Raw genomic sequence first — 69,261 nt, forward strand, 5'->3', positions numbered from 1 at the left:
GTGTGTGTATGTGTGTGAGAGAGAGAGAGAGAGAGAGAGAGAGAGAGCGCACTCAGTCAATTATACAGACAGGTGAAAAATGAATGAAGGCCCATGGACGCATCATAAAACACTATAAAATCTAAAATACGTCCTCTTAGCTTCTGCTCTTGTGTATTTGAAACCTCACAGAGTTGCAGCTGAGCCTCTGTTTCTTCATCTTAACAAACGAAGCAGTTAGTTTAGCTGAACTCCATTCCAGGACACAAAAGCATTAACTTAAAAAAATAGACCCAAGATTACCTGCATAATCAACGATTGTATACCTAACACTGAATTGTACCCCACATCTTTATAATTAAAAAAAAAGAAAAAGAAAGTAGACCTACATTTTTACTTTATCTCTAAGTATCATGAATAATTTCCTTTCAAACATATGAAAAGCAGAACCATCATGGCACAGTTATCTGTAGTCATTGGAGTGTGTTTGCTTTTGTCTTAGGTGACAGGCAGATCCACACAGAAGTCAGTTTGATTAATAGAAGGTTCTAATTCTCATACCAGAGGCCAAAGGCAACAATTTGTCTGTTTTCCAAGTCACATCAAGAAAGATGCCATTCTTGTTACAGACATGGAGGGACATGATTTTCCCTGCAAAGTATCAAGTCTGTAGAATAGCAAGAGAGGTTTGTAGCAAAATTCTTCCCTGTGGAGGAAACCTTTGGCTAATAACTAACCAAACCTAAAGCAGCCAACCCCATTCTCCACCTCCACCCCCCAAATAAAACTCTTAAAAATCTAGAGAATTGAAAGACACTGGCTATCAACTAAAAAAAAAAAAAAAAATCAAACCAACTTGCAACAGTGACTTAAATTATGAATGCTAGGCATAAGTCTCAATGATTAGTCTACACATTCTTCTCAATGAACCCAAAGTGACTCTCTTAAAGATGGAAAGAAGACTGGGCTTGGAGGCTCAGTCTGTAATCCCAGTGCTTTGGGAGGCCAAGGTGAGTGGATTGCCTGAGCCTGCAGGTTCACGACCAGCTCGGGCAACTTGGCAAGACCTCATCTCTACAGTAAATCTGAAATTAGCTGGGCATGGTAGTGCGCACCTGTCATTCCGGCGACTTGGAAGGCTGAGGTGGAAGGATCGCCGGAGCCCAGCGGGTCGAGGCTGCAGTGGCCAGGAGCATGCCACTGCACTCCAGCCTGGGCAACAGAGTGAGACTCCAACTCAAAAAAATATATATATATGGAAAGAGAGGATGAGTGTGATGCAGCCCTTAAGTCATTTCAGTTTTTGACAGCTTTATTGGTTATTTGAAACCGTGTGAGAGCTTGTGGGGCATAAACATTGATGTGTGTGTTGCTTCCAAGGAGACCCTTTCTACTTTCTGCAGAGATGACTCTTAGCTAAAATTCAACCCCTTGGTGCACCTGCTTAGTGGGGAGCGTCAGTAATGGGGACTGTGCCACACGATGCCTGGAAAAGGGCTGGAAAGGCACCTGGAGGGCATGTGATCCAGTGTTCCATGTGGTTCCTGCTGTGGCATCTCCCCAGGGCCCACCCAGTCTCTGGCTGGAGCCTTCCAGAAGGGGCAGATTATCCTAAGACGCTGGCCAACCATCATGGTTCATCCAAATATTGTGTTGAAATCTGTCTCATTATTGTGCATTTGACTATTTATTTATTTAGAGTTGGTATCTCTCTCTGTTGCCCAGGCTGGAGTGCAGTGACACGATCACAGCTCACTGCAGCCTCAACCTCCTGGGCTCAGGCTATCCTCCCACCTAAGTCTCCTGTGTAGCTGGGACTTCAGGTGTTGCATGACCATGCCCAGCTTTTTTTGTTTGTTTGTTTTGTTTTTGTTTTCTTTTTGTAGAGATTAGGTCTCACTGTGTTGCCTAGGCTAGCCTCGAACTCCTGGGCTCAAGCAATCCTCCCACCGTCGTCTCCCAAAGTGCTGGGATTTCAAGCATGAGCCACTGCACCTAGCCTTCATTTAATCTTTTAGAGCATCAGAAAATAAGATTATTTTACATGCTTGGAAACAGCTCTCCTGTCTTTCCAATCTCCCTCCACCCTCTTCTCACCTTTTTTTCTCTCCTTTAAGGTAAACAACTTTCATATGAGATGATTTTTAGAACTCTCTCTAGCTAGGTCAGCCTCTATGGTCACACTCTAATTTGCAGTGTCCTTTGAAAGTATCCAGTCTGCACCACTAAAAGCAGGATTTCAAAAGGAAAGTTTAGTTGCCCCTAGGAAGAAGACCACTGGTAGCATGACATCCCTCCTTCCTTCCCCCACTTATGCTTGACCTTCTCTTCCAAGACCTTAAGTCTTTCCCTATACACCTTATGGAGTGGCATGGAATAAAACAGAAATCAGTACCCAGGTGGTGGTCTCAGACAGGTAGAGAAAGGTAAGGTCTGGAGACTCTAATTTTGTCAAGTGCTTTATGCTTGTTGATCCTCGGGCACCTGCAAAAGAATGGAATCAATTCCCTAGGAAGAAAGGCATGCATACTTAGAATCTGGAGGAGGAAATTCATCCTTAGAAAGGGGACCAGGCTAGAAAAAAATTCCTCAAAATCCATAACTCAATGATATTATTTTATCTTTCGAGTATATGGATCATATACAAGTGTTACTATTTGTGTGTATGTGTATGTGTATGTGTTGGGATTTCACTCTGTTGCCCAGGCTGAAGTGCAGTGACATGATTACGGCTCACTGTAGCCTAGACCTCCTAGGTTCAGGCAATCCTCCTGCCCCTGCCTCCCAAAGTGCTGGGATTACCGGCGTGAGCCACTGTGCCTAGCCAAGTGTTACTATTTCTTATTCCATGCAAGGAAGTGGAAGTGTAAAGCATTTGGTGACAGTATGCCACTGTCTGTTTACTTTGGCACCTTTGCTACGAGCAGGCATGGATGGTTCCGGGTGAGGCGAATCTCTGAGGGACTTTCTTTGGTGGAGAACTGGTTACTCAAAACCTGTCGTAGGAGGAGAGGCTAGTTAGAGGCCAGATTTCTCCCACGATGTCACTGGCTTCAGCGGAAGCTGGTCATTGTTAAAACAAGTCTCTAACAGGTGGTCCACATTGACAGAGGTCATTGGTTTTGTCAATTTCTTTTTTCAGGGTTGTGCCTTGGCAAAATTTGGATGGGGGGGAACCCTCAAAATTTTGATTCTATGTTTAGTCTGTGTTTGGCTACACTGCACCATGTGGAGAATACAAACCAAACTAAAGCAAATAACTTAACCCAACCAGTTAAGCGACCACCTACCCAGATAAAAACCATGAGGAACAGGAATGTGGGGAGAAGGGGAGAAATGGTTTTAGTGATTGTGTGTGTGTGTGTGTGTGTGTGTGTGTGTGTGTGTGTGTGTGTGTGTGTGTCGGGGTCTCACTCTGTCACCCAGGCTGGAGTGCAGTGACTTGATCACCACTCACCGCATTCTCAAACTCCTGAGTTCAAATGATCCTTCTGCCTCAGTCGCCTAAGGAACTGGAAGTACAGGTGCGGGTCACCATGCCTGGATAATTTTTTTGTTTGTTTGTAGAGACCAGGTCTTACTATGTTGCCTAGGCTGGTCTCGAATTCTTGGGCCCAAGTGATTCTCCTGCTTTCGCCTCCCAAAGTGCTGGGATTACAGGCATGAACCACTGCGCCTGGCAGTGCGTCAATGTTAGTGCAAGAATCACCTGTGGTGCGTGGTACAACACAGATTCCTGGGATGCACCATAGAAAGTTTGACTTAGTAAGTCCCGGCTGCTGCCCTAGAATGTGCATGTTAGTAGGTATCCCAGATGAGTCTAATGCAGATGGCCTGTGGTCACTCTTTCGAAAATTATAGGAAGAAATCACCTGGAGTGTGCTGGCTGGCAGGCCCTCCCTCCCCAGCTCCATGTTGAAGATCACCCTAGTTACTCTCAGCTGCTAGAACCTCTGACTGGGGAAGGAATAAATAACATTGAGGAAAATGGCCCCTTTTAATTTCTATTCAATTCAAGCAGAAAATTGAAGCTGAAAGATTTCTTTGGGGCTGTTTTGAGAACCAAAGAAGTCATTCAAATGTTAATTTAAAAAATTATCAGTAAGGGATCATGCCACTGCCCTTAAGGGGTTCCCTTCCCTAGTATTAGACAAATTGTGGGCCACATGATCCAATGGGCTGTGTTTTTAATGAAAAAAATAGAAAGATTAGAGTGCCTGGCAGGTTCTAACTGTAGAAATTATTTTGTTAAATTTTTGCTGTGTGTGTGTGTGTGTGTGTGTGTGTGTGTGTGTGTGTGTGTGTGTGTGTATGCATGTGGATTGGTACTGGTGGTTTGTGATGTAAAATGTGGTTTTTTTTACTGTGGGTCATGATGAAAAAATTGGACAGCATCTGCTCTATCCTGTAATGACTCTGGGGAGATACCCCGAGTTTCCAAGAATGGCCTTGATGTGTGAGTGGTATGGACCACACAGCTCCATGGGGCATGTGCTGCCGTTGGCAAGGGCTTGTGAAATTGACTTCCTCGCCAGACTCACTGCCCTGCATCCCAGCATTAATTTGTCTAAGTGAAGCTGGAGTAGGCGGGTGAAAGACATCAATGCCCCTAATAAGATTAAATTAGAGGGAGCTGGAAAGAAGGCATGCTCTTTTTTGGAAGTGATAATCGAGAGATGAGGGAATATCAAATTAGAAAAATTGGAGGAGGTTCCTGATTGGAAAGAAGAATCCGAATGCAGGAAATTTGGGGGCTGGTGGGAAGGCTGCCATGACAATACAATCAGGAGAGTGCTGATGTGTGGAGGATGGCCCTCTGGGAAGGGCCCCCTGCCCTGTTTCATTAGAAGAGCACCTCGACAGTCTCGCCTGCTAGTGGTTGAGCTGGAGGAGAAAACCACAAGACAGAACAACACAGAGACACGTTTTGTTTTCTTTCTTGTCTAGAAGTCAACGGATGAGCCTTCCGAGAAGGATGCCCTGCAGCCAGGCCGGAACCTGGTGGCAGCCGGCTATGCGCTCTACGGCAGCGCCACCATGCTGGTCCTGGCCATGGAGTGTGGGGTCAACTGCTTCATGCTAGACCCGGTGAGAGGTCGGGCAGGAGGCCGGGTCCTTGGTGGGTGGCTGTGAGGGAATGTGTGTTATGTGTGTGTGAGGGGAGGGTCAGCCCCATGGGAAAAGATGTCCAGGGAGGGCCAGGAAACGTTCGTGCTGGGGGCGAGAAGGAGGAAGGAGATGGAGAGGCAGTGCATACGTCCTGGGAAAATCAGGGAGGTGGGCAGAAAAGAAGGTCTTTGTTTCAAGATGAATGATTTAAAGCAACCATTCTTCAAATGACTCAAATGCCCGCCGAATCCCTGCAGGCCTAATAAATAAGTGAAGTGTGCTGGAAGGGGAAGACAGGCCAAGGCGAAGGTGGGGCAGGGGCTAACTGGAGTGTTCCAGCAGCTGTTACTATTGGGAAGAGGGGCCGAGCTTTGCCACGGCTTCCAATGGTTCAAGAAACACCGGATTTAAAAAAAAAAAAAGTAGTGTTTCTTGACATGTAAAACCCTGTGCTAGCCAACTAAAACACATTTATGGGCCAGATGGGGCCTGTAGATGGTCTGCTTGCCACCCAACTACATCCATGTCGAGCTTTTCTACCTTATTTTCTTGGAGATTATTTTCCTGAGGTGAACGGGTGTCTCAGCTGAATCTGTGGTTGGCGCTGTTTCTTCAAAAGTAGCTTCCAAGTTCATATGGTGTAGAGTGCATGCACATAAACCTTCCGTTAACCCTTGCTGTCTTGATAACGCTTTGATGAACTCAAGGAAATGAAAAGAAGACATGAAATGAAGACTTCTTAGCCTCCTTACAAAGGAAAGTTACCTTATAGAGAGGAGCCCACAGTATGGTGAAAAATGTTCACTAACAGTTTTAATTTGTGGGTGATTTCTTCCACATGTCCATTAATTTGACTTATTTATTGATTCAGTTGGATGACAGTTGCAACAGAGAAGGTAAATTGGGGGAAGAAACCTAGACTCTAATTAATAATCTTCAATACTAATTAATAATCTTCAATTTGACTTATTTATTGATTCAGTTGGATGACAGTTGCAACAGAGAAGGTAAATTGGGGGAAGAAACCTAGACTCTAATTAATAATCTTCAATACATTGACAGCTTCATTGTGTGTGGCCCAGGCTCTCAAGGGGAAATGAATTGGATTTATAAACTTTTTTAAATTGTGGAAATGTTCTCATAGGACATTAATGAAGCACTTTATGTACACAGGGCTTTTTTGCTGACAAATTGAACACAAGGTACAATCAGCAAGCTGGAATCCTCTGAGAGAAGCAAGTCGCTTGAGTCCAGGGTTTGTGTGTATGAAAGTATAAATCAACACAGGCTCCCTTTGTCCCACGTACTTTTACAGAACTGGACTTTCACCTCCTTGGAAGCATGGGTACTTAACAAATAAACAAGGATAGGGAATAGTGCCAGTTAAATTCTCCAATGAGGTGTCCTCAGGGAGAAACAACGGCAAAACCAGAGCAAAGTTCCATCTGAGCCCAGGGTGCAGTTTGATGTTTGCTGATTTAGGCCTTGACAGATGTTTGCTGCTTCTCCAGACATTCTGCTCACTGATGAAAAGATGCTAAACTCTGTAAAATATTTCAAGACAGCTTATTTTTGAGCCAAAATTTAGGACTTAAGCCCAGGAGCACCCATCCTCGGGAGGTCCTGAGAATAGGTACCCACTCTGGTAGAATGGAGGCTTGGTTATATACATTTTAGGAAGGCAGGTATTACAAGAAATCATAAATCAATACATGTGAGATTTTCATGGTTTGACCCAGGAAGGTGGGACATTTCCAAGCAGAGGCTTGCAGGTCATAGGTGGATTCAAAGATTTCTTTTTCTTTCTTTTTTTTTGGAATTGGGTAGAGTTTCACTCTGTCACTCAGGCTGGAGTGCAGTGGCATGCTCACGGCCACCACAGCCAAGATCTGCTGGGCTCAGGTGATCCTTCCACCTCAGCCTCCCAAGTAGTTGGAACCACGCCACCATGCCTAACCATTTTTATTTGTATTTGTAGAGAGGAGGTCTTGCCAAGTTGCCCAGGCTAGTCTCAAACCATGGGGTTCAGGCATTTCTCTCACCTCCGCCTCTCAAAGTGTTGGGATTACAGGCATAAACCATTGCTCCCTAGCCCAAAGATGTCTTGACTGATAATTTGTGGTTCCTAGTTAAGGAATTTTGGAAATCAGCAGAGGAGATGCTTTGTTAAGATGAGGGGGTGGAAAACTCCAGGTTTGTTGATATGTAGATGAAGTCCTATATGTGGCAGACTTCAGAGAGGAGAGATAAGTGTCTTACGAGGTCTGGGGATTCCCAGAGACAGCTTTGCAGGGTCTCACAATAATTTGATTTCCTTTTTTGTTAGGTGATGTTATGCCAGTCAGGTTGGAAAACAGACTTTTTAATATATAGGGAAATAGAGCAATAAAACCTTATCTGGTGAGTCCTTATCAGGTGTGCCCCCCCCCAAAGCCTTTTAGTTTGGAATTTGGGTAAGATTTTTTTTTTTTAAAGGTCAGGTTTAGTTCTCATGCTGGTGCCTCCTCTGTTACCTTTGAGTTGATGGAAGCATAGAAAAAATTAAGTCTCTTCTCGTTTCCAGATTGCAGACAACTGTCTCCAGGAGTAAGTTTCTGTGTATTTGACAGTCTTTTGCCCTCTGCAGACCTAAATGTTTGGAGGAACCATGCAGTTCTGCTGGGATTTGACTAGAATCCTTCTGTATGGTGTTGCTGGAGGGAACCAGCCTTCCACCAGGGATATGTGAAGGGCTTTCTCGAAATTTTGGCCCGCTGCAAGGACCTGCTATGGGGGTGGCATAAAAACCTGGAATTTATTTATAAAAAATGGTGTGTTTATTCTTACATGTTTAAACTTCAGTCACCTTTGAAGTACTCTCCATTTGATGCAATACACTTATCAAGGTGCTTTTTCTGCTGCTCAAAACCGTTTTTGAACTCACCCGTTTTGATGCCATTTAGTGCCATTTTCACCTCTTTCACATGGGCAAACATTTTCCTCTGAGGACTTGTTTCATCTGGTGAAACAAAAACTGTCGCTCAGGAAGAGATAGGGTGAGTAGGGAGGGTGGGGCACCGGGATCATGCCGTTTTCGGTTCACAACTGCTGAATGCTCCGTGCCGTGTGGGCAGGTGTGTTGTCGTGATGGAAAAACCAGTCACCTGTTTGCCACAACTCAGGGCGTTTCTTCCATAATGCAGTATGTCACAACAATGCTAGCTGGTACACTGATGCCCATGGGGTCCTAGAACACGTAGCAGCAGAAGCCTATACTACAAGGGGCCTTGCCTTCCAAAAAGTAGTTGTTTTTGTTTGTTTGTTTTTTGCGTCCCCCATTTATACTGGTTTCTGCTAAAAGCACTGCAACAACTCTACTTGCATTTCTAGCAGACTTTAACTTTCAAGGAGCTTTTGCATCTCTCGTCTCCTCGTCTACACACACAGGAGACGTCCCTCCTTTGTACCTTGGGTGCTCTGGCTGGGGCCAGGAGTGGATGTCGGGGAAGCATGGCTTCCTGAGCTCTGCTTCCAGCGCCTGTTATGAAATGGCTTCCTTTTCTAGACTTTTTTTTTTCCTGTAAAGACACTTAGCTATTTCGTTAGTTTTACTGATTATTATATTTGTGGTCAAGGTTTTCTGAAATACACAAAAACAGCATATAGGAATAAAAGAGGAGCTCACACTGATATTTTCTAATGGCCACTGTTAAATCTAGTCCCTCGTCTGTCCCTCCCTTCATAGTTTTAACATACTCCACAGCAGCAGGAACCAACCTTTGCTGTGGGAATACATGTCTGAGGAGAGAGGTCGACGGGCCTCTCTTCTTTCCAATTCTGGCATCAATGGAGCAAGCCCCTCCCCAAATGGGCAAAGCCTCAGTCACCCTCTTATCAGTAACACAACTGGTGCCCCTAAAACTCTTAAATTGAGAGTGATAGGAGTTATGACATACCTTTCCCTTAAATTTGAGTCTCCTTTGAGAATCTAAACCCCGAAGACATTAGCTTAGCCCTGGGCCTACATGGGAGGAGCCAATCTGAGAAAAATTTTGCTCACCAGTGAGCAAAGGTGTCTGAAGTTAAATATGCTGGGGCTCAAAACTTAGGGTCCTACTTTGTTCTAGAGAAACACTCAAGAAGGGAAACATGATGAAGGTAGAGACGTAAAGCCAAGGACAGTCTTGAGCACCTGTCTGTACCAATTTGGTGTGTGTGTGTACAGGCATACCAATTTTATATATTGCTTTGGACACACAATTCTTATTTGCTTCAGGTTTTGTGGTGGTTTCACATATTTATGCCCTCTCCACTTCCCTGTGGTCTCTTTCTTGTTTTACTGAAATCATTTGCGAGCAAAGTCAGAAGTCTCCTTTGTCACCTTGATGACTTCTGCAGCACTCTCTTGCCTCCCTTGACCCCATTCACAATTCTTGGATAGTGGCAGGTGTATCACCAGTGTCCTGAAGTGATGTGTGACCCTAGGCCATGCCCTCCAGCCCAGCCCAGCCTGTGGCTGGCCTTGCTTGGGCCTGGGGGAGACAGCTTGTCATGTCTCCCTACTTTTCCTTCCTTGTCTCAAAAGGCCATCGGAGAATTCATTTTGGTGGACAGGGATGTGAAGATCAAAAAGAAAGGTAACATCTACAGCCTTAACGAGGGCTATGCCAAGGACTTTGACCCTGCCGTCACTGAGTATGTCCAGAGGAAAAAGTTCCCCCCAGTAAGTGAGGGGCCGAGGGGCCGGGGGCGGGGCTGGGCAATGTCTAGGCATCTGTGACCACAGGCAGCTCTGGGGGGAGGAGTGTCCCCTAAAAGGAAATGGGACCCTTGGGATTTAGGGCCTGGAACCTCATTTGGAACTCTTGAATTGTGTGGAAATCTGCTGATGGAGGTGAAGGGAGACAGGGATGGAAGTAGACTGGATTTGGATCTGCATGGAGCCCATGATTAGGTCCTCACGCAGGCACTGGGAAATTCTTGCTCTGAGACTTTGAAATCAGTGTCCATTTCCACCTCTGCCACTGTCTCTTGGCAGAAGAAAGTCAAGACCACTAAGTCAACCAGATGAATGAGTTCATGGTCCCAGATGGTACAAAATATGGTTCTGCTACTCGGGCACCTGCCATGTGGTGTCTGTCCCTCCTGTCCTACTATCTCAAGATTGACCATCTTGGTGTCTGTCTACTGAGGTTAAGAATTAGTGAACGCAAAGAGAAGAAATGACTGCAGAGCTGACTCTTTGTGGGGCTGTCTGACTTTGTTCAGAAACCATTGACAGCTGCTGTTTTCCAAAGATGAAGCACAAAGGTTGTTTGCACAGCATCCGAAGGCTTTAGGGCTAGCCCCAGGCTCTCTCTCCAGCAAATCATCTCTCCTTTCACCTTACTCTGAATTCCCCAACCCCTGCCAGACACACACTTAGTCCCACAAGCTCCACTACCCCGATTCATTTTCTCTCTACATTGCTAAGTCTTTGCTTGGGGAGTGTCCTCTCCTGTAAAATATACGCCACCCCAGCCTCTGGCTAATTCCTCAGCTTGGCAAAAAACCTTTAAGAGGTTCCTAAATGGTACAATTTATGCAATGCCTGCCCCAGCCCCACAGCCTAAGCTGACCTGTAGTGAGATGAATCAGAAGTTGTCTGGATGATTCCACTTCCTTCCTGCTTGTTGGGAAAAGGATTCTCATCACATTTCTTAGCACAGCCCCAAACACATCATACCTTAGAGTGCTCAGTGAAGGAATGCAGAATCAAGTAAGCATAGGGGACACAAAGAAAATGCCCTTTCTGTATTTTTTGCAATCCTAATCATTGCTGGTCTTAACCATGCAGGACAATTCAGCCCCCTATGGCGCCCGGTATGTGGGCTCCATGGTGGCTGATGTTCACCGCACTCTGGTTTATGGAGGAATCTTTCTCTACCCCGCCAACAAGAAGAGCCCCAAAGGAAAGGTAAGCATGTCCCCGGAGAGTGGTTGAAGAGCAGGAGATTTCAGTTTCAGCCCTAGTGACTTGATTTAGGAAGAAAGAAAGGTTATGGTGGCTGTTATGCTCTCTAGGAGGTCGCTGAGGATGTCTGGGGCACATTCTTTTCTAGATTAAAGGTAAAGCCAGGTGATGTCAACTAAACATTAAAATGGTCTCTCGAGAGCCCTTCCAATGCTGTGGCAAAAGAAAATAGGAGGGGGGTTCAGGTTCTTAGAGCTTCCAATGGGCATGTGGTCTGGCTTGGGCAAATAAATTCCATTCACAAAGTGAAATAAAACAGCCCAGTCTCATTTCCAAGGCAGCAAATCAAAGCATTTCAGATAGAAGTCTTCTTTGATTGCTTTCAAAAGGCATAAAATAGGAATCACTAATGAGCCTGCATTTGCTACTTGGAAAGTGACACCTTTTAGGGAAATAAAGAATCTCTGGGGAAACCTGGAGCTTTCCAGTGAGCTGTTACCACTGACTGCACTGGTCCAAGCCCATGGCATCTCCAGCAGGCCGCAGGGTGGGCTCTGCTTCCCCATGCTGGCTAAGGGACACCCTGCATTCCTCTACACAGGATGACAGTGTGTTTCTGTCCCAAGTCCTGTTTCCTCTTTATTTTTCCCTTAAAAGGACAGATTGCCATTTTTAAAAAGTGTGAGAGAAGAACAGGAACAACAACAACTACTTAAGATAGTTAGAAATCTATATATTTTGGACATATTTAGGTCTCTATTCAAGGCACGTGAAGCCCAGCTCACTGAAAGCATGCTTACCTACTTAAAACACTCTTGCCGTGGTCACGTCAGGCATCCCAGCTTATGCAATTAGCTTGCATGACAGCATTTTCCTCTAATGCCTCAGAAAATTGTTCTTGAACACAAATACTGAGGCTCCTCCTTTTTCTCCGTTTTTAAAAACCTGGCCATGATACCTATATGGAAACAGAGTCAGGAAACACCTGCAAAAGGCTGTCACTCCATAGGCAGACTGCATGAAAATGCATACGATAAAAAGTTAATATTTGAAAGTAAATGCCAAGATGTTTAATATACTAAATTCCAACCCCCGAGCCTTAAGAGAATTGTAAAAGGAATACATACAGATTTGCAAACAATACTACACTGTTTGGAGGAGCCAGTCTGCTTTCCAGATGTCTGCAGCCAGACACTACCATGGCTTTTTTTCAGTGCTTTTAGAATAGGCAGACCTCCATCCAAAACATACAGAATCACTCCTTAAGCTGAGTTTCCATGCTGTAAAGAGGAGGGACTCATCGGTTTAGCCAAAATGCCATTCCGTCCCGAAGCCTGGTGGTCTGTCTCACATTCGCATCAAGTCATCTATTGCTGGCTCTGGCTTGATGAATGGTTGAATTTAACCAAATAGTTGACTGTTTTGTCTCGGATGCCACCGGCGGTGGTGCGAGGGACCTTTTGCCACCTCACAGGAAGCAAAAAGGGAGTACCAGTTACCTGGGAAACGCCTGCCAGCTTTGCCCTCTGTTGCTGTAGAAAAGCCCCCTCTCTGTGCAATACCTTCTGGTACGAGGCGGCTCTTGGGCCTTGTTTTCCAGCTGAGACTACTCTATGAATGCAATCCCATGGCCTTTGTCATGGAGAAGGCCGGGGGAATGGCCACCACTGGGAAAGAAGCCTTACTGGACATCGTGCCCACGGAGATCCACCAGAGGGCGCCGGTCATCTTGGGGTCTCCTGACGACGTCATGGAGTTCCTGGAGATTTATCAGAAGCACTCTGCCAAGTGAAGAGCTGGCCTTGCCCACGCCCCAGAGAATTACCTTTTGTCTGGACCTTTTATCTTAGGCGTGGTTCTCTGCACTGACTGTGCAGCCTCCATTCCTAGATAGCAGAAATAGAAAGCATGGGTATCTTTGCCATTAAATGCTGCATAATGCCTAGCACTGACCCTCCAAGATGCTATCTCGAAAGTGTCACTGGTGACCAAGATCTAGTTTGAGAGGATGGAGGAGAAATAAACAGTTTCTTTCCTTTAAAGAAAAGGCTTGTTGCTTTGTGTCAAATAATGACTCTGATGATGTTGATATAGCCCCTAATGCCTATAACATTAGATAGTTCATGTAATCTTCACAACAACCGTGAGAATCAGTTACAATGCTTCCCCCACCCTGTTATCTCAGTCAAACCAGGCAAAATAACTGAAAGATCCCTCTCCTCTGCCTTTGTTTGTGTGTTCTGTGTGGTCTCTTTGATGAGATGCCGGTTCCTTCAGCAGGGCATTTTCAGTGGCCGCTTGTTCACATTCTGCCGTGATGCGTCCGTGTCTTTCCCTGAGAAAGAGAGACAGACACAGGCCTGGAGAAACCGTGGCACCAATAGTGATTCTTTTCTGATGATTCTTAGAATCTCAGAGTCGAACTTGATCCTGGAGAGCCTTGGATACCACCTTTGGACAGATGAGGGTGAAGAAGATCGCCTCTCCTGAGTGTCACAAAGAGATGTGGCAGGAGCCTGGGCTCTAGGTTGTCACATCGCTCTTAAGATGGGAGACCTTTCTACTCCCAATCAAAAGAAAACAGCCCCTAACCAGGCAAATGTTTGGCTACAAGGGATTTTCTGTTGAGTTCCTCACAACAGCATGGGCGGGATATGTAAAGAGGCTCCATGCCTCCCGAAAGGGTAAACTGAGGCAAGGTGCTGTGGGAATAACGCAAGATTGCAACAGAGAGGAAAGAAGAAGGAAGTAAAGTTTATTATTCACTTTTCACAGATGGAAAAGGGGCTGGCACTCAGGTGAGTGGAAGGCTGGAAGGCTGGAAACTAGGTGTATTTAAGGGCCTTTAAAGCAAGAAGGGTTTACACCTGGAGGCGGTCTGGGCCAAAAGGAATGTCCAGAGTCATATTCTTTGGTTTCCATAGTAGACACGTGAATCTAGTACCTTGACATCGCCAGGCATCAGCGTCTCACGATCTCAGGTGATAAGTTGGAGATTGTCGTGTTCGTATGATAATATTATACCAATAAACGCCTTCCGGTGGTATGCTGGAGGTCGTCCCAGGCGACCAATAACAATGGATCAATACGAATGCCTAAAAGATAAATTGTTAGCAAGACTGAACATTGCTTAAGGGGTTCTGTGTAATCACTGGTTTCTAAAACTAAAGCATTTTTCTCGTTAATGATTATAGGGTAAAAGGACGTGGGGGCCATGCAAGCTGTGTACCAAGGGAATGTCAAGGGTGAGACCCAAGCAAAACGGTTGTGCTGATTCAAAATGGCCATGTGATATCCCGAATTTCTAGGGTTCCCTCTTTTCACCTCCCCTTTCCTACCCACAGATCTGATATTTGTTTGTAGGGGCTCCATAGATATGCCCTTTGCCTTCTAAGTTAAGACCACCGTACTTGGCCTTAAAACCAAATTCTAAGTCTTTTAAGCAAATCAGCAGAGGGCTTCTCCACAATGGCCAAGCTTCTTGGTGCCCTCTGCCGAAAGCTAAGAAAGCATCCTTCCAGTCTGACTGGAAACGCATTTCTGCCCTGGCCTTGCCACCACCAGTAGGCTAGACACAGCCCGTTCCACTGAGCATTTGAAGGGACACCTGTGACCGGGATGGGGGCGGAACTTCATTTGAGCATCCTTGGTATCTAAAGCCCCAGAGTAGCTGTGATCTGCTCCCCTCATCCAGAAGGGGGAATACTTTCAAGATGCGTGTAGTGCGGTAAATGGTGTCCCCCGCAATAGTCAAGTTCATATCCAAATCCCTGGTACCTGTGGTTGTGACCTGATTTGGAACAAAGGTCTTTGCTGGTGGATTTAAATTAAGGATTAAGATGGTATCAACTCAGATGCGCTAGATTAGGGTGGGTTCTAAATCCAACGACATGTCCTTTAAGGAGACACACAGAGCAGAAGGCCACGTGAAGGTGAGGGCAGAGATGGAAGTGATGCCGCCACAGGAAACCAAGGAATGCCTCAGGGAGCCAGAGGAGGTCAGGAAGGACTCTTCCCTAGCGCCTCCAGCGGGCGTGCAGCCTTCCTGGAAACTTGATTTTGGACTTCTGGCCTCCAAAACTGTGAGGGAATACATTTCTGCTGTTTGAGTACCCAGTGAGTGGTCCTTTATGGTGGCAGATCTAGGAAACGTTTGCTAATTGTGTACCTTAAGGATCTAACTCATGTCTCACATGGAGCAGAGGCCAGAGAGTAACCCTTCCTTCACAAGGCTGTCCTCATCAGATAGGGGATGCCAGTAGCTGATGACTGCATGAGCCAGGGGACTTGAAGGATTAAACTCAAGATGGCCCCGCCCTTTCATGGAGATGCTACCCTTGGTTTCTCTAAGTACTGGAGTACTGCTATGAGACGCAGCTGCTCCCGGGGCATCCACAGCTGGGCATGGTGGGCGGAGAAGGTGGTGAGTGGAGAGTGGCCCTGGTGCTGGGAGCCCTGGTGAGCTGCAGAGAAGGTAGCTGGCACCAGAGTTGACTGGAGGCCTTACACTGGAATCATGGTTGCTTGAGCTCAGGGCCCGCCTCTGCCACTTCCGAGCTGTGTGAGCCTGGTGGAGACCAGACAATCCTCACCACACCTATCTCTCTTCTGGACTCACAAGAAGGCTATGTCTCCCAGCCTATCTTACATTTAGGTGAGGGGCCACGGGTTTTGGTCAGTGGGTGGGTGGTAGAAATAATGTCTATGATTTCTAGGTTTACCCCCACCCCTTGCAGAATCCTTTATTCTCTCTCTTCCCTTCTGTGCCACCTCTAAAGTCGTGTATTTTTTTTTTTTGACTTGGATTCTCACTCTGTCACCCAGACTGGAGTGCAGTGGCCGCTCCTGGCCACCGCAGCCTCGACCTGCTGGGCTCTGGTGATCTTCTGCCTCAGCCTTCCAAGTACCTGGAACTACAGGCACGCGCTACCACGCCCGACTAATTTTTGACTTATTGTAGAGATGAGGTCTTGCCAAGTTACCCAGGCGGGTCTCGAACCCGCGGACTCAGGCAATCCACTCACCTCAGCCTCCCAAAGGCGCAGGATTACAGGCTGAGCCACCGAGCCCAGCTGCCGTGTACTTTAATGATGGGGTCACAGCATGGTGGGAGCCTGGGGGTCTGAGACACTTCACAGTCTATATCATCTTGGGATGGGAAGGAGAAATAAACCTATCCTGTACAAAGTCACTGGGATTTGGCGCTTGTTTGCTACTGCTGCATAACCTTGACTATCCGTACTAAGTTAGACTGAGCTTGGAACTTTTTTTTTTTTTTGAGTTGGAGTATCACTCCTTCACCCTGGCTGCAGTGCGGTGGCATGCGTGCTCATGGCCATCCCACCTTCTGGGCTCCAGCGATCCTTCCACCTCAGCCTTCTGAGTAGCCTGGAACTACAGACGTGTGCTACCATGCCTGGTTATTTTTTATTTTATTGTAGAGACGAGGTCTCACCAAGTTGTCCTGGCTGGTCTCGAACTGGCGGGCTCAGGCAATCCACTTGCCTCACCCTCCCAAAGTGCTGGGATTACAGGCTGAGCCACTGAGCCCGGCCAAGCTTGGAAACGTTTAAAAAAAATTTATCTGAGCCTCGGTTTCTTCACCTGCAAAATATTAATTCTAATGACTATGGTTGTGGACAAGGCCATTTTCACTATAAGAGAAACCCACTTATTCTGGCTCTATCATGTGTTGGAAAGATTAAGGGGGAGCTCATGAAATCCAGTACCTATTGTTTACCTAGACCCAAGGACACATCCAAATCCCAGCATTATCATCCATTCCACTGTGTCTCTGTGTCTCATACCGAGTTCCCAGGAGAAAAAAATCTAATTGGCTTAGCTTGTATCAAGTGTCTCCCCCTGGTCCAATCAGCTGTAGTCAGAGACCTGGATCAGATAAAGACAAAAGGTGACCTAGGGTTTTCAAATCTCTTATGGGCAGGGCACACTCTTCTTCAAGATGGAGATCATAGACTGAGAGGATACCCCAAAGATACCTGCCATGCTACAAGCAGGAATGCTGAGATTTCAGGAAAAAAACGTACGTTGAGATTTATGTGAGAGTGTATGGAAAGCATCTTATCAGAGGTTTGCTAAGAATGGTTCTTCAGTTAACAGTCTAGAGTCATGGTCTCCATCCAATCCTTCAGCGGAGGGCCCTGCCCTACGAACTGCCCTAAGACTGCCTTAAACATTCAGAGGGTCCATTTGTCCTGACTACTCAGATTCAGGCCTGCGAGGATTTCTCACTAAGCACAGCAAGGCCACGGATAGCTTGTGGCCACCAGTGTATCAGTATGAAACGGATGTGCTCTCCCTTCCTCTGGGGCTTTTTCCACAGCTACTCTAGAAGTTTTCACGCTGTTGTGCACCCTGAAAGAACTTTGGCATTTGGTGAAAGGTCACCAGCTGCACTTTCAGACCACGTGGGAAACTCTAACTTCTAACGTGTAAATGTAGCTGCAAAGGGGTATGACAGCTGCACCCGTGTTGGCCTGGGCTGGCTGGTGTCATAAATAGCAGGCCCTCCCTTGGATCCCTTTATGGGGCAGAACTGACTGCTTATAAACAGCACTAGTCAGTGCGTCTCCCCTCAGCCTCATCCCCAAATGATCCAGCCTTCTGCTCATCCTTGACATGCATAGTGCTCGGCGATCACTGCCTTTCTTGCAATCTCTTGCTGAAGCCCCGGTTTGTTTGTCTGTTTCATTTCCAGTCTATTGTGAACAGACATGTTTATAAAACAGAATAAAGAGAACTTCTGGAATGACCAATACACACATGAAAATAAGCTCAACATCACTAACCATTAGGGAACTGCAACTCTAAGCCACAATGAGATACCATTCCATTACCCACTAGGATGGCTGTTACAAACAAAACAAACCAGAAAACAAGCACTAGTGACAATGTGGAGACACTGGAACCTTTGCTCATTGGTGGCGCAGCTGCTGTGGAAAACGGTATGGCAGTTCTTCGAGAAATTAAGCATAGAATTATCATACAATTCAGCAATTCCACTCCTGGATAGATACCCCAAAGAATCCAGAGCAGGGACCTGAACAAATGTTTGTTCGCCATGTTCATAGCAGCACTATTCACAATAGCCATGAGGTAGAAGTAACCCAGGTGACCATCAATGAATGACTGTGGATAGACAAGAAGTAGTACATATATACCATGAAGCGCTATTGAGCCTTAAAGAGGAAGGGGATTCTGACATATGCTACAACGTAGGTGAACCGTGAGGACATTGTGCTGTGAAATCAGCCAGTCACCAAACGACGAATACTCTGTGGTTCCACTTATGAGGTCCCTAGGGTCCTCAGATTTATAGAAACAGAAAGCATAATGGTGACGGCCAGGGACTAGGTGTTGGGGAGAATGGAGTTTTAGTGTTTAACAGGTATCGAATTTTAATTGGGGAAATCTGAAATGAGGATTATCAACATAATCAGGATACAGAACTGTCCCATCATGCAAAATAAAAAATCCTTTGTCCTAGCCCCTCCCCAAACCCCTGCCTCCTGACAATCATGGAGCTGCTCTCTACCGCATGTTTGTCTTCTCGAGAATATCATACACATGCAATCGTACTGCACACAGCATTTTCAGACTGGCCCTCTCACTCAGCACAAGACCTTGAGATTCACCCGCGCAACTATTGTTGTTGTTTCTGCTGCTGAGTAGTGTTCCATTTTTTGGATCTGCCAGTTTGTTTATTCATTCACCACTGAGGAACATTTGGGTGTTTGCAGTTTTGATAATTATGACTTGAGCTGCTGTAAATCCTATTTGGGTGTTTGGGTTTTTGTGTGACTGTGCATTTTCATTTCTCTAGGGTAAAGGTGACAACCCACTTGGCGGGAGGGGGGCACTGTTTTGCATGATCGCGGGGGAACCCTCTTAATCAGACAACATTAGATTTAAGTGGAAGCCTGAAAACCAACAAACTGGGCTGCCCTCTTCATCTTATAGCTTCTGACTGGCCCAGAACTGGGAAGATCCAGCAAGTGCTCTTCCTTTACTTATGTCAGAGGAATCATCGCCAGTCTCCCTGTGTGAAAGACAAAACTTACTTGTTAATGGCAACATAACATGTTAGCATCAAAGAAAGGTCCATGCTACCATCCTCCTGGTTACCAGAAGCTCTCGGGAAAGGAAAAGAGAGTTTTCTGTGTTTGATCCTGGTGTGAGATGGTACCTCATCATGGTTTTGATTTGCATTTTTCTGATGATTAAAGATGTTGAGCATTTTTTCATGTTTGTTGGTCACTTGTGAGTTTTCTTTAGAGAAGCACCTGTTCGTGTCTTTTGCCTTCTTTTTAATGGAATTATTTATTTTATTTTTCCTGTTGATTCACTTAAGTTCCTTGTGGTTTCTGGACATAATTCTTTGTTGAATGCATAGTTTGCAGATATTTTCTAACATTCTGTAGGTTGTCTATTTAGTTTCTCTTGCTGTGCAAAAGCTCTTTAGTTTAATTAGGATCCCAGTTGTCAGTTTTGTTTTTAGTTGCATTTGCTTTTGAGGACCTGGTTATGAATTTGTTGCCTAGGCCAGGGTCTTAAAGAGTGTTTTCTAGATTTTCTTCTAGGATTTTTATAGTTTGAGGTCTTAGATTTAAGTCTTTAATCCAACTTGAGCCAGAGCAATAAATAAAGCAGCAGAGAACTCAAAGGTAACCAAAATAGGAAAAGAGGAAGTAACATTATTCCTCTTCACAGATGATAAAATTCTATATCTAGAAAACTCTAAAGATTCCACTAAAGTACTCCTAGACCTGATAAGTGGCTTCAGTAAACTCTCAGAATACAAAATCAGCATTCAAAAATCAGTAGCATTTCTACATACTGGCAATGTTCAAGCTGAGAACCAAATCAAGGGCACAATCCCATTTACAATAGCCACAAATGAAATAAAATACCTGGAATGCATTTAACCAAGGAGGTAAGAGATCTCTACAGTGAGAACTACAAAATGTTGCTGAAAGAGATCAAAGATGATATGAACAAATGGAAAAACAGTTCACGCTTAGGACTGGAAGAATCAATATTGCTAAAATGTCCATACTGCCCAAAGCAAGCTACAGACTCAATGCAATTCCTATCAATGGTATTTCTCTTTTTTTTTTTTTTTTTGAGTCGGAGTCTCACTCTGTTTCCCAGGCTGGAGTGCAGTGGCACGCTCATGGCCACCCCAGCCACTACTTGCTGGGCTCAGGCAATCCTTCTGCCTCAGCCTTCCAAGTAGCTGGAACTATAGGTACATGCTACCATACCTGGCTAATTTTTTGATATATTGTAGAGACAAGGTCTCACCAAGTTGCCCAGGCTGGTCTCTAACCCCTGGGCTCAGACAGTCCTCTCACCTCGGTCTCCCAAAGTGCCTGAGCCACCGCACCCAGCCTATTTCTCTTTTTTTGAGACAGGCTCTCACTCTATTGCCTGGGCTAGAGTGCCATGGCACTATCCTGGTTTACTGCAGTCTCAACCTCCTAGACTCAAGTAATTTTCCTGTCTCAGCCTCCTGGGTAGCTAGGACTACAGGTTTATCCTCATGCCTGGCTAATTTTTTATCTTTTGTAGAGACAGGGTCTGATCAGGTTATATTGCCCAGGCTGGTCTTAAACTCAAGGGATCCTCCTGCCTCAGCCTCCCAAAGTGCTGGGATTACAGCCATGAGCCACTGCGCCCAGCCTCTTATCAGTTGTATTTCTCAATGTGACAATATTGTTCTGAATTAATTATTACAGTAACCACATTTCAGTTGAATGCTGAAACATTTGGGACGCAGTGATACTATGTGTTGTCAAAACTTAAAATAATAAAGTTAGGGATCATGAAGTCTAATCTACTCATTTTTAAAATGAGACATTTGGCCGGGCTCGGTGGCTCAGCCTGTCATCCCAGCAAATTGGGAGGCCGAGGCCAGTGGATTGCCTGAGCCCGCGGGTTCGAGACCAGCCCGGGCAACTTGGCAAGACCACGTCTCTACAATTAAAAAAAAATTTTTTTAAATAAATAAACTAAAATGAGACATTTGAGTCACAGAGTGGTTACAAATGACTTGGCCTGGTTTCACTGTGTTGCCTGGGCTGTGGCTGGCCTCCGAGACTAGACACCCGGTCTTTGATTCCCAGCCCAGCCTTCTTTCCTTTGTACTTTCATGGGTATAGATTTAGCAGCACACTGGTCTGATCCAGGCAGACATTCTTGTTTTATTATGTACATATTGACCTATCTGTTTAGCACCAGATTATACAATCATGCCTTTTCTCATTCCATATTTTATTTGTGTTACCAAGGATATCTGCTATCATGTATGTGGTACTTGGTTGTAGAAGGTGGTGGAAACATCCTAGAATGGGAGAAAATATTGTACAAGGGTGTGAATGTTGGCATCAGAGAGTCCTGAGTTGAGACTCTAGTAGATGTGTAATCCTGGGCACATTATTTAACTACATGAAGTCCTAGTTTTTTCATTTGTAAAAATAGGGAAAATAGCATCACCAAATACAATCATTGGCTAGATGAAGTGTGTCACACACTAGGTTAGAAGTGTCTGTCTCTATTCAATCTTTCAATGTTAAAATGTTGAATTAACCGTCATGGAAATCATAAAAGGGAGTATGGAATCCTATATTATTTCTATGAAGAGTTGGCATATGTCTTGGTAAATAAAAATGAAACCCCCTGCCAAAAAAAAAATACAATATCCTTACATAGCAGTTCCTTGTCTGGGGGTGTATCTTTTTTTTTTTTTAATTTAACTTTATTTTCTTTTATTTTAAAGATGTGGGGTTCAATTCAGGATTAGGCATATAAGTGGTCATCGTACACGTTAAGTTAGAGCCTTCCTTTGGTTCTCACTTTGCCTGGTTTGAGATCAAGTATCCTTATTGATGTTGTGTCCTCCACCCCAATTTCCACCCTGGCAGTATCTTGCTACTGCCAATCCCTTTCTTATGATAATTATTCAAGGTCCACTTATGAGTGAGAACATGTGGAACTCTGTTCTTTGTTTCTATGATAGATCACTGAGTATGATTGACTCTAAATCCATCCAAGTTGCTGAGAAGTCCATATGTTTGCCCATCTTTATGGTGCATCATATTCCATTGTGTATATGTGCCACTTTTTTTTTTTAATCCAGTCCAGTTTCCATGGGCAGCAAGGTTGATTCCATGTTTTTGCTATTGTGACTAGTGCTGCACAGGGCCATATCTTACTGAAGCACTTGTCCAAGTACACGCACAAATGTAAGGATGTTACATAAGGATATTACATATGGATGCTTGCCACAGCATGGCTTGAAGAGAAAACTTTTCCAAAATAGTCTGAATGTCCACACACTGGAATGCAGCAGGTCTTTGTGTTCTGACTTGGATGTCTTCCCAAGGTATTTTGCTGTGGCAGGTGCTTTAGATGGGTTGACCCAATACCAATGGCTGACCCCAACAGCAAAGCATCACCATCCGATAGATGCAAATCTATCCGATGCAAATCTATCCGATGCAAATCCATCCTATAGATGCAAATCTATCCGATGCTACCCAAGTGGATATCGCTGGGGGTGGGAGGATGGTATCCGAGGACATTTTTCTTTCCTGATAAAAGGGAACTGAAGTAGTTGGAGTTGCACTTTCTCCTCTCTTTGCGTCTTCAGCATGGGCTAGACATTTGGATTCTGGTGACATTTTGTGCCCATGAGATGATAAGGGACAAAACGCCGCAGACCAAGGATGACAAAGAGACAGAGGGGGTCCCACATGGAACCAATGAACAGTGAGATGAATGCCAGCAGCCTTGCCTAGCAAACCCATGGGCTATGAGGAAATAAACCCCCACATGTATAAATTATTCTGAGTCTTCCATGACCTGCAGCTTAATACTTTTTTTTTCTTTTGTCCCGGTTGGAGTACAGCGGCACACTCATGGCCACCGTACCCTCGACTTACTGGGCTCAGGTGATCCTTCCACCTCAGCCTTCCAAGTAGCTGGAACTACAGGCACATGCTGCCATGCCCGGCTAATCTTTGATTTATTGTAGAGATGAGGTCTCACCAAGTTGCCCAGGCTGGTCTCAATCCTGCTGGCTCAGGCAATCCTCTCACCTCGGTCTCCCAAAGGCTGGAATTATAAGCATGAGCCACTGCACCCGATCTAAATATATTTTAATTGAAATAACTGTGGGGTGGGGTGGGGGGAATGAAGCTTCAGAACAATGAGCACATTCTACTCGTGTAAAATGGAATGATGGGTATCATAATAGTTATGTGTATGTGGAACATGGGAAGGATGAGGATGGGTAACCAAGTATTGAGCACCCACTGTAGGGTGATGATAGGTAACAAAGAATTGAGCAGCCACTGCAGAGCTGTTGTGGGAAAACAGAGAGAGAGACAAGACAACAAGGCTGTTTCAGGAAGCAGCGTTTATTGCACCAGCGTGACTCAGCCAGCTCATGCTCCAAGGCTGAGCAACCCAGAGGGTGAAGGGAAAGATTTTTATATGCTTCAGGTGAGGAGGGGGTCGGGGTCTATGGTTATACATATTTTGGGAATCTGCAAGGTTGCAATCAGCAGAAACAGATCTTCAAAGAACAAGTTGTTTACAGGATATACATGACAAGCAGGGGTCGTAAACCCATAACTTCCCAAAGAAGGGATTGGGGGAGGGGTAAGGTTGTAAATTGATTGCTATCTTGCGTTTACAGGAAAGCAGCTTGTGGCTGTCTGGCTTTTCTCATGTCCTATGTCTAGCAGGTTTGTAGCTTGCAGGCTGATTTTACAAAAGACTAATTTTTAACTGTTTTCAGCCCCTCTCTGCCACAGAGTGACGACAGGAAACAGAGTACTGAGCACCCACTGTACTAGGCACAGCTTGTCCCTCACACCCGCTCTGATAGGTGGATGTTTTATGGTGGTCCACATGAATGAGTGAGGAAACCGTGGCTCCGAGGTGTTTGGTAACTTGCTTAGGTCCTGCAACTGACAGATAACTAGCTTGGGCTTCAGGGCTAGGTGCGCTTTCCGCTGCCCTCTGCACCCCCCCTTCCCAAGTGCCTGTTAGCCGCAGACCTCCACCAGCTCCAGCTGCAGGTATTTCTAGGAAGGGCGTAGGGGATGGGCTGGTGGCAGCACTTTTTCTTTCTATACTTTTTTTTTTTTTGAGTTGGAGCCTCTTGAGTTGGGATCTCACTCTGTTGCCCAATCTGGAGTGCATTGGCATGCTCCTGGCCACTGCAGCCTCGACCTGCTGGGCTCTGGCGATCCTTCTGCCTCAGCCTTCCAAGTAGCTGGAACTACAGGCACGCACTACCACGCCTGGCTAATTTTTTTTTTTTTAATTTATTGTAGAGATGAGGTCTCACCAAGATTGCCCAGGCGGGTCTCGAACCCGCGGGCTCAGGCAATTCACTCACCTCAGCCTCCCAAAGCAGGGGATTACAGGCTGAGCCACCGAGCCTGGCCCTTTCTATACTTAAGTGTTTCCTTTATAATGAGTATTATTTTTGTTATAAAACTGCCAATCCAGAGATATATTTGTGAAATCACACTGGTCCCGGGCACTGTGCTAGGAATAGAGATCTGGGTATTTATTTAATACTATGGATAATCCACTCCATCAGACACACCTACTAGAAATAAAAAGCACTCTTTTTGGATTTATTGGAAAAAGCTCTGACTAAAGAGATTCCAGGGTGGCCATTATTTGACGACGCGACCTATGCCCCAGATAAGATCCCTGCCAGCCTGTCACCTCTATCCTCAGCAGAGTCAGGTCCTGCAGTTGGTACAAGAAGCCTCTTGAGCTTGGGAATAAGAGGGTTCTATGCTTCATTCTTATCAGCTGGATTTCTCATCTCCCACCTGTTCCTAAATGTCGCATCTTAGGATGTTTAAGGAGAGGAACTCATCAGGGGAAAGTAAGTCTGTGTTTCCGGGAAGCCCCATTCTATTTACAGATCGCTTGTTGCTCTGGCCACCACCACCACCAGCCAGGCCAGAGATTTCCTTGAGGGCTCATCCAGTTATTGCAGTCACGTGGGTTGGGAGGGCCAGCACGGGTTTCTTATCGGCTTCCACACTTCAGAGCTGGAGCCACAGCCCTGGGAGAGAAACAAGGTTTCCTGCAGGGAGGAAAGGACTGGAAGCCCTCTCAGCCACAATGTCGGACAGAAGCCCCTTCGAGACGGACATGCTCACCCTGACCCGCTACGTAATGGAAAAGGGGCGGCAGGCCAAAGGGACAGGGGAGCTCACCCAGCTGCTGAACTCCATGCTGACGGCCATCAAAGCCATCTCCTCGGCCGTGCGCAAGGCTGGCCTGGCCAACCTGTGAGTTCCGGGGAGCAGGCGGGGTGCAGGGCACCCTGGGCCCAGCCGGGGTGTGGGAACTGCAGGTGCACGGGCAAGAAACTGGGTCCAAAGCCGAAGGGCCGTACATGCCCCGGAAGTAGGTTGCATTTCATCTGTGCTTTGATAAAGAGGTCTTTGATTTGCTTTGAGATAGGAACAAAATACTTCAAGACATACTATGGAGGCAAAAATATATTTATATAATTTTTGAAGGCACCACGTATTATGATGATAGCCAAGTACAGTGGCTTATTGCATTAAAATAGACATTGACTTATATGTGCATAGAGAGAGTCTTGCTGGCACAAAGAAACAGAGGGGAGACTTGAAACCTCTCTTTATGTCCTTTGCAGACATGAGCGTTTTACTGTCATGACCTTTGCCAGTACATTAGAAGCTGGAAATCATTCACAAACAGAAAACTTGGCAGGGCCCTGTCCTGCGTCTCCTCCCTCACCTCCGAAAGGAGTCTTGCTGGCTACGTGTTTTATTTCTTCTGTGTGACTATTTTAGTCTCCTGGTGTGCACAAAGCTAGGAAGTGCCAGGCCTGCGGGAGGTGGAAGGGGTGGCGGGGAGAGCAGAGGGTCCTTCTGCTTGGCTCCCTTTGGTGTTTCATCCACGCACAGAATGAGGCTAAGGTCACGCTACAGCTGCTGATGGTCAGAGCCAAGGGTTCGGTTCAAGTCTATCATAAAAAGAAACTGTCTTTCTTTGGGCTTCCATTTTGTTTGTAGTAATTTCAGTAGAGGTCCTCTCGGGAGATGAAGGGCCCCATATTTTGGGGGGATGGGGAGAGGAACCCAAAATGAAGAGCTAACAACATCCAGTAATTTAAAATATTTATTCTTAACAATTTTGTGCTTTTAACACAAAAAAGCGATAGCGTCATATGACAAGATGTAACTATGATAAGGTCATTACAGACTGTATTTACAGAAGGTTTGGTGACCCAGGAATGGGACCCCAGTTAAAGATATATGATGCTGACTTTGATTCCCATCTGTGGATTGCTATGGCTGTATCGTTCCCTCATTTGGCAATAACGGCCAAGCTCTGCACTTACGGGTCTTCTCAGATGTGAGGGGCAGTGTGTGTCCTGTCCTGCTTCCGCCAGGTGATGGCCCTGCTGGGTGACACTAAGGGGACTTTGCTTCTGTCTATGTGCCCCCTCTTAAACTCACTGCGGTTGTCTGAGCACCTCTCAGGATCATTCATACATGAATCGGGCTCTTCCACAGTGTAGGGCTCTGGGCTGGGCGGCGGCTGCCATGGTAGTGTGCTTAATTATCGACTGCAGCACTGACTTTGGGGCAATTGGGTGTCCTGAGGAAGCGGCCTTAGGAACTGTGTATTTAAGGTGCTTCTCTAACTTGGCGGTTCCTACCGTGTGACTGTAGTCAATGACTGGCTCTTGCTAGGACCTGTTTCCCCATTTGTCAAGTGGAGAGGATAGGGATAGTCCCTAAATTGTAGGGTTGTTGCGAGGGTTAGTGAGGCCAGAGGGTGACGACTGCGACAGGGCTGGCCCCATAACAAATGCGCAGTCACTGATACTACCATGGTTCCAAACCCAGACCCAGGAAATTCGCTGGTGGCTGATGCCGCCAATAACCACTAGGTGACAGACGCTGCCCGTGGAAGCCGTGCGTCGGGATTCCACTTTTTCTGGGCGGCTGAGAATCCCCGTATCCTGCCAATTTAGACAGCACCCTTCCCCTGGCCCTGTCCACAGACACCTAGAGCGACAGTGGGAGAAGTTCATTGGTTGGAAATTCTTCGAACAAGATACTCAGATTATTTTAAAAGAACCCCGGAGTTGCTTTCCAGAGAGGGAATTTCATAGTGCGTTCCCACTGACATTGCCTGGGATGGTGGTGAAGAAGCGAATGAAATTAGCCAAGTCTGTTTCAGATTGTCCTTCTCTGTTCAAGCAGCGCCACGCGACCACAGGGCAATTTTTAATTCAACCCGGCAGGATGCTACGTGCAGATGTCAACCCAAACTGGGGGATCCGGCGCTGGAAGGCCACTGTCCTTTATCTCTTGGAGTCCTTAATTATGCTGATGGGTCTGATTCTCTGGGCTCCCCCACCCTGTCCACCTCCCGCTGGCGAGCGTAGGTCTGTGTTTGATCCAGATTGAATTCTGGTTCATCTCATCGGGAGACGGCGGAAATATGACAACACCCCCAGGTGGACGGGAAGCGAGGTCGCGAGTCAGGCTGCCGGACAGAATCCGCCTCCTCTGCACTTAGAGCGCGGAGACCGCAGAGTCTGGACGGCAAGGCGGATGCTGCTGGCCTTGGCAGCAGGGCTCTGGGCCGGGGTCGGGCCTCTTTTCGGGACTTCCTTCAGCCCTCTGTCCCTGCAGGTATGGGATCGCGGGCAGCGTGAACGTGACGGGAGATGAGGTGAAGAAACTGGACGTGTTATCCAACTCCCTGGTGGTCAACATGCTGCAGTCCTCCTACGGCACCTGCGTCCTGGTCTCGGAGGAGAACAAGGAGGCGATTATCACAGCCAAGGAGAGGAGGGTGCGTCCTGGGGCTGCGGTGCCTCTCCTCACTTGTAGATGGGGGGACTGAGCCGGGAGGAAGCATCACTTGCCTTTTCTCCAGTTCCTGAGTTTGTCCTCTATTTCGAAATATCTGTTTTCTGGGAACAAAGGATGCTGCTCTTCTTAGCTGGAAATCGTATGCTTTTTAGCGAAAGAAGACTCAACAGCGCGGCAGTGATTCATTCAGGAAATAAATCAGTATGGTTTAGGGAAACGCCTCAGTGGGTGGGCATTCGTGTCTGTTCATGTAATGTCCCTGAACAAGTGCTGCATTTTCTGAGGTTTGAACGCAAGAAAGTCCAGTAAACAGTAGAGTTCCTACAAAGAGCTGTGCAATGCACCCCTTATTCTCCCCTCCCCTCTTTTCACCCTAGCCCCCATCCCACACAATTCCTTGAGGGGGTTGTGATTTCAGCAGTGATTTCTTCATGCCTGACAATGTTTAGACTAAGCTAGAAAAGAAATCATAAATATCCCATGCTCTTGCCTTAACAGGGTGGTGAAGTCAGTGCAGGGTATGACTGGGAGGGTCTATATTCATTATGGGTTCACAAAACAGCTTATTATAGAGGGAAGTTTGCTGGTGGTGAAAAAATTCAGCCCATGTTCAGCTGGAATATAACATAGATGCTGGGACCTTTGACCTTTCTTTTATACATTGGAAACTGGGGACAAGAGGCCATTTCTTTGTGATTATCTGGAAGAATGGAAAAGATAACATAAAGCAAAGCCAAATTTGTTAAGCACCTACTTGTAAGCTTGTTTTATATTATGTAAACTGTCACACCTATTATTTCCAACTTTCAGTTTCAACTGATACAACCCTCATTTTTCTCATCAATCTAGTGGACCATTTGTCTCCCCCTATGAGCCTGACATACTCAGGTCTTCTCCTAGTTCTTGAATGTGCCACACCTGCTGATCTGTCTGCCTAGAGTCCTCCCTCTAGGTCTCCATGAGTCTTCCTTTCTTAACTCCCCTCAGGCCTCTCATCACGTATCACCTCCCTCACTGCTCTCTCGCCCTCGCCCTGCTTAGGTTTTCTTCCTGGAGCTTCCCACAATCTACTTACCTCACTGTGGACATGAGTAGAGCTGGCCCCCCGGGACATTTGGGCGGTATCCCAAGTTCATCTTCTGCTTCCTGGCTCTTCCCTGCAAGGTGCCAATTCCCGGTCTGAGTTCCTGTCACATCCTCAAGCTGCTCCGAGCCCTGGTGGGCCCAGGTGGAAGGAGAGGGTGGAGCCAGAGCAGGCCACAGAGGAGAGCCATCCTGGGTGGATGGGACCTCCGGCACCCCCTGTGGGCATCCATGTGAGGGCAGGACTGGCCTGAACGGTAGGGTCCCTGTATGCCAGTGCGCTCTGCCCTCGTGAGTCACGGCTGTTGTGATAAGTCTATGCCTTGGTGCTCAGTCTCTTTTTGATTACTGTTGTCTTCCGCACATAGCCCCGACATAGAGAAACTGTGCTGATTGGAAGATGTGCTGACTGAGTGGTTCTTTCCTCTGTGATTTAGGGGAAATACGTGGTTTGCTTTGACCCTCTGGATGGATCTTCCAACATCGACTGCCTGGCCTCCATCGGAACCATATTTGCCATCTACAGAAAGGTGAGCAGATGGGCTGGCATTTCATGCCTCCATTCTGTGGTGGTTTCTGGAAGGTTCCTGGGCTGAAAGCCATGAGTTTGGAATTCTAACCTCTGTCATCCCACTAACTAGCTAGACATGCCACTGTAAGCCAGCCATGAATTCTCTCTGCCTTAGGCCTTCATGGGCAGGACTGAAAGGTGATTCTTCCTCTGCCTACTTCCTGCCTTTCCTGGGAGGGGGAAGGAGAAGGACTGACGGGACCTTGTTTTGAAAGTCTGGACGCAACACAGAGTCAGACATGGTGTCAGGTTCCAGGTGGCATCCGAACACCCCCTCTGTTTCTCCCTGTGTGACTCAACTCCTGCTGACTATGGCTGTCATAATAATTTACCACATGTTTAGAGGCTTAAAACAATACCCACTGCTTATGTCCCACTTTTACAAGTCAGAAGTCTGGCAGGCTTGAAAGCCTGGCTTCTCTGCTTAGGGTCTCATAAGTCCAAAATCAAGGTGGCAGCCAGTCTGGCCTTTTATCAAGAGTCTTTAGCGGAGAATTTGCTTGTAGACTCCTTTAGGTTGTTGGCAGACTCAATTCCATCTGTGGATGGATCAAAGTGTCATTGCTGGTTGATGGCCAAAGTCCTTCTCAGCTTCTAGGGACAATACAGGACTGGTAGGTAGTGTATCAGTCCTTCTGCCTGTATTCTTTGGTTTAAAGTTCCTTCATTTTCAAAGTCAGCAAAGGCTGGTCAAGACTTTGAGTCTCTCTGACCCTCCCTTTTACCTCATCTCTCTTGCCCTCCAGCCACAGAAAATTCTCTACCTTTGAAGTCTCATTTGATTAGCTTGGACTAATCTAATCTGGATGATCCAGGGTAGTCTCCCTGTTTTAAATCTGTAACCCTGATCACATCTGCTACGTGTCCACAGATTCTGGGGATTAGGATATCTTTGGGGCCATTCTGCCAACTCGGAAGCCCTAGCAACAGAGGGGATCTCATGGGTTAGTCTGTGACCATCCAGCATGACTAGAAACTTCACACCAGACCACATGATCCAGATGACACGATTTGGCCATGCCTCGATTTGGGGGTAAGTCCTTGCTCCAATCAAGATAGCTGGGCTCTTGCCCTTGGGGCTTTCAGGCAGAAGGAAACCACACTTGGGAGTCTCACAGGTTGTTTAGCTAGTCACCTGTCCTGTGAAAAAGGGTTAGGCTGGCTCTGGAGGCTCACCTCTGACTCCAAAGCATACACTCCTTCCACTCAACTGCTCAGGACCACACTAATAAGGCAACACTTGTTTTCTGTGCTACCAGTTAGGCACAGATTATGTAACGTCGGTATAATTAACCTCACACATATGCCTTTCTCAGTACTCCTTTAAGATTATAAACTCCATGAAGGATTAGCTATGCCCCACCTGGCCTAATGTGGTGTCTCTACAGATATTTGCATTGCGTAGATAGGTGTGCTTGGCTGAGTGTTATTCAAATGAGGGGGAGGGGCTAGAGTTGGATTTTTAGGGGCAAACCATCAAAAAAGTCTCAGGAAACAACCTTAGTAGAATATGTGCATTAGTAGCTCAGTAGCCTAAGCTGTCTTTCTGAGAAGAAAATCACGGAGGCAGGGAAGTGGTATCTGCCTCCTCTCCGGGAGGACAAAATGGAAACCAAGTCAGCCTTGGTAGAGGAAACCTCGGGGGTTTCAGCTTTCCCTGTTGGTGTTCCTCTTTTTTTCTTGTGAAGAGAGAAAAGGAGACTTTTGCTGAGGGAAAAGAGTGACACAAGACACTTCCCTGGTTTCTGAGAAAGCTGAAGACTAAGATAATGTTTCAAAGTTAAACAAAAATGGAATAGCTTAGTAAGAGAGCTTTGCTTCTCCCTTTAGACACAACTTAAAGATAAAAAGAAGGAAAGAGGCAGTGTAATATTTATGTGATTCTGAAAAAAGACACCCAGTCGTATCTTTGAGGTGGCTTTAAATATTGGCTTTATACTCATGGCTAATGATCTTGGCGGTCGACCAGGCATGGTTCTCCTCATGATGTTCCTGGGTTAATTCTCCCCTCAACCCCACGAGGTAGGTACAGGTACAACTGTCACCTTTTAATGATGAACAAATGGAAGCACAGAGAAGGTGAGTGACTTGTCTAAAATCACACATCAGTGATGGCAGGACAGGGATTTGAACGAGCACCCTAACACCCTCATCTCAAGTCTTAGTATCTTCTTAAGATCAACTGGTTTAAAAACTGAGATGACTGTTGTCACACATAATATAAGGTATTTACACTTGACTTTTGTGAGCTTGAACATAGATATTTTTGTTCCAGATTTTAAATAAATCACAGACTTTGAAGAAGACTAGTCCAAACAGCCATGGATTCACTCTGATTATATTTCTAAAGAAGAGGGGCAAATTTGAGAGATGAATAAACCCCTTTTAGAATATTATGAAAACAAGACACTAAAGGAAACTCTGGGACACTCAACGTCTACTGAGAGTAGCATGCTTCAGACATCTCATGGGGTTGTCATGGCACCTTAGAACCTCATCAGAGTCAGGGAGGATGCCCAGTGCCAGCCAAGACTCTGTGATTCTCTGATAAGCATCAAGAGAGAAGTTTCAGGACAGTCAGAGATCTGTCAAAGGTATCTTCTTCCCTTTGATTTCTAAGAGGCAATGCTAAACACTATTTAGGGCATCTCATGCTATTTTTAGCCCTCTGATATAAGGTTCTCTTTTTTCTTGAGGTTGACATTTTCCATTTCCAACAAAGTCACAGACTAGACAAAGTGAAAACTCTCCTGCTTCAAACCATCCAGAATAGCGAGATAAAATACATCATCCATGTCTTTACATGCACTGTTGGGTTCTTCGAAATAAACACACAATAGACACACACACAAGCTAAGGGGCAGAAACCAGAGTCACAGAAAACTAAAGATCAGAGTATGAAGAAGACGGCTGATGTTAGAATTGTCCTGATGGGTGGAGGGAGTTATGTTTATCTCAGTAATCTAGGGTATGGGTTTTGGCTTTTTTTTTGACTGTAGAAATACATGTTTGCCCATAGTAGGTGCTATTAAACACTTTCCATGATTATGGTTGAGTAAATCTCTGCAAAAGTCTACTCTTTTGTTGACATAAGAATGCACAGATAGATGGATGGAGCACAAAAGACAGGCTAGAAATAAACCCACATGTGTGGTCACCTGACTCATGACAAAGGAAACAGTGAAGTTTAATTTGCGAAGGATGGTCCTTTCAGTGGTGGTGGACCTATTGGACATCCATATGAGAAAAACTGAGCCTGTCCCCTATGTCACACCATATGTAATTATTAATTAAAGGAAGATCAGAGATTTACTTGTAAAAGTAAAGGCATAAAGCTCCTACAAGAAAACATAATAGAAAGTCTGTATGCCTTTGGGGAAAGTAAAGATTTCTTAAAACGCAAAACTCACTATAAAAGAAAAACAAATTGAACTTCATTAAAATCAAGAACTTCTGTTTTCTAAAGACAACAGTAAGATAGAGAGAAGGAAACCACAAAAAACAGTAAAAGATTTTTAATACACATATCCAAAGTTCTCATATGCAAAATAAAGGCACTTCTAATAAATTAAAAATACTGTCAATCTGATTAAAGAAATTGGCAAAATAATTGAACAGGTACTTTAAAAAGTAGATATTTTCCAACTGGTTAATAAGTACATGACACGTGTTCAATATCCTTAGTCTCAGGAAAATGAAAATTAAAACAATGAGATGTGATACAGAATATCTAGAGCTAAAAAGGCTAACCATACCCTGTGCTGGCAGGGGAATGGAAACTCTTATATGTTGTTGGTGAGAGCATAAAATGGTAGAACCACTTTGGAAAACGTGTGTAGCACCCTACTAATGCTAAACATATGCATATACACTATGGCAAAGCAATTCCACTCTGGTATTCACACAGAGAAACGAATGCTCGTGGCTGCCAAAAGATGTACAAATTATCCATAATAACTCAAAACTGGAAAAGGAACGTGCATCAATATTAGAATGGATAAAATTCATACAATGGAAAATTACATAGGAATGAAAAAGAATAAGCTACTGCTATGTATAACAACATAGGTAAGATGGCAAAGACATAATGTTGCAAAGCATAAGTCGTACAAAAGAACATAATCAGTGTTGTCTCATTTATATAAAGTTCCAAGGCAGATAAAGCTAGTATTTGGTGATGAAGATCAGGATAGAAGTTACCTTTGTGGGAGGTAACAGTGACCGTAAGAGTCTACTAGACCTATCTTCTGTAGGCCTAGAGTTTACTAGGTTGCTGGAAACGTGTTACAAATTGATCTTGGTGGTAGTTACACGATTGTTTGCTATATGCAAAAATGTGTCGAGCTGTACCATTAAGATTTGTGTGCTTGGCTCTATGTAACATCTCAACAAAGAGGGAAAAAAGTCTACTGTCCCATTCCCTCTACCACCAAACACGTGGAACTCTTGCAATTCTCATTAATTTCACCAATAAGTGATGATAGGAGGCAGCACTTATGTGATAGATTTAGATGTTGATTGGTATAGGCGAAAATTTAAAACACAGCCAAGAAAGACATACTAAATCATCTGCAAACTACTTTAAAACTTGCTGAGAAAGGTGCCATGGCAATGGAGGTTGCTGATATCAAGTGGATTTTTAAGGTTCCAGGATCATATTAGACAAAAGTGAAAGTTGAGCCTTTCTTTTTTCCATGCATGAAGGTAAATTACAGGTAGGTTGACAAGATTGGTGGAAGGTGAGGGATGATACCAGGAAAAAAAAAGAAGGCTCTTTGTCTCATCTTATCTTGATGTAGAAGAAATTCTGTCTTAACATGCAGACAAAAGATAAAAACAACACAAAGTGTAATACAAAATTTTAATTAAAAAACTGCCTTATGACTGGGCTCGTTGGCTCAGTTTGTAATCCCAGCACTTTGGGAGACTGAGGCAAGTGGATTGACTGAGCCCACAGGTTTAAGACCAGTCCGGACAACTTGGTTAGAACTCGTCTCTACAATAAATAAAAAATTAGCCAGGCATGGTAATATATGCCTGCAGTTCCAGCTACTTGGGAGGCTGAGGCAGAAGGATCACTGGAGCCCAGCGGGTTGATGCTGGGGTGGCTGTGAGCGTGCTACTGCCCTCTAACCTGGACGATGGAGTGAGACTCCAACTCAAAAAAAAAAGTAAAAAGGAAAAAAAAAACTGCTTTGCAAAAAAGATACTATAAATACAATTAAAAGGCAATAACAATCAAGGAAAATATTTGTAACTTATGTAAAGTGTTACTATCCTTTATATGCAGAGAGCTACTAAAATAAACAAGAAGATGAATATCGTGATAGAAAATATATAAGCAAAAGGCATGAGTTAGACAGCTTACAAAATAAAAATAGTCAATAAACATATTAAAAGTTCTACCTAGTTCATAAAAAATAGAAGTTAAATAAAAAGAAATGTTATTTTAAAAAAATCTATAAAGTTGACCAAGTTGAAAAGACAAGACTATCTTGTGTTTATCCATTTGAATTAAAATGAACTCTCTTATCACTGATGGTAAATGTATGAATTGATGCAGTCTTTCTGGAGAACAATTTTACAATATGCATCAAAAGTTTTTTACCCAATAATTTAAATATTTGGCATTATTCTTGGAAAAATGGTCAGAGATGCAGGTATCTATGCACTAGACTGTTCATCTCAGGTTGTTTTGATTTTTTATAAAATTAAGAGGCATCAAAAAGACAATAAGGGAATGCCACAAACAACTCCACACACATAGATTTGACACCATAGATGAAATGGACTAACTCCTCAAAAAATACACCACCATAATTCATCCGAAACAAAATAGGTAATTAGAATGACTAGTTTTAGGGCTTTATAGCTATTAAGAAAATAGAATTATAAAAAGAAACCTCCAGCCTCAGGTAGTTTCACTGGAAAATTATTCCAAATGCTCAAAGATTATTTAATCTATTCCAGAAAAAAAAAAAAAGACAAAGGAACACTTACCAATTGATTTTATGAAGCGAGCATTACCCTGATCCAACAACTCAGCAAAGATAGTTAAAACAAAACAAAACAAAAACCACAGACCCAAATCCCTCATCAATAAATGCAAAAGTCCTGAATAAAATATTAGCAAAGAGAATTTAGCAATACATAAAAAGAATTATACACCATGATTGAGTGGGGTCTATTCCAGTAATGGAAGGCTGGTTCAGTCTTCAAAATGAGTTAATGTAATCAACCACATCAACAGGCTGAAGAAGAAAAATTGTGTAATCACATAATCATATAATTACAAATTATATAATCATTAATGAAGAAAATATTTGAAACATTTTAACACTCATGATTTAGTAAAGAAAGTTTTAGAAAACAAGAAATAGAGGAAGAGAGTGTCCCTCAATCTGAAAAAGTACATCTACAAAATCCTACAGCTAGCCTCCTAGTTAATGGTGACAGACTGAATGCTTTTCCTCTAAAATTAGGCACAAGATGAGGATGTCCAACTTCCTCACTGTTACCCCACGTACATAGTCCTGGAAGTTGTAGCCAGCATAATAAGGCAAGAAAGGGAATAAGATATATAGATTGGAAAGGAAATAATAAAACTGTCCTTTGTTGAAGCCATGATGGGACCTATATAAAAAAAATCCCAAGAAGAGGGGCAAATTTGAGAGATGAATAAACCCCTTTTAGAATAAGTATTATGAAAACAAGACACTAAAGAAAAACCACAAACAAACAAAAAACAAACCAAAATAACCAAAACACTTCCTAGAACTAATGAGTTCAGCAAGATCACAGGGTATGAGATATGCATACAAAAACCAGTTGGATTTCTAAATATGGGCAATAAACACGGTAATTAAACTTTAAAATATATACTATTTATGATTGCTCAAAAATGGAATCGTGTACATCTAAAAAAACACATATAAGATTCTTATGTTGAAAACCACTACATGTACGCACGTATATGTGTGTGTATAAACGTGCATATATGTGTATCTCTATGTATGTTTGTTAACTAAATGCAACAACCATGGCCAAGGTTGTGCTAGATGGTGGGGAAACATATAAACAAGATGGAGTCAGTGTCTTCCACCATGCTATTTGCAGTCTAGAAGGAAAGTCAGACACTAAACACACAAATGAAAATGTGTTGAGGCCGGGGGCGGGCATGGTGGCCCATGCCTGTAATCCCACCACTTTGAGAGGTCAAGGGGGGAGGATCACTTGAGACCAGAAGTTGGAGATGTGCCTGGGCAACAAAGCAAGACCCTAGCGCTACAAAAAAATTAACTGGGTGTGGTGATGGGTGTCTGTAGTCCCGGTTACTTGGGAAGCTGAAGAGGGAGTATTGCTTAAGCACAAGAGCTCAAAGTTGCAATGAACTCTGATTGTGCCACAGCACTCCAGCCTGGGTGACAGGCTCAAAAAAAAAATTTATTTTTAAAGGCTTTAAGGAAGCAGCACTGAGTGTTTATGACCAGACCATTGAGGTGAGAACATCTGAATTTACAAGGCTTCTAAGTTTATATCAGCCAAAATGTTGTACTGAATTCCTGATTTCTGAAGGAGAGACTCTGATTGGGCCAGTTTTAGTCAGGAATCTATCCTGGACCCCATCAAATTTGTATGTGTGTGGTGTGTGAGGTGGGGTGAGTCACAATACAGTTAGACACACAAACATTGATGTCATTGGAGGAAGAGGAGTTGTCAGAAGCAAATGAGAAGCACACCCACAGAGTCAGAAAGAAGTCCAGAACAGAGGGAAGTGGACAGACGTAGGAAAGGCTCATGTCAAGGAGGCAGCAACCACGGTCCAGTGCCACAGAGAGGTCGGGTGCAAGGGGAACTGGAGATGTCCCTCACACTTAGTAGCAAAACTCATATCTGCCCATCCGCAGCAGAGTGGGACAGGGACAGTGGCTGGTGCAGAAGGCATTCAAGGTTCCAGCAACTAGACGCTTGTCTGCGAGCACCAAGACAGAGCTAGGGTAGTCGCTGAAGTGAAGTCTTGGGATCTAGAAAAAAATTTGTGCATTTTTTCAAGCCAGGGGATTCTCCCTGGGATTAAATGCCAGTGGGTGGAGCCCATGGAGAAGCCACAGGGGCTGCCAAGCTGAGGCTCAGAAGACATGACCTGTCCCGGTCCAGAGAGATCGGCAGAGCAAGACTCTGGTTTCCTACACAGAAAATGTGATCCTCTTATGGATGAACAGGGATGTGCAGAAGCTTCAGTGGGGAAAGGTTAATGATTTCCATTTATGAAACTCAATCCTGCCTTTGCCTTCTGCTTTTCTGAAGCTTCTTAAGAGATCCCGCTTTAGAGCACTTCGCAAACTCTGGGTGCCTGGGGATTCCCTGGCGGACTGGTGGGAATAATTGAACACATGCTCAAATGGAAAATGTTCTCAGATAGACAGATAGATGAGATTGATTGATAGATAGATAGATAGATAGATAGATAGATAGATAGATAGATAGATAAAGTAGGTTTTGGAAAGAATGGAAGATTGTAAAAGTAAGGAAGAAAGTATTACATGGACATTTCATTCTGCAAGGAAGAATAAGATTTGCTTTTAAAATAAAACTGTCAGACTGTGACCAGCAGAGGGCCAACCTGCACCTCGTGCTCTGAGGTGAGTTGGAGGAACGTGGGCCTGGCCTGCAGGGACTCAAGTCCTGTCCCGGCCTTGCCACTCACTGGTTTCAAGATGTTGTGCCAGTGCCTCTCCAGATTTTCATCTCCTCTCTTTCAAGTGGGGATTATACAGCCTCCCCATTGTTCCCCAAAAACGTAGCTTTGAAAGCTACGAAGTCCCATATAGGTTCAGATTATTATGGTCATTTTATTTTACTCTTAAGAAGTTATTCTTCTGGAGAGTTAATTAGCACAACTGACATATTTCCAATGTGTGTATCATATGAGGTCTTGTATTGTTTTATTTAGTATTTTATTTGCATATTTACTTTTTTTTTTTTTTGACTCGGTGACTCACTCCGCCCAGGCTGGAGTGCAGTGGCATGCTCCCGGCCACTGCAGTCTTGACCTGCTGGGCTCAGGAGATCCTTCCACCTCAGCCTTCCAAGTAGCCAGAACTACAGGCGCACGACACCATGCCTGGCTAATTTTTTGATTTATTGTAGAGACGAGGTCTCACCATGTTGCCCAGGCTGGTCTCGAACCTACGGACTCGGGCAGTCCTCTCACCTTGGCCTCTCAAAGTGCTGGGATTATAGGCTTGAGTCACCACGCCCAGTCACATATTTACTTCTTATCTTAATCATCTTAAAAGTATGTCTTCCACCTCCATCTTTGTCCAATTCTCTCTGAAATTTTCTGTTCAACTGGAGATTTCTTTTTTTTTTTTTTTTTGAGTCAGAGTCTCACTCTGTCACCCGGGCTGGAGCAAAGTGGCATGATCACGGCTCACTGCAGCCTCCAAATTCTAGGCTTAGGTGATCCTTATACCTCACCCTCTTGAGTAGCTGGGACTACAGGTGCATGCCAGCACACCTGGTTAACTTTATTTATTTTCTATTTGTTTGTTTATAGAGATGATGTTTGTTTGTTTGTTTGTTTATAGAGACGATGTCTTGATATGTTGCCCGGGCTGGTCAACTGAAAAGTTCTACATAATACTTACAGATCTGTGTTTTAGCCAAAGACTCATTGGTGTGTAGAGAAAACACAGGAAGAAAGTATTACATGGACATTTCATTCTGCAAGGAATAAGATTTGCTTTTAAAATAAAACTGTCAGACTGTCACAGAGTGCTGAAGCCCAGGCCTCTGGGGAATGGTTCTCGGCAGAGACAACAGTAACCTACCACGTTTCTTCCTGTCTTCCATAGACCACAGAAGATGAGCCTTCCGAAAAGGACGCTCATTTTAAATAGCCAGGGTAGCTGTGCTATAAAACAGACTGTAGAGACCACTGAATGATGCAGACCCAGCGAGATCCCCAAGTTCTGATCTAACCCAGCACACGAAACACCTTCTTCTCTGGGTGTGGGGGCCACGTGAAGCGAGTCTGGGGCTTCAACTTGCCACATATGTCAGACCCATTTGCCCCAGTCTATGAGGCTGAATCTGCTGGATTTTCTGTTTGGAAATATTTGATCAAAGTCTGTCCATTCACCTTTGCCTCAAACTCCTCTCACATTGACCACTCACATGATGTTAAGCTACAGAGCCCGAGTATTTGTCCAGAATTCCCACCCCTTCCTATGGGGTTTGTGGTGCTGTTGGAATCCCTGATGAGGGTTGGGAGAAGAACTACATATGCCCCCAGCCCTGCTCAGCTCCTCACACTGGAAGCTAGATGTTTGCTATTCATATTTCCAAATTTGTGAGATTTTATTCACTTGCCGATTAGAGCACTGGAAGGTGGGGAGGAAAGGAAGCCCCCAGAGATATCAGGAAAAACAAGTTATGAAATTGAGTGTCACTGGATACGGTGACTCATGCCTGTAATCCCAGAACTTTGGGAAGTGGAAGCGAGAGGATTGCCTGAGCCCAGGGGTTCGAGACCAGCCTGAGCAACATGGCAAGACCTTGTCTCTACAATAAATCAAAAAACTAGCCAGGTGTGGTGGTGCGCACCTGTAATTCCAGCTACTTGGAAGGCTGAGGCGGAAGGATCATCTGAGCCCAGCAGGTCGAGGCTGCAGTGGCCATGAGCGTGCCACTGCACACCAGCCTGGGTGACAGAGTGAGACTCCGACTCAACAAAAAGGTAGGGGGAGCAGAAACATGGCTGCTCATCCTATTTCGGCAATGCGGCGTGGCCCCCAGCCCCCAGATATGAGTTGGGAGAGGTTCAGGGGAGCATAGCAGATATGAGGCCACCAACCCCCAGATACCAGGTGTGTGGGGTCCAGGGGAGTTTGGCAGGTGGGGCGCAGGGGACACTCTTGGGGAGCAATCTGTCTGAAGAATGTTGAAAAAAAATACAGTTCCTCCACACACAACCCCCACCAAAAAAAAAAAAAAAAAGAAATTGAGTGTCAACTGCTGCTCTGCCCATCCATGGAGAATGTCCACTGTCCCTTCCTCAACACCCCTGCCTTGTCTCTGAATTCCACCGACATCAGCGTTGTTAGTGTTGCCATGCCAAAGAGAAAGCCTTCCTGGAACGAGTGCTCAGAATTGTAGCCAGGGGTCTCCAGGAGGGACAGGCAGGGGCCAGGTCTTCAAGGGCCGGCATGCAGAACAGTTACGAGCTGTGGGCCAAGCTGCCTGGGTTCGAGTCCATTTCCAAGGCTTTCTGATGGTGGGTGAGTCGTCCAACTGCTCAGGTTCGAGGTCTTTGAGTGTGTAGAATGAGATCCTACACAGAATCAGAGCTTGGTGGTCTCAGTTGTTATTATAACGGCTTAGGAGCATGGTTTATGATGATGAAGGGGGCTGTGGTTCTGGCCTTTGGAAGTGCTTTTCTTGGCAGGATGCAGATGAATGAGTTTGGGAAACAGAAGGGAAGAGGGCCAAGAGTGGCCTTAGCCGTGGCTCAGCTGAAACTGTTTGTTAACATGGCAGCTCCTTTCCTCTGGACACATTTGCTCCAGCTTGAAATTCTGAGAACTGCCCTTCCTTTAGTGAGTGGCTCACAGAGCGCTGAAGCCCAGGCCTCTGGGGAACGGTTCTCTGCAGAGACAATGGTAACCTACCACGTTTCTTCCTGTCTTCCATAGACCACAGAAGATGAGCCTTCCGAAAAGGACGCCCTGCAACCCGGCCGCGACATTGTGGCCGCGGGTTATGCGCTGTATGGTAGTGCAACCCTGGTGGCTCTCTCCACGGGCCAAGGGGTGGACCTCTTCATGCTCGACCCGGTAGGTACAGAATATGATGGCCTCTGTACTCGGGGAGCCCATGGGCCTCTGTGCTTTAATGCTAGTCCTCTGGGATAATCGCCTGGTCATTTCTAATACTTGTGTCCAAAAATTGAGAGCCTAGGTTTGGGGAATCAGAGTTATCAGAAAACACGAAGAACCTCTGTCCGAGTGAGGTGGGGGACAGTCCCATAGAGTCAGTTGTATCAACTCAAGCCCTGTCCTGGAGGAGTTTATTTTCCAAAAATGCATTCTGCCTCTTTGGCTTATGGGAGCAGCATGATTTAAGAATCCCAATGCTGCCACTTTCCAGGCAGAAGCATGGATTCTTCAGAGCAGTACCAGCCAATAGAATGCTTTGTGACTTTCACTTATGAATGCTGGATGCTTTCGCCATTTCCCTTGTGAGATCATTGCCAAGTATAGTCAGGTTTGTGAAAACTTGGATAATGTTCACCAGAGATCATTTCAAAGTCTCCTGTATTCACTTGGATTAAGGTTCATTGTTTCAATTTAACTCATATTTGCATATGTTTATTGAGCGTCTTCTATGTTCCAAGGCACCATTCCAGGCAGGGAGATACAGCACCAATCAAACAAACATCCCAGCCCTGTGGAGTTTACATGTTAATGCATGTGTGTGTGATGGGGGAGGGGGGCTACGACATTTGAAGACAGAATAGAATTTATGGTACAGAAGCCTAGGAACTTTCCAAATGGAATCTTTCTACAAATAAACCCATGAGACCAAGACACATTGCTGTGTCACTTTCTTGATGCATTCATTTGCAAATGAGAGTTATTGTTTATTTTTTGTTGAGTCAGGGTCTCACTGTGTTGCCCAGGCTGGAGTGCAGTGGCATGATCACAGCTCACCACAGCCTCAACCACTTGAGCTCAGGCTATCCTTTTGCCTCAGCTTCCTAAGTACCTGGGACTACAGGTGCACGCCTGGCTAATCTTTTTATTTTTTTGAGGAGACAATGTCTTGCTATGTTGCTCAGGCGATCTTCCTGCCTAGACCACCCAAAGTGCCAGGATTACAAGCATGAGCCACCATACCCCTTAGAGAGAGCTATTGTTTTTGAGTGGCAAGGATCTGATACCTGATAATGAGAGACCATCTAATCAAAGTATATGAGAGGCCATATTGATAGTCGGTGGCTGTTGGTGGTCACACAATCAAAGGAACATATTTTCCAGATTGTGGTAAGGCTTTGCCACCATCTCTGCCTCACAACAGGAAACAATGTTCCAGGAACCTGAGAGTCCCACCCCCAGGCCCAGGGATAGATAAACAAGGTCTCTGCATCCTGCATGGATACAGAATGGGCTCCTCTGTTTAGGTGGGCTAGTGAATACCATTGCTTAAATGACCATTTTTATCTGTCATGTACTTTGCTGATAAGCAAGAGGGAAGATGATCCTGGCTTAGTTAAGTGAAAGGAATTACTGCATTGGTGGGAAAGCTGAGGACCCCGGCAAGGAATGGGCACTTCAAGATGCTAGAACCACAGCCCCTCTTCACCATCACAAGCTGTGCTCCTAAGCCGTTCTCATAACAACTAATAACAACTCAGTGAAGAAGCCGTCATCACTCATGTTAGACAGAAGAGAGGAGTGTTTAGGTATTTTCGTAGTTGTTGAATATCATTGTCAATGTCTTGTTTCAGACACGGACAGCATGACCTGCCCTCTTCACATTTCTGTTCTAGAGGACCAGGAGCAGGAAGCACAGGAATGGTCTTGTAGCATGGCCAATCTGGTCTAGACACCACCCCTGATCGTGTCTTTTGCTCAGGTTTCAAATGCCAGGGAGAAGTTTCTAATTTTCAAGCTAAGTCACATGTCTGACCTTGGTCTATAAGAGGCCCAAGTATGAGTCTTCCTAGGCTGGCATCCAACAAGAAGAGTGAGTCCTTCGAAGGAAGTTAGGGTGCTTTTCAGAAACAGAACTCAATGCTGGGCTGCTCCAAAGCAACAAATGTTCACAGTGAGTTATTAAAACTTATGAGACAAAGCCATGAAGAGCATACCTATAATAAAAAGAAGTTGGGGGAGTAGGCAAGAGGGATGCCCTCCAGAGGAACTGAAGTGTTGTGCTAAGAGTGAGTTGGGATGAGCTCATTATAACACTGAGGTCTTTGCTTGATGATTCTACGGAGGATTTGAGGAAGAGAGGGTCTGTTTTGGACTGGAGTTGTCTGGAGGTGGGTGCAATTCATGATTAGATATCTTAATAATTTTTATCTAGGAGACAGGAAGATTAAAGTGAGGGTAGAGATTCAGTGGTAAAGAAGTTATCATCACTCATGTTAGAAGAGAGGAATGCTTAGTTATTTTTGTAGTTGTAGAGTGTCATTGTCAATCTCTTGCTTCACACATGGACAGCATGGCCTTCCCTCTTCATGGTCTGGAAATATCTTTAATGTTCCTTGGGAACCTTCTGGACTAGGTTCCAGCTGTAAACTATCAACTGGGGGAGTTTTTCAGCTTCTCAAAATTTTTGACACTCAGCAAAGTGGATCTGGTTTCCAGACCCTGATTTTTCTCCTAGTGACTAAGAGAGACAATGGCATTTAAAGTGATATCTGCAGCTAGCTGATAACGTCTTTAGGATTAAGAAATAGATAGGAATAACCAGAATTAGACAAAAAAGTGTCTGAGGAATGTCCTGTACGCATTGACCATGGAGGCTACAGGGAGACTGGGAACAATTTTACTAAAAAACCTGAGAATGTTTATATATTGTACCAACTTTTTTCTTATGCCAAGTGGACAGTTTCTGACTGAGAGGATTTCTTCTTTCCCTTAGATAGGAATGGTTGGCATACCAGGAACTTTTATTGGCATTCAAGATTGAATCACTATGATAAGCAAAATAAATGGACCACAGATTAATGGTCAAAATGCATCCCCTTTACATGATATAACTTATTCCTGTCATTGTTGATGACCAAAATCTTCCTGAAAACATTAAACTGGGAATTAGAACTTGGGAGATAAATATAGTCAGGTTCCTTTTAAATGAAGAGCTTCAATGACAGTAGAAGGTTTAAAGGAAAAGAAAAAAGGCCATGGGCCCTCTTCCCTTTGATTTTTTTTTTTTTAAATCTCTTGTTATCTTACTTCTTGAGCTTCCAGTGTGGGCTCTATATTCTCGCTGTTCTTTCTACCAGTCATGAACATACCACAGGGCAAACAAGATCACAGCAAAGTCCTGGGTTCTACCAGCAGGTCCCCATCTTCTAATGTTCCTTGATTGCTGTGGAGTATTCTGTTGACTTCTGTTTACGGGTGTCTCTCTACTTTCCAGTGTCTCTCTTCATCTTTCTAGGCTCTTGGTGAATTTGTCCTAGTGGAAAAAGATGTCAAGATTAAGAAGAAAGGGAAGATTTACAGCCTCAATGAGGGCTATGCCAAGTATTTTGATGCTGCCACCACTGAATATGTGCAGAAAAAGAAATTCCCTGAGGTGAGTGAAGCAACCCATACCAGTAGTAGGGAGAATGCTGTCTCCATGGGGTCCTGTTTCCGGTGATGGCTTCAGAGGCCTTGCTGAAAGAGGTTGGTGCCATTGGTTATGGCTCTGGACAGTATGAGGTTGGTGGACTTAGAAGCAATCACTATCTTTTATAGCGAAAATTTGCCTTCTAAAGATAATACTTTCTTTTACTTTCAAGTTTTTCCAGAAGAAATTACTTATAAAGAAGACAGGGTTCACATTGTCAAAATTCAGAGGCTCAGGCCAGAAGCTCTCTTAAATCATTTGCTAAGCTGCAACCTAGAGATTCAGTCACTCAGCTACATTTTCTTTTAGAGGAAATAATTATAGAAGGGGACCTCAAAAAGTTTGCGGAAAAATGGAATTAAAAGATAAAAATAAGATGCCAGATGTAGTTGTTCACACCTGTAATCCCAGCACTTTGGGAGACAGAGTTAGAGGATTGTTTGAGCCTAGGAGTTCAAGACTAGTCTAGGCAACATAGCAAGATCTCATCTCTACAAAAAATTCCAGGTGTGGTGGTGCGTGCCTATAGTCCTAGCTAATTGGGAGGTTTAGGAGGAAGAATTGCCTGAGCCCAGGAGCTAAAGCTGTGGTGAGCTGTGACCACACCACTGCACTCCAGCCTGGACAACAGAGTGAGATTGCCTCCCCTAAAAAAAGATAAAAATAAGAAATACAAACTTAATTTCTCAATAAAAGCTCCATCAAGTTCAAGAGACGTTTGTAAGTGATGGTATCAGTCATTTAGTCCATCTCTAAATAACCGAGGGTCCTGGGAATTTAACCATATCAGGGCAGTCTTTTTTCATTATTCATTTAGGAAAAAATGGGTGCCCTTTAAGATATTTAAAATTTTTATTTTAAAGATGTGTGGTACAGTTCAAATTTAGGTATACAAGTGGTCAAAGTGCAGGTAAAGTTTGGGCCTCCCTTTGATCCCCACTTTGCCTGGTTTGAGATCAGTTACCCTTATTGATGTTGCGTCTCCTACCCCCCACTCCGCCCTGGCCGTATCCCGCTACCGCCAATCCCTTTCTTATAGTATTATGGTAAATGTTCAGGGTCGCTTATGAGTGAGAACATGTGGGGTGTTCTTCGTTTCTGTGATAGATCACTGAGTATGAACGACTCTAAATCCATTCAAGTTGCTGCGAAGTCCAAATGTTTGTCCTTCTTTATGACTGCATAATATTCCATTGTATATATGTGCCACATTAATTTTAACCAGTCCAGTTTCTATGGGCAGCATGGTTGGTTCCATGTTTTTGCTATTGTGAATAGTGTTGCAATAAGCATGTGTGTGCAGGTATCTTTTTTGTAGAAGGATTTGAGTTCTTCTGGATATATTCCCAATAGGGGGATTGCTGCATCATATGGAAGGTCAATGTCTAGTTCTTTTATAAATCACCACACTGCTTTCCAAAGAGGTTGCATTAGTTTGCATTTCCACTAGCAGTGTAGAAGCGTTCCTTTTTCTCCCTTGAAGATTTTTTTAAGATCAGGAAACAATAAGAAGTCAGAAGGAGCCAAATCAGGATGGTGAGGCAGATGCCTAATGATTTTCCATCAAAACTCTTGCAAAAGCCTGGCTCGGTGGCTCAGCCTGTAATCCCGCGCTTTGGGAGGCTGAGGTGAGTGAATTGCCTGAGCCCACAGGTTCGAGACCCACCTGGCGAGACCACATCTCTACAATAAATCAAAAAATCATCCAGGCGTGGTAGCACACACCTGTAGTTCCAACTACTAGAAGGCTGAGGTGGAAGGATCGCTGGAGCCCAGCAGGTCGAGGCTGCGGTGGCCGGGAGCGGCCACTGCACTCCAGTCTGGGTGACAGAGTGAGACTCCAACTCAAAAAAAAAAAAAAAAAAACTCTTGCAAAATTGACCTTGTTTGATGAGTGGAATGCGCAAGAGTGCTGATGTGGAGAACTCTCTGCTAAACTTTGGCTAACTTTCCCAGAACACTCTCACAACGAGCAGATGTGGGCCAAGGATGTTTCTCCTGATGAAAAAACAAATTGCTGTGATTAGTCAATACCAAATTGTATCCTACACCTTCAGAGGCTCTTGCTCTCCTCCTCAGCTACCCCCATTCATAGCTACCCATCCATCCATGCGTCCATGCATCCATCCATCCATCCATCCACCCACCCATCCAGTCACATACCTATCCATCTATCCGTCAATCCATCCGTCTGTCAGTCCATCCATCCATCTATCCATCCATCCATCCTCCCGTAAACTCACCTACCCATCCATCCATATCCATCCATCCATCCATCCATCCATCCACCCACCTATCTATCTATCTATCCATTGTCCATCCATCCATATTTTTAAAAACACATTTCTCAGAGATTTTCTTTCCAGAGAAAAGGTAGGTTGAAGAGCAGCAACATATGTCTATATTATGTGGAGACATTCTGGGTCTAAAAAGCCCAGGAGCTTAGGAATATGAGTTCCGTCCATATTTCCTGGTAGTCTACTCTGTCTTTTGAAAGATTCTTTCCTCATTTAAATGTTTTAGTTTTATGACAGCATTTTTCCCACATATAAAAATTGTGGGTGTTCATGTATAAAACATGGAAGGCAACAAATAAATATAAAGAAAATGCTAACAAAAACCATGCATAAGACCCTTCACCCTTAGAAACCCCACTGTGAACATCTTGATGCGTTTCTCTAGAGTTTTGTTTTCTCTGCAAATGGGCTTATGTAGTTACCAAATGTGATCCAATTGTGAACACAGTTTTGAAGCCTGCTTTTCTATTTACATTTATTTCATGAGCACTTCCTGGTCATTAACAATCCATCAAAAGAGCATCACTGTGCTATAATTTATTTAATCCTCCTCAGATTGTTCCACATTTGGGCCATGCCCAGCTTTTCACTGTATAAATAATGCTACAGTGAGCTGTGTACTTTGTCTTTGCATATCTGGAAATTCCCTTAGAAGGCATTCCGAGAAGTAGGATTTCTAGCAAAATAGAATCCTGGAACCTCATTTTAGACTTCACTGTTAAGTCAGCCCAAGGTATTTCATCTTGGAGCTGATAAAATATTAAGTAGCTAAAACAGGGAAAGGACTTGGTAATTTTTGCCTATAAGGTGGTTTCATGGCATGCCACTGAAGGACGATATAATCGAATGATGTTGTAATTATGGGCTGATGTTTTAAGGTGATAATAAAAATAGCTCACATTTATTGGGTGAGTAATATGTGTGAAGCCCTGTTTTAAGCGTTTTACACGTATTAACTCCTTTAATCTCATGATGCCTCTTGGAGGTCGGTAGGAACTATCGTTAGCCCCATTTACAGATGGGGAAGCTGCGGCACAGAGAGGTTAAATCACTTATCCAAGGTAAGTGGCTGAGCCAGGACCCAACCCCAAGCATTTTGACTGCCAGCCTTTTCCCTTAATACTCTGTGACCCTGCTTGGAAACAATCAAGGAGGGAAGAGCAGCCTAACCTGGAGGGAGATGGCACCTCCCTGCTCATCGCCAAGTTCCTGCCCTCGTGCACCTAGGTTCTTCTTCCCCCTTTGCGAGCTGTGCACCTGCCTGGGTGTGGGCAGGGCAGAAGCCCAGCTGCAGAGGAGGAACAGATCCCAGGCTGTTCTCAGGAAGCAGCTTATTCGGAGATGGAGGGTGGAGGCAGGAAATGAATGAAAAAACACAACTTCACGGGTTTGGTGTTTTATTTTCAATTTTGTTTTTCACCGTTTTTAGAGTAGGAGACTTGCCTAATTGGAAGTAGCATTTTCTTACATTTTTTAAAAAACCACTTCCATCGGTTGGTGCCGCGCCAGATGTGAGCTATAAAGCAGGAGTTCCTAGAGGCAAGGGGACTGTGAATTCTAAAGATGACGCATCATTTTTAAGAATTTTTTATGATTTATTTTTAAATTTTATTTTTAGATTGACATATTATAATTGTACACGTTATAATTGGGCATGTATAGGTATATATATAGATAGTGATGTTTTGATATATAATGTCTAGATATCAGATCGCTATAATTAGCATATCCATCATCTCAAACATTTATCATTTCTCTGTTGGGAGCACTCAATATCCTCCTTTTAGCTATGTGAAACTCTGGAATAGATCATTTTAAACTATAGTCATTCTACAGGGATTTATCCCTTCAATCTAGATGTAATTTTTGAAGCTTTATTTAAAAATGTCTCCCTGTTCCTTTCTTTTTCCTACCATTCTCAGCTTCTTGTATCCTCTGTTCTACTTTTTACATCCATGAGATAAATATTTTTTAGCTTCTACAGTTGAGTGAGAGCATTTGGTGTTTGTGTTCCAGACTTGTTTCACTTAACATAATGTCCTCCAATTCCATCCATGTTGTCACAAATGGCAAAACTTCATTCTTTTTTAATGGCTAAATCGTATACGTATATGTGCGCACACCCACACGTGTGTGTCTATATTCTTTATTCTTCTGTTAGTTGGACACTCAGGTTGATTCCATATCTTGGCTATTGTGAATAATGCTACAGCTAACACAGAGGTGAAAATATTTCTCTGATATACTGATTTCCTTTCCTTTGGATAAATACCTAGGAGTGGGGTTACTGGATCATATGGTAGTTCTATTTGTAGCTTTTTGCAGAACCTTCAAATTGTTCTCCAGAGTGGCTGTGCTAGTTTACGTTCCCCTTCCTCTGCATCCTCGTCAGCATTTGCTGTATTTTTGTCTTTTTGATAATCGCCATCCTAACTGAGGTGAGATGGTATCTCATTGTGGGTTTGATTGGAATTTCGTTGATAATTAGTAATGTGGAAATTTTTTTCAAATATTTGTTAGCCGTGTGTATGTCTTCTTTTGAGAAATGTCTGTTCAGATCATTTGCACATTTAAAAATTAGATTGGTATTTTTTGCAGTTGAGAAGTTTGAGTTCCTTGTATATTTTGGATATTAATTCCCTGTCAGAGGAATGGTTTGTAAATATTTTCTCTCATTCTGCAGGTTGTCTCTTCCTCTAGTGATTGTTTTCTTTGCTATGTAGAAGTTTTTTAGTTTGATATAATCCCATTTGTTTTTATTTGTTTCTGTTGCCGGTGCTTTTGAGATCTTTTTCATAAATTCTTTTCTCAGACCGATGTTCTGAAGCATTTCCCCTGTGCTTTTTTCTAGTAGTCATAGTTTTGGACCTCACATTTAGGTCTTTGATCCATTTTGAGTTGATTTTTGTATAGGATAAGGGACAGAGGTCTAGTTTTGTTCTTCTGCATATGGATATCCAATTTTCCTAGTACCATAATTGAAGAGATTAGCTTTCCTGTTCTTGGCACCTTTATCAAAAATCAGTTGGCTGTAGATATTGTTAATTACTTTCTGGGTTCTCTATTGTGTTCCATTGGTTTATGTGTCTGTTTTTATGCCAATACCATGCTGCTTTTGTTACCACAGTTTTGTAGTATACTTTGAAGTTTGGTAGTGTGAGGTGTCCACATTTTCCCCCCTCTTAATTGCTTTTATATTAATGATCTTTTGTGGTTCCATACAAATTTTAAGATTTTTCTTCTATTTCTTTGGAACATGTCATTGGTAATTTGATAGGCATTGCATTGAATCTGTAGATTGCTGCAGGTAGTCGAGTTATTTTAACAATATTAATTATTCTGACCCATGAACATGAGTTATCTTTCCTCTTCAATTTATTTCAACAGTATTTTGTAGTTTTCCTTGTAGAGGTCTTTCATCTCCTTGGTTAAAATTATTCCTAGGTTTTTTTTTTTTTTTTGTACCTATTATAAATGAGATTATCGTCTTGCCTTTGTTTTTTTTTTTTTTTTAACCTAGTTTACTGGTTGTGTATAGCAGTATTACTGAATTTTGAATGTTGATTTTGTATCCTGCAATTTTGTTGAATTTGTTTATTAGTTCTTAGAGTTTTTTGTGTTAAGTCTTTAGGTTTTTATATATATAAGATCATGCCATCTGCAAACAGGGACAGTTTGGCTTCCTCCTTTTCTATTTGTATGTTCTTTCTTTCTCTTTTTATGGATTTCTTTCTCTTGCCTAATTGCTCTGGTTAGAAATTTGAGTCCTATGTTGGCTTCTACTTGGACTGTAAAGTTTCTGCTGAGAATTTTACTGTTATTAATGAGGATTCCTTTATATGTGACTTGATTCTTTTATCTTGTTGGTTTCTGAAAATTTTTCTTTGTCTTTGACAATATGACTATAATGTGCCTCAGAGAGGACCTGTTTTGGTTGAATCTGTTTGGAGTTCTTTAAGCTTCCTGGGCCAAGATATCCACATCTTTTCAAAGACTTGGGGATTTTCCAACTAGTATTTCATTAATATGTTTTCTATACCTTTTACTTTATCTTCTCCACTGGAGTGCTCATAATGCAAATATTTCTTTACTTAATAGTGTCCTATAAATCTTGCAGGCTTTCTTCATTCTTTCTTATACTTTTTTTTTTTTCTTGTTCTGTCTGCCTGTGTTATTTCACAAGACCTTTTTTCCAGTCCACAAAGTCTTTCTTCTGCTTGGTCTAGTCAGTTGCTGAAGCTCTCAATTGTATTTTTCTTTTTCACTTATTGAATTATTTAACTCTAGGATTTCTATTTGTCTCTTTTTTATGATATTGATCTCTTTGTTGAACTTTTCATTCAAATAATGAATTATTTTCCCCCTGATTTTGTTGTCTATCTTTATTCTCTTGTATCTCATTGGGTTTTCTTAAGATTATTATTTTAAATTCTTTTTTTTTTGGCATTTTGTATATTTCCTTATAATTGGAGTATGCTACTGGAGAAGTATTGTGTTCTTTTGGAGTTGTAATGTTTCATGCTTGATGGGACCCTATGTTGATTTCTGCATATCAGGTGGAATAGTTACCTCTTCCAATTTTATGAAGTAGGTTTTGTAGGGAAAAACTTATTTATTAAGATGAGTCTTGAATAGCTTTCACATGCCAGGTGCTGGGCTAGATATGGCTCTGGACAAGACAGCCACGCTTCTCATGGGGCTTACGACAGGATGAATAAAATAAGAATGAGTTCAGTGAAGATTATGAAATAAAATTATAGAGTGCTTTAGAAGCACAGAACAAGGGAGATTTTCTCTGACTCAGTGAGTTATAAATGACCCTTTTTTGTTTTTTTGTGGTCTCGCTCTCTCTCAAACTCCTAGAATCAAGCAATCCTTTTACTCAGCCTCTTGAGTAGCTGAGACTACAGGTGCATGCCACTACAACTGGCTGCTTTTATTTTTGTAGAGATGAGGTCTTACTATGTTGTCCAGACTAGTTTAAACTCCTGTGTTTAAGCAAACATCCTGCCTCAGCCCCCCAAAATATTGGGATTACAGGCATGTGCCGTCACACCCAGCCAAAAGACCCCCTTTAAGTGAGAAATGAGTAGCCATTATCCAGTGAAGTCAGAAAGTGGGGATGGAAGGATGGAAGGAGAGGTCAAGGTGGTGGAACAGCCTGTGCTCATGTCCAGACCTGCTCTATTCGGTGCCATAATCACTAGGCACAGATGTCTTTGAAATACAATGAGTATGGACTGAGATGTACCCTAAGTGTAAAACAAACACAGGATTTCAAAGACTTAGCATAAAAAATGTGAAATAGAAAATATTGTTCTAGCCGGGCTTGGTGGCTCAGCCTGTAATCCCGCGCCTTTGGGAGGCTGAGGTAAGTGGATTGCCTGAGCCCGCAGGTTCAAGACCCGCCTGGGCAGGCGAGACCTCATCTCTACAATAAAATCAAAAAATTAGCCGGGCGTGGTAGCCTGTAATTCCGGCCACTTGGAAGGCTGAGGCGGAAGGATCGCCGGAGCCCAGCAGGTAGAGGCTGCGGTGGCCAGGAGCAGCCATTGCACTCCAGTCTGGGTCGACAGAGTGAGACTTCAACTCAAAAATAAATTAATTAATTAATTAATTAGTAAAATAAAATAAAATAATGTTCTACATTGATTATATGTAAAAATAGTAATATTTTAGATATATTGGGTTAGAAGAAATCTATCATTAAAATTTGTTTTACCTGCTTCTTCCTACTTGTTTAATGTGATTACATACCAGAAAGTTTATATCACATATGTGGCTCACAATATACTTCCACTGGACAGTGTTCTCTGGAGTTTGCTGTAAGCCTGGTATATTCCAGGACCTGAGGTGACTACAGCATGGTTGCCATGTGGAGGGCCAAGGCTTTCATGGCAAGCAAGCACATGGACGCGCCATGGCCACACCAAGCATGACTTGTCCCTGGAGGTGCATAGGAAGTCACTGAAGAAATTTCGGTGGGGCAGCAATAAGAACAGATTTGCATTTTAAAGAACACTTGACCTTCTCACTCCTTCATTCCCTATGCCTGGATTGCTTTTCCTTAGCTCTTTTTGGAATTGGCTCATTGAACCACAACACCTTGAGAGGACACCAGTTTGCAACCTCTGGTGTTATTGGTATTCACTCCCTTTTTTTATTTTTATTTTTTATTCTGGAAGAAATGCTTTATTTTTAAATTGAAAAGTTGTTTTTCTCTTTTTTTATTTTAAAGATTTGGGGTACACCTTTTCACTCAACCCTTAATCCGTTACTTACTCTGTCTTGTGTTTAAGCCTTTAAAGTCTGGACAGTTGATTTTGCCAAAGTACTTATGTTGGACAACAATAACTGCAGTTCCTGTCAGACTTCCTTTTTTTCTTTCTTTCTTGTCTAAGCTTGTCATTACGCATTACTGATACCGTGCTGAGTTAATCCAGACTTTTTTAGAGCACAAAATGTTGGAGGGCTGCCCTGAAGAATTTGCTCCTTCCCCTTGCACTGTCAGAGAGTTATTAGGTTAGACAAGAAACCATAGATGGATCACTGTATAGGGGAAAAACAAGCCTGCCTCAGGGAGCAGTTTAATCATATTGTTGCCTTACTTGCTACGCCTACTATAAGAAAAATGACCTTTGACTTACTTCTCTCTGAACAAATATTCTTTTCATCACCTGTGTGGCTAACAGGATCGAAGTTTACAGATAAGTTGTTTTATTTCTTTTGTTTTTTTGAGTTGGAGTCTCACTCTGTCACCCAGACTGGAATGCAGTGGCCGCTCCCAGCCTCTGCAGCCTCGACCTGGTGGGCTCTGGCGATCCTTCCGCCTCAGCCTTCCAAGTACCTGGAACTACAGGCACGCTTTACTACACCCTGCTAATTTTTTGATTTATTGTAGAGATGAGGTCTTGCCAAGTTGCCCAAGTGGGTCTCGAACCCGCAGGCTCAGGCAATCCACTCACCTCAGCCTCCCAAACTGCTGGGATTACAGGCTGAGCCACTGAGCCCGGCTTGTTTTCTTTCTTTAAATGATTGCTAAAGCTATTTAAAATGTTGTCCATGGCTAAACACTGCTTGCAACAAGTGCAAGCTGTCATTGTCAAGGAGTTCTTGTTCTCAGACAGCTACAAGTGCCGTGACCATAGTAACCCAAGCGAGAGCTTCCAGGAGCTGCCAAACAACCATCGTTTCCGTAGACTTCCTGTTTTCTTTCTTTTTCATTCATTCTTTCTTTTTTTGGAAGGGAGGGAGGTTAGCTGCTCTCTTAGGATTGCTATAGGTGAGGGAAACTACCAGGGAGGGTGGGGCATACCTCATCAACAAAGGTACCTGCATAATCAACATTTGTATACCTAACCCTGAAGTGTACTCCACATCTTTATAATTAAAGAAAAGAAATAAAAGATTGCTATAGGATGTTGTCACTTACATTAAGCAGTCCTGCGTTAATGAATTCAATCACAGGTTGAAGTTTGAGAAGCTTGTAATGTTTTGAATTCCAGCAGGTGGAGGAAGAGGGTCAGGAGTGCAGAGGCTGCACCAGCTGGACTTTGTGACCCCAGAACTGGTGCTGGCTAGTCCCCAAGCCGACTAGATCTTATCTCTTTCTTGTCTGCTTCCAGGACGGTAGTGCTCCCTATGGGGCCAGGTACGTGGGCTCCATGGTGGCTGATGTGCACCGCACCCTGGTTTATGGAGGGATCTTCCTGTACCCAGCCAATCAGAAGAACCCTAAGGGCAAGGTAACACTCCTCTGTCACTGGCTACTTATCTGGTCTGTGCACAGGTAGGGCTATCTTGCCCCGCACGCCTGCTGTTTGACTACTGCAGGGCTTCTTAGTGTGTCTGTTTGTGGGTGGACAGGGGAAGAGAAACAAGCTATCTATCTGGTGAGTGAATCTTGGGGTGGTGGCAGAAGTTTGGAGAAGAAGAAGAATGACATTATTGTGACTGGTGATCTCCCTGGCCTCGGCATTCTCCGGCCTTACCCCCACCGCTAGCTATGAGCCAGCTGTGTTCATCTCTCACTTTCCCTAGCCTCATCTACATTTTAGCTTCAGCACCAACTGATGTGGAATTGTGGACCCCGTAGGAAGTCTAACTAAACTTCCCAGAAAAAAATTCATGTGAACATACACATTGCATACATGTTTAGAGGACTCACAGATGCCCTGAGGGCCACTCAAGAATCCCCCAGAGTTCCCAAGCTCCAGAATAGGAACTTATGTTTAGAACTCATCCAGTATGTCAGGAATGGTAGCTCTGGAAAGTCTCACTGCAACTTAATGACACAAAATGAAAAATATCCTTATTATCAAGTAGGAATCTTACGATCCAAATCCCTCTTTCTTGGATAGACCTCCCCTGGCAATGTGTCTGAATTGTAGATAATCACAGAAATCGTAGGTAAGCAGTCAAATATAAACCTCCATTTTTTCTGACACACTAACAACTAGCCACACATATGTAAGTCTCTCAGGGTGGCCCTGGAGATTTGAATTATTGGAATGTGGATTCAAAATTGTGATAAGAAATCCAACATAGTTCATGAGAACCAGAGAGATCTTAATACACAGGTTGCTGTATCCGGCATCTCTCTTCCTATGACAGCGTGGCCTCCAGTGTCCCTCCTATGGATGACCAGGGACAAAACTAGCCAACTGCAGCATGCCCACATGCACTGGGGCTTCTCTGCACCCTGCCAGGTCCCCACTGCTTTCATAGCCAGAGGCCTAGGGTGAGGACATCTTACACTGTCTGTAAATGCCCCTTGGAGTCTTAATCTACGTTCTCCTGCATGCCCGGCTCTCCAACCTAGACCAAAGATATTTTGTTCCTCTCCTTGATATAATAGTTGTTAGGATCTAGATAGAGTGAGGGTGGGTGGGTGGTGGGAAAGAAGCAAAGAGATGGGTGGAGGAAGAGGCATAGTCCCGCTGGGGCCGGCAAGCTGGAGGTGGGTGCTGGCAACCCAGGGATCCGAGTAATGCAAAGAATTGCAACACACAAAGAGGTTAAAAAATAAAAATTTATTTAAAAGTAAATTAGAGAGAGAAAGAGAAGGGAGCGAGGAGATTCACCTCCCCAAGGTGGGAGAGGGGGCCAAAGCCAGGGAGCATGGCGACAGCCATAGCTCAAAGAGCACATGGCCACACCAGAGTCTAGCAAGGCAGTGGCCACTGGCTGCTTGTGGTTGAGTCCTTTTAACCATTCCCCTTGATGGGGGAAGATCATTAAGGTGATTGGGCGGTGGTGTGCTCCACGTCATCACAAAGGGGCAGGCAAGGGCAGGTACTGATGTCACGTGATGGGCAGCAGGCAGATGGGTGGGTTAGTTAGTCACATGATTGCTGCCATGGTGGGGTTTATCTGTGTCAGGTAGGTCACAAAGAGCTTATTAGGTTGGTGGGGGCGGAGAGGGTTTCCTGCAAGAGACTTGCTAGACATTTGCAATTCACAAACTCAGACATTTGCAACTCACAAATTCCTTGATCAAAGGTGGTCAGAGTATTACTTTTATGACTTTGTCCAGCCAAAGGGTGATCTTTGATCTTTGGCTTGACAAGGAATCTAAAAGTTTACCAGACATCATTATGCTAAACCATGAATCGAAAGATTGGGCTGTCCTGGTCTTGCATCTGAGGGAGATTTGCTGAGGGGGGATGGGACAGGCTGCTGCTTGTCCTGCAGTAGAATATCTGAAAGCTTTCTAATGGTTATGCTAAGACAAAAAGATTAAACTAAGAATAAGCTAAGTTTCTTCTAGGTTTCTATAGGTACCACCCTTCAATAGTAAAATTAGCACAATATATAACTGTTCCTCAAAGTAGGTTAGACGTACCTTCAAATGGATTTGAAGAAAAGAACGGTAAGGCAAATGCTGCAAAGAGCAGGCTCAGACACCCTACAAGCTGATAACAAAGAATGAATTGTTTTGGACCATTACAAATTTTGCACCAATGGGGAGAAGAGAAGGAAGGTGATGGGGAGTCAGGCATAGCAGCAGTGCCTCCAGCTAGCATGTCCCCCTGGATCTAACGTGATGGGGAGTGTATGTCCAGTGTTAGGGGTGTGTGTGTCCAGTGTCAGGCAAGGAGGGAGGTCCTAACACAATCACAGACATAGACACAACAAGGACATTTAGTTCGACTCCATTCGATTCAATTTAACATGCATTTACAGAACACAAGGCAGGCTCCTGCTGGTTCCCACGTGCCTGTGGGCAGTTAGAAAAGGCATTTCTTCTCTGAACAGCACAGACCTGTGTCCTAGTAAAGAGCTTGGCAAGCAGGGCCCGGCTGATATCTACCCTCACTCAGGACAGTGGCCCTGCTCATTCACTTTCCTTGTGTTAGGTGCCAGTGGGCATGGAGACACCACAGTGACCAGCTAGAACAGACACTGGCCTAGAGAGAAAACCGGATGTGAAACAGTCTCAGTGTGGTGACAGTTAGGAAGATGGAAGTGTGTCATGCTGCAGGATTTCACTTAGTCTGTGGGGACAGAACACGATACCATTTAGACATCAGCAAACCATTTTTTTTTTGAGTTGGAGTCTCACTCTGTCGCCCAGGCTGGAGTACAATAGCATGCTCACAGCCACCCCAGCATTGACCTGCTGGGTGCTGGCGATTCTTTCTGCCTCAGCCTTCCAAGTAGCTGGAACTACAGGCACGTGCTGCCACGCCCAGCTCATTTTTGATTTATTGTAGAGACGAGGTTTCGCCAAGTTGCCCAAGCTGGTCTTAAACCCATGGGCTCAGGCAATCCACTCTCCTCGGCCTCCCGAAGTGCTGGGATTCCAGGCTGAGCCACCGAGCCCGGCCCAGCAAACCATTTAGCGAGGTTGAGGCTTGAGATGAGGAGTTCCTAGACATGACCCCAACCACTGTGGCTATCCCCAGAAAGACTACCTGGCATGCTCAAGGTGACCTTACAGTCCCATCCAGGCTTGACTCCTTACCATCCTTGAGGTCTCACCTATAAAGGCTTCTAACCAGGCCTGTAGCATCATTTGCCTTATCGTTGAATTAGCAAGAAATGGGTACCTAGGTCTCAGATCTTCAAGTCAAGAGGCAGGTCTCTCATAAACACACAGGTCACAAGACCGATAGATTCAGGGCTCAGCCTCCTGACCAGAAGGGCCCCCAGTGACATATGTGATAAGGACCACTGATGCATCGAGGCGGCCAGAGAGTCTAAAACTCAGGGTCCACTCTCATGAGGCTACACTAACCAGACAGACAGAAGCTCAGGAGTTCAAACTCCTCCTGACCTTGAGGGGCTTGCTTCGGGGTGTTTGGCCATTTGCAAGTTCACCCACCTTCCTCTCTGCTCTTCCACAGCTCCGGCTCCTGTACGAATGCAATCCTGTGGCTTACATCATTGAGCAGGCAGGAGGCTTGGCGACCACAGGCACCCAGCCTGTACTGGACGTGAAGCCTGAGGCTATACACCAACGTGTCCCCCTCATTCTGGGGTCCCCAGATGATGTGCAGGAGTTTCTCACCTGTGTGAAGAAAAACCAGGCGGGCAGCTAGTGAGATTGACCCCACAAGCCCTCTTCTCTTTGTCCCGCACCTTGTACCTGGGTCCCTAAATGAACAATGAATGGAGATGGTGGTAATGAGAACCCAAAAGGCAAATCTGCCTAATCACATGTGGAAGGCCAACAGCACACTGCTAATGACAGTTGGACAAGTCAGAGGTGATTCTGTGCGCAATGTAAAAAGCTAAAAATAAAAACCTACCTGTGAAAAGAGTGACTTTGATTTGTCTTCTGTCATAAATAGCAGCAGGCAAAGTTGAAACTTGAAATCCTTCAATCTAAGTATTCATAGGACATAGATTAGTTAAGAATTTGTCTTGGCTTAAAATTGGAACCTAGTGTTTTCTGTTGTGGTGATTAATTTTCCCCCTTATATGTGTGTGTGTGGCGAGAGATAGCTGACGATTTCTTAGAAGAGTTTTTGTGTCTTATTTTGGATAAGTTTTGAATTAGAAATCTCATGGCTATTAAATGCTAACATTTCTGTTCGAGTTTCTTTTAGGAATTTAAAACTACATGACCAATCACTGCTTGAATGGAAAACGTCATCGCCTATTGACAAGCCAGACACTAAATGGAGTCAATATTTTAAAAATTTATGATCTTTCTCAAAAAAGAAAATTAATTACTTTTATCAACCTCTTAATCTTGGGGAAACATTTTAATCTATTCTAGGGTTTAAGCAGAGTGCGCTGGTTAAATAACTCTTCATGTGTCCAGATTATATCAGGTTGGGGAGGGGTGTTATGTATCCAAAATCTCAGCTCATTTTTAAGAATTGCTCTGAATGTCTGTATTCTGGAGGCCAAAAGAAAGCCTTACTGAAATATTGACAAATCACATCCAGAAGCATTTAAAACAAAGATGCACCAGGAAAACGGCTCAACCCAGAAATTCAAGAATGATTCAACATGAGAAAATCTGTTACAGTAACTCATTAGCTTAAGAGGAAGGGCAGTGTTGTGGAGGTGGGAATGGGAGAAGCCAAAGGAGGAAGCAAAGCTCTCCTTTCCCACATTAGCTTAGGGCAGAGTGGTTTGCACAAGCCACAGACATATTTCAACCTGGGTATCATTCCATGCTCAACATTTTCCTCAGTCTCCCATGGCTTGGCAGCTGTGGCTGAAGCAGCGAAATTTTAACACATCATCAAAAAGGTTTCATCCTCCTAAAAAGGAGCAAGATTTTCTTTTTCTAGGAAGAATTTGGATTCTATCCAATGGGCTCTTAATGCTCTCTTCAGCACTTCATCTAAAACACATATCCCAAAGATTCAAACTGAAATCTTCACTTTGAAATATCTTATTTTGAAACTTTGTTTTGATGTGTTTGCCACATGTAGTCTCGAGCACACACGCAGGAGGAGAAGGTCTTGCTGGAAGCAGAGCTGAGGGGTGGTACCTTCAACTGTGGCCTTGCTCTTTTGATGAATGTGGTTATTAGCTTACAACCCCAGTGGGACCTCCAGAAGTTAGGTCAGACCCCCTGGGAATGTGAGTGTCTGGTGTGCAATCTGGTGTGAAAGATGCAAAGAATTGCACAGAAGTTAGATTAGAAAATATAGTTTATTTAAAAAGTAAGAGAGAGAGGCTGGGCGTGGTGGCTCAGCCTGTAATCCCAGCACTTTGGGAGGCCAAGGTGAGTGGATTGCCTGAGCCCTAGAGTTCGAGACCAGTCTGGACAATTTGGAGAGACCTCATCTCTACAATAAATCAAAAATTAGCTGGGCGTGGTAGCCCTTCTGCCTTTTCCTCCTGATAGCTAACGTTTTTAATTTTTATTTTTGTAGAGATAGGGTGTTGCTATGTTGTTCAGGCTAGTCTTGAACTCCTGGCTTCTAGTGATCCTCTGCTTTGGCCTCCCCAGAGTGCTTGGATTATAGGTGTGAGCCACCACACTTGGCCTAATAGGTGCTTTTTAAAAAGAAGAGAATAAGACAATCTGTTCCAAATCAGTGGGAAAGAATGACTAGTGCTGGGATAGTTAACAATTCCTTTGGGAAAATAAATAAAGCTTGACCCCACATCATATTCCAGGTGCATTATAGAATTAAGTGCAAAAAACAATCAATCCATCACAAAAGATAGAAGGGAATATATTTATGACCTTAAATGAAACCAAAAGTTATAAAGCAAAAGATACAAGGGGGGAACCCCCCCAACCCAGAATTTATTAATCAAAAATTGTATATTTATTCTTACACATATAAACTTCAGTCACCTTCAAAGGACTCTTCGTTTGATGCCATTTATCTATCAAGTCGCTTTTTCTGCTGCTCAAAACAGTTTTTGCAATCATCAGTTTTGATGCTTTTTAGTGCTTCTGCTGTTTTTTGTTTTACCTCTTCCACATTGGCGAATGTTTCCTTTTGAGGGCTTTTTTCATCTAGGGAAACAAAAAAGTCGTTTGGGGTGAGATCAGGGGAATAGGGAGGGTGGGGCACAGGGGTCGTGCCAGTTTTGGTCAAAAACCGCTGAACACTCAGCGCAGTGTGTGCAAGTGTGCTCATAAATCATCCATCGTGAAATGGGCAAACACACTGAAAGATTCTCCAACAACAACAAAAATTCACTGAAGTGAAACCAACCTTTCACAGCAATGCAAGTTGTTACACGGATGCCAGTGGGTTTCTAGAATACTTACCTAGCAGGGGAAACCTGTACTGAAAGGAACCTGTCCTCCAAAAAATAATTTCATGTGTGGATTTTTTTTTTTTTTTTGTCCTCCCTCATATAAAGAAGATGTGACTACATCAAAACCAAAACAACACACCAAAAAGCAAAAGACCATGGATAGCTGAGGAGAAAATATTTGCAACATACGACAATAGATGAGTAGCAACAATCATATGGTACTAAAAAGAAAGAGGGCAACCCTTTCAGGTTCCCTTCAATTGTGGGTGCTTTTCGATCCTCTCAATAAATCCGGCTTTAAAAAAGAAAGAGATAAACTTTTCATAGAGAAATCAAAGATATTAGACTGCCAAAATTTATTTAGAAAATGCATCTGGCACAACTTGCCATTTTCCTGGAAGTCAAGAATGTCGGTCTCCTTCTCCCTACATAGCCCCAAAACAAATGGATAAAATGTTTTAATTGTAAAACAAAAGTAGGCTAGCTCGGTGGCTCAGCCTGTAATCCCAGCACTTTGGGAGGCCGAGGTGAGTGGATTGCTTGAGCCAGTGGATTCGAGGCCAGCCTGGGAAACTTGGTGAGACCTCGTCTCTACAATAAATCAAAAATTAGCCGGGCGTGGTGGCACATGCCTGTAGTTCTGGCTACTTGCAAGGCTGAGGCGGAAGGATCACCGGAGCCCGGCAGGTCAAGGCTGTGGTGGCTGGGAGCATGCCCCTGCACTCCAGTCTGGGCAACAAAGTGAGACTCCAGCTCAAAAAAATAAATAAACAAAAGTCACTGTGTATCTTGAGTGGGAATTCAGAAAAATTTAATTTTAAATAATCTTGGAACAAAGAAAACCTCTTAAACCATGATAGAAATCCCCAGGAGTTTTCACAGAAAGCATACCCCTTTGATAACCTAAAAATTTGTAAAAAATTTTTTCTGGCAAATCAATAAAGTTAAAGGGTGAAGTAGACTGTGGGAAATAAACCTTCTCAGTGCTTTTGGCAGGTAAAGGATTCTGATCCATTGTGTTCAAAAAGTTCTCCACGACTGGTAAGAAAGGGGCAAACAACCCTGTTAGAAAAATGATAACAATTCTCAGGTTCGTTCCCACTGCCCAGGCCTAAGAATAAATGTGGGCAGACGGGTGTCTCCCACTCCTGCCTGTGCTGCCACCTCAGGGGACATCTCCCCTCCTTACTGCTGGGCTGATAAGAAAATGCCAAGCTTCCCACACAAAGCTCTTGAACAAGACCTGCTTCCAGAGTCCTCCGGAAACTCTCTCCTCTCCCATGAAAACCCTGCCCTTACACAGCAGATATTCTTGCTTTCCTGTTGGGGTCCCACTGTGGGGCGTCCTCAGCAGATAAGGGAAAGTCTGGCCAGGCAGGAATCTGTCACAAAACTAGGGGGCGGTGACTTCTGGTTGGATCAAGGGAAGGTTGCTGATAAGACAGTCAACAAGAAATGAACAATGTTCAAAATTGTTATCCTTGTTCCATCTAATATTAAGGGACAGAGAGAGAGGGAGATGGGGAGTTCGTGTTCAAAGGGTCCAGAGTTTTGCTTTGGAAGGATAAGAAAGTTCTGGAGATGGGTGGTGGGGATGGTGTCACAACAACTTGGATGTACTTAATGCCACTGAGTCATACACTCAGAAACGGTTAAAATGGTAAAGTTTGTGTTGTGTCTACTTGACCACAATGAGAATATGAAGTCTGATCCCAGTAGCAGGTGAGTAGGGACACTGTCTTGCCATCTGTTGGCAAGAACACGAGGAAAGGTTGGGCACACCTGTGGTGGGAGCTCTTCCCCGGACAGTGGTGACAGCCTGGGAGACTGGCGAGCGTGCCAGGGCACGTCCAGGTCCTTGGTCCTAGAGTATCCGTGTGGCAAGCCAGCCTTGACTTCTGCCTGCCCAAAGTCTCCTAGAAGGAGCGCTCAGAGGAAGCAGGGGTGACTCGATGTCTCTTGGGTGCGGCAGCTTGTTGTATGTCCACCTGGGCAAACTTCGTAGACAGCACAGGGGTGCCTGGAGTGGGAGTCGCAGGGCCCAAATTTCACCCTGCACTCAATTCATCAAGCTGTGTGCTCTCAGGACTGTGTCCACCCACCTGTACAAAGTCTCTGTATGGGTGATCCTTGGGCTAAGTCCTGGTTATTCTAAAAATACAGCTTGGCACACACAGCCTGGATGGGATTTGTACCCAGACTGTGTGAATCCCTCTGAGTTCACTGAATTCTCCACTAAGCAGATTGTGAGGCATCAACTGAGAGAATAGCTCCTCTATCAACAGGAAAGAAGAGAGTCCAGAGGAGGAGTATGGGACGGGAAAAGAGGGTCACTAGCCGGGAAGCAAGACCCCAAGGAGGAGAGCTTGTCCTGATTACCGACCCTGGCATAGTTGTTTTTTTTTTTTTTGTCTTTGTCAACCTTTATCCTTGTAAGTGCCTGAGCATGGAATCGGACATGATGGTGTGGCCACAGGAATCACAGGACAGGCCTGAGGAGAAATTGTGATCTTGAATTCTCAAAACTTCATCACTCCTCTGTCATTTTCTTCTATTTTCTGGGAACGAATTGACCTCTTTCTGTGTCACTCGTGCTGATATTCTGCCCTTGAACTTAATTACTCAACTGTGTTTTTCAGAAATATCATATTCCTTTATTCTCAAAATAAATTTGGGTTGGATCCCATCCCCCCAAAACAAATCTCTTTCGTTCTTCAGGGAAACACTCCTCCGCCTCATAAGTGTGCAAGGGTCCTGGGGTGTACTGAGAAGTCTGTGTGTTCTGTCGGCTTGAAGTGTCTGACCTGCCTCCCCAACTTCCATGCTAAGCGTATATATGGGAATCTTCTAGACCCCACACGCTCAAAGTCCAGCCACCTAAGACGTGAGTGCAAGCAGGCTACGGCTCTCAGCCTCTTACTGAAATCCCTGATCCATTCCCAGTTTGGGGGACAACTCGTCTCTCTTCCCCTCTCCCTCTAACTGCTCTAGGCCATGGACACTTAATTCCTTCATCACACTGACTCCCAGGCTCCTACAAGAGGTATTTATTCTGATTCCTGCATTTAGAAGAACTTTTTCTCTCTCTTCAGAACTTAGCTTTCAGGACCATTGCAGACTCAAAAATCTATTTGAAACTCTGATGTTGAACATTGATTCTGCTTTCTGTTTGCATTCCCGTGTTTAAAATCCTAGGTTTAAGTCAGCATTTTAAAAATCACATGATTTTTAAATAATCACATGACCTCTTTCACTACATCACACATACATGGAGCTGAACAACCTTAAACAGGGGAGAGGAAAATGATGGTGGAGCTGGTTTGGCTGAGAAATCCCAAGGGCCCGGGAACTGCTTCACCTACATCACATTAAGAAGAGAGCCCACCAGAGGCAGCTTGTTGACATGGTTCCAGGTCATGTGGAACCCAGACCCTAATCTGTCTATTTATGGCCCCGTGTCCCTAATCTGTCCATTTCTGCTCTGTCCTAAAATAGGGGTATTAGCCTGTTTTGAAACTGGGAGCTAGGTTTTTGCCAATTGTGGAGAGCCTTTTGAGCATAATGAAGAGTAGCCCTTTACCTGTCCAATTTGGGGAAAATATTAGCACATTTCTCACCTAATGAGGAGTTGCTACAAGTCACTCAAAAGGCAGTAGTACTGCTCCCCACATAAGAAAGAGCCTTCTGGTCCTGAAAAAAATGGGACCCTGTTTGAAGGGACTAAAAAGGGCCAAGATGGGGCATGATGATGTGATGCGTATCCCAGTGCATTGGGTAAATTTCACTGGCCATGTGGGTTCCAGTTCCTCTAAACAAAGAAGTCTTATTTGTGACTGACAAGAGCAGGAATGGTTTTTGATCCTCAGCCCTGCTCCAAGGCTGTCCAGTCGCTAGAGTGGTTCTTGTAGGAGATCATATCATCAGCCACCACCGTTAGCAGCAAGCCTGCTTCTATGGACTGTGCAGTTGCTAACAGTTTCAGTTACAGCAACTTCAGTGTGGCAGATCTTATCCAGAGAAGGCAAAGACTGAAGACCGTGCCCTCAAGGAGGTTCTGAGAAATGAAGACACCAATACCCACCCTCTGCAGGAGGAACTGGAAATGGTGACAGGGACCACCGACAAGAGCCCCAGCACTTGGGTCATGACTCGCTCTGGGCATGTCAACCACGGGCCCCCCTTCTCCAGGCTGCAGTTGTGGATCATGCCCTGGATTCTTCCCTTCCAGGTGCAGCCCAGTGGTCATGATGCTCCATGAACAACTGAGCTTTTCTGGTCTGCTCCTCTGCCCAAATGAGGAGAGGGTCTGGGCTTCACCTCTGAGAAGCTGACAAGCACCCATGGGCTTCCTTAGGCAGGTGGCAGAGCAAGGGCTTACCCCGCAGGTGCTCACAGCATCTCCCCTGGTATAGGTGCTAGAGGCTTGGGGTTTTTACCTCTCAAACTAACATCCTGGAATGTCTGTTTTCCGATTCCTCCATGAATAACAGGGTGAGAATGTCACTACTGCTGGTGGGGAACGGGGAATGGGGTTCCTAAGAGGCCAGAGTCCGGATCTGAGGTTCTTCAGTCAAACAGATGCTGTAGAACAAAACCAACTCTCTCTCTCTCTCTCTTTCTCTCCATCTCTCTTTCCATCTGGGAGGAAAGAGCCATCTCAATAGTTTCTCTTTCATTACCCTTTTGGGACATCCTAAGGTCTAGATGAGGTCCCATCTGTAGTGGAGAATCCTGTAGTGGAGTTCCTCCAGGGAAGATTTCAGGATCCTGTCATCTGCAAAGCTAAGACAGGTGAGTGGAGGCACCAGTGACCAGGAAGTGAGTGCTGAGCATGTCAGGGGGAATTTTTTCCAGGGAAAGAAGCAATAGTGAGGGTGGAGGTGGGTGGGAATGAGAAACCAAAGGTCCCAGACTACAAAATCCAAGTGTTAACTTTCTGTTCTTTCTGCCAGGTCAGAAAGTGTGTGATGGAAGTTCTCCAAGTGCAGAAAGTCTGCTGTATCTCTCTATTCCCTCACAGAGTCTCAGGAACAGGTCTGGTTCTGAAATGTGTGTTGACATTTGGTTTCAGCCTAATTTACTCACTCATAAGGTCAAGGGGAACTGGAAAGATCCCCATAATACGTTGCATGGTGGAGAGAGAATGGTCAAGGGGAATTGGGCTGCACACTATATGTGGGCCCCTCCCAGATAAGACTGAGAGAGATAAGTGAACAGTCTGAAGCAGCCAGGGTCCAGCCAGGAACCTCTCACTGCACTTTAGGGTAGTGGTAGACAGCAGAAACCCTTCTCAGAATATTGGAAATGGCCTGTTCTGGCCAGGCGTGCCTTAGGTTGGGTTGGTTCCCTAAAGAAATCAGAGTCACCTATCAGAGGTAATGCAAATATTAATAAATGAATGGGAAGGAAGGAGGCCTCCTTTATATGTTCTTTCAATTACCTGTTGCTATGTAATAATTTACCCCCAAAGTGGCAGCCAACAAAAACCATTAAAATATCTTATTTGGGAGGCAGGAATTCAGGAAGTGCTCAGCTAGTGATTCCTCTACTGCATCCATGCACCTGATGTCACCGAGTGGAACTCAATTGGTAGAAGGGTTGGTCTGAAAGATCCAACATGGCTTGCTTTTCTCACATGTCTGCCACTTGGGATGGGCAGAGGGCAGGGATATCTGGAGGGCAAGGACTCAGCTGGCATTGTGGACTGGAACATTTATACTGGGCATCTGAAGCCTGCAGGTCTTAGGATAGTCAGACATCTTACATGGACAGAAAGTGGAAGCTGCTAGTTTCTCAAGGCTTGTGCCTGGACATTGGCTCAGGGTTATTTCTTCCTTACTATCTTGGTAAACCAGTGATCGTGTCCACTCAGATTCAAAGAAAGAGGACTACACTCCAGTTCTCAATGGGAAGGGCATCAGAGAATTGCACACCTTGAAATCAGCCACATCCCTTGTCTTAGTGTACAACAAAGTGCATAGGCTGGCTTCTTTGTAGAAGACAGAAATTTATTTCTGACAGTTCTGTAGTCTGGAAGTCTGAGATCAGGTTGGCATCATGGTTGGGTTCTGGTGAGGGCTTCTGTAAAGTTCCAAGATGGCCCCATCGTCTCCCTGTATTCACACATAGTGGAGAGAAGAAAGAGAGTAAAAGCAAGCTCTTTGGTGTCTTTTAATAAGGGAATTAATCCTGTTATTTGGTTCTACTCTCACGACCTGATTACCTCTCAAAAGCCCACCTCCCATCATCACATTGGGGGTCAGGATTTTAACATATATATCTGGGAGGGAACACAAACATTCAGGACTTTGGACCTTTCTAAAGTGTTCGGGTTTTGGGGGACTAGCAAATGTCCTCATGCAGAAAAGCAGACCCTGCAACCCTTTTGCAGGGTCAAATTCCCACTAAATTGGGTTTGGTGTTCTAAGCTCCTCTGGGACTTTGTCATCCCTCTTGTTGCTCTAGACGAAAAAACATGGCAGGCCTTTGGATCAATGTCATGCACTCTCATGGGGGCAAAAATTGATTTGGGGGGTAGATAAGGAAAAAAAGTTACTCTTTTTATGTACAAAGCACAGATATATATATGTAATATATATGTATATATGTAATACACAATCAAATAGACAGTTTATCTACAGTATTGCAGTCTCTTTTGGAAAGGAGAGATTAAGGGAAAATTGTCTAAAAGGTTTCAAAGAGAGCAATTTTAAAAAATTGAGGAACACTTGTCTGTATCATGAAAGACGACTACAAATATTCTCTCAGAGGAACTTGAGGGTTTAGAGCAATTGGGAAGAGGTCAGAGGTGAGGTGGGCCGTGGAAGTCTATGAGGTCCCCCAGCTCACCCACCTCCCTAGCAGCCCCCTGATGGGGGACAGTCCTGAACTTTTGGGAAGCAGGGATGAAAAGTCAAAGGGCCCTTTCTGGTTGTCCCTGAGCCCCTCCCAGAGAAGAGCTCAGCTGGTGAAGACCCACCGTGCTCCCAGGTGCAGGCCCTGGAGGTCATTATACCTTGGGCCACCCCATGCCAGAAGTTTCCACTCTGGGAAGCACCTGAGCCAGCAGCCTTCCCCTGAACACATCACAGATGCAACTGCCTTTCTACCTACCTTCCCTCCCTCCTCCAATTCTGGGCCTATTGACAGTGTCTGTCTAACCCCAAGGCTGGACTCTCGTACTGGCAAATCTGAGTCCTTGTGGAGCAAAGAATGATCCCAAACGAGGGTTATTCCCATTAGTCCCAATGGGAGATCAGGCATTAGAGACCCCTCCTCTCAGGCTGAGGGGCCCGTGTGCTCCTTTCTAACCAATACCTTGCTCCCTGCATTTTCCAAAAAAGCCACTGTCCTGATTTTTTCCACCGAAGATTAGTTTTGCATGTCTTTAATTTCATGTAGATGGAATCATACCGTATTCATTCCACTGTGGTCTCCCCCTTCCACACAATTTAATGCCTGTGAAATCCATCCATTTGGTTGCCTGAACAACAATTCATGCCTTTTCATCGCTGAATAGTATTCCACTGCACGGATATACCATAACTCATCTCTCCATTCTCTTGGTGATGGACATTTGGATTGTTTCGACATTTTTGCTATTATAAACAAAACTGCTTTTAACATTATTGTACAAGTCTAGAGAGATGTTGTCATTTCTCTTGGTAAACACCAAGGAGGGAATTGAAAGGTACCTATAAAAACCTAGAAAAAACTTATTCTTTAGTCTTTTTGCTTCAGCGTAACGTGGCTCAGCCTGTAATCCTGTGCTTTGGGAGCCTGAGGCGAGTGAATTGCCTGAGCCCGCGGGTTCGAGACCCGCCTGGGCAACTTGGCGAG

The 69,261-nt window shown here is 44.3% G+C and overlaps 2 protein-coding genes across 2 annotated transcripts in view; both read left to right on the plus strand.

Moving 5' to 3' along the window:
* Positions 1–13,058, plus strand: part of FBP1 (fructose-bisphosphatase 1) — a 31,335-nt gene extending 18,277 nt beyond the window's left edge. The window contains exons 4-7 of the mRNA XM_008071506.2: positions 4,927–5,067; positions 9,653–9,790; positions 10,904–11,023; positions 12,621–13,058. Coding sequence (XP_008069697.1) covers positions 4,927–5,067; positions 9,653–9,790; positions 10,904–11,023; positions 12,621–12,812 — 591 coding nt within the window. The 3' untranslated portion in view covers positions 12,813–13,058. The remainder of the gene's footprint in view (positions 1–4,926; positions 5,068–9,652; positions 9,791–10,903; positions 11,024–12,620) is intronic.
* Positions 13,059–25,088: 12,030 nt separating this feature from the next.
* On the plus strand, positions 25,089–59,001 carry FBP2 (fructose-bisphosphatase 2). The gene is made up of 7 exons (XM_008071507.1): positions 25,089–25,365; positions 27,757–27,919; positions 29,460–29,552; positions 41,290–41,430; positions 44,768–44,905; positions 54,864–54,983; positions 58,587–59,001. The coding sequence occupies exons 1-7, from the start codon at positions 25,196–25,198 to the stop codon at positions 58,779–58,781; spliced, it is 1,020 nt and encodes a 339-aa protein (XP_008069698.1). The 5' UTR covers positions 25,089–25,195; the 3' UTR covers positions 58,782–59,001.
* Positions 59,002–69,261: the final 10,260 nt, after the last annotated feature.

Source organism: Carlito syrichta, unplaced genomic scaffold, assembly GCF_000164805.1.
Source record: "Carlito syrichta isolate Samal-C Ts95f unplaced genomic scaffold, Tarsius_syrichta-2.0.1 Scaffold314348, whole genome shotgun sequence".
Classification (NCBI taxonomy): Eukaryota; Metazoa; Chordata; class Mammalia; order Primates; family Tarsiidae; genus Carlito; species Carlito syrichta.

Excerpts from the sequence above, each read along its gene's own strand:
- FBP2 (XM_008071507.1), top strand. The coding sequence starts at position 25,196 with ATGTCGGACAGAAGCCCCTTCGAGACGGACATGCTCACCCTGACCCGC. Across the intron at positions 27,920-29,459 it reads TCACAGCCAAGGAGAGGAGG|GGGAAATACGTGGTTTGCTT; the intron begins GTGCGTCCTGGG and ends TCTGTGATTTAG. Across the intron at positions 41,431-44,767 it reads ACCTCTTCATGCTCGACCCG|GCTCTTGGTGAATTTGTCCT; the intron begins GTAGGTACAGAA and ends TCATCTTTCTAG.